Source organism: Lithobates pipiens, unplaced genomic scaffold, assembly GCF_037356315.1.
Source record: "Lithobates pipiens isolate NorthernLeopardFrog02 unplaced genomic scaffold, aLitPip1_a1.2 Scaffold_16, whole genome shotgun sequence".
Lineage (NCBI taxonomy): Eukaryota > Metazoa > Chordata > Amphibia > Anura > Ranidae > Lithobates > Lithobates pipiens.
This window is the reverse complement of record NW_027507748.1, coordinates 15,580,161-15,642,963: the sequence shown is the minus strand read 5'-3', so window position 1 is coordinate 15,642,963 and position 62,803 is coordinate 15,580,161. Positions and strand designations below refer to the sequence as shown.

The window sequence follows — 62,803 nt, the reverse complement described above, 5'->3', positions numbered from 1 at the left end:
TTTTTGGTAGGGTGGAGAATAGAAGCCCATTCATATTTGTCATTTACTTGTCATCTCTGGTTAAACGTGTCAACTGGACATTAGGAGGTGGAAAATACCTGTACTGGAGCACTGGATAGCGGTCAAAAACAAAAAAAAAATTCCAATCCTTCGCCACTCCACCCAAAACTAAAAACAAAAGATTTTAGCTTGCCATACAGGCTATCTAATGCCACGTACACATGAGCGAATTGTCCGGCTTACTTAGTCCGCCAAAACGCATTTCAGAGGACAATTCGATCGTGTGTGGGCTTCAGCTGATTTTTCCAGCGGGGTTTCAGTGGGTTTCAGTGGACAATACGTTCGTGAGTATGCTAGTCCGGCGGACTAAGAATGACGCATGCTCAGAAGCAAGTACGAAAAAGGAAGCTATTGGCTACTGGCTATTGAACTTCCTTTTTCTAGTCCCGTCGTACGTGCTGTACGTCATCGCACTAGCAAACGCCAGACTTTCTGTGTGTCCGTGTGTGGCCAAGTCCGTTCGGTAGAAAGTCCTCTGGACTATGTGCCGGATTGTTTGCAGGACTAAGTACGCCGGGAGTCCCTCCTTACATGCAGCCTGTGTTCCATCAAATGCAGCCTGTGTCACATCAAATGCGGCTTGTGTCCCAACAAATGCAGCCTGTGTCACATAAAATGCAGCCACTGTCCCATCAAATGCAGCCTCTGTCCCATCAAATGCAGCCTGTGTCCCATTAAATGCAGCCTGTATCACATCAAACCCCCCTCCCCCCTTCTCCGAGGGAGCACAGCGGTACTTACCTTGCTGTGTTGTCCTCTAATGCGGTGTCTCCTTCCACTGGCAGTGGCGATGGAGGAGTCCACTCCTCATACTTCCGGTTTTCTCTCTCTTGGGCACAATGGGAGAGAGAAAACAGAAAGTGACATCTAACTCAGATGTCAATCAAACTGCCCGGCCATAGTAATATTTACTACGAGCGCCAGGCAGAAGCTACTCGGCAATTCGGAAAGCACCGCAAGGCGGGACAAAAGCCCACAAATAAAGCGCCACCTCTGCAATCCCGTAATTGCCTAGATGTGTTGCTTCCCATAGTGCACTGCGTCTGGCATGCACTTAAGGACCTTTTTTTGTATCTATTTATTTTTTTAAAGGGCCAATTTAAAAAAATGTTTGGGACTGCCTGGTGTGGGGGGGGGGGGGGGTCTGCGCCTGTGTGCCCCCTATGAATGGGCCGCCACTGGTGGCTACAGGTACTTGTACTTGTTTATGCTGTTGTTGATGGTTTTGTCTTTGTACCCTATATTATGGAAGGAGTCTAGTATTCTGAGATGTTTGATTATAAACTCACAAACAAAGGAAGCAAACCCTGCAATAAAAAAACACTGCAAATTAAAGACTTGCAGACCAGCCACTGCCGATATACGGCGACAGGTCAGATCTATTGAGCGAATCGCAGCACCGGTACGGCACTTCCGGTAATGGATATAGCGGGCATGTGTGTGGTTGGCAGCCGAGATGTAGGTACGCTGGCCACCCACGATCGCTCCCCACAGAGAGGTAGAACGGGATCTGTCAATGTAAACAAACAGAACCCCATTCTGTCAGGGGAGTACAGTGTGATCGTCTGTTCCTAGGAATCAGGAACAGCTTCCAACGGAATGTGTCCGATCGGAGCGTTTTGTCGGATATTCCAACTGTGTGTGGTCTGCATCGGACTGTTTCCGTCGGAATATCCGTCGGACCAAATTTTCCAACTTGCTGGAAATATTTTCCAACAAAATGCTCCGATCATGTGTAGAGAATTCCGATCGGACAAAGTGCCACGCATGCTCAGATCAAATTCCTACATCAAAGCTATTGGCTACTAGCCTGAACATAGTCCCGTCATAACAAAATAACGTCATCACGTTCTGAACGATCGGATTTTCCGACAACTTCGTCCGACCGTGTGTATGCAACAGTTTTGGACAAAATCCGACGGATTTGGTTGTCGGAATCTCCGATCGTGTGTACAAGGGCTTAGAATGCAATTATCCACCTTGTGAAGCACACACCCCTCTGGGGTACAAACTCACCAGACGCTGCTAGAAATAGAGCCTTGTATCTGTGTACAAACACCGCTCTGTGCTGACACCCCACTTATCCAGAAGGTCCACTGGTAAAGGTACTCTGATTGTATCATAAAACACAAGGAAAGATGTACATAGTGTAATCCTGTTTATTATAATGCAACATACCCATACAGCAGAAACCCCCCTTAATCCTAGCTGCTTACATTTAAAATGCAATCAACAAGCATAACGAAATACAATAGAGGGCGCTATCACCATCTCCAGCCGTCCGCTGGAAGTGTGCTGTTCCTTGCAGACACTGTATTACACTTCCGGCTAGAAGGCAGAGCGCGGTGGAGCGCACAATGTCACTTCCGGTTTCCGTGCTGGTCAGGCCCTGACCGGTTTCGTCGTTCAACTTCAACAGAGGGCCAGTGACTGTGAATTATCTGAACTGTCCACATAGCCATCTGCTACATAAAGACTGTTGGCCGTGGTGTTTGCCATTGCCCTATGGTTTCATTACCATCAATTTTTTTCCTATTTTTATTTTTCGTTTTAGCGCTGTTTTAGTATTTATCTGATGCAAGGAAGACTTTAGCTCTGGTTATACTACTGTAATACTTTATTTATATTTGTTTAAACAGCTGCTTAGTCTTATTTTTTGTTTTGATTTCACCTCTATTTTTGGTAATTTTATATGTTTATTTATCTATAAATTTTTTTATTTATTTTTTGTTTTATATCTGAGACATTGACATATGATAACCCTTTCATGACTAAGCCTATTTTTGGAATTTGGTGTTTACGAGTTAAAATCCATATTTTTTTCTAGAAAATTACTTGGAACCCCCAAACATTATATATATATATATATATATATATATTTTAGCAGAGACTCTAGAGAATAAAACGGCGATTGTTGCAATATTTTATGTCACACGGTATTTGCGCAGTGGTGTTTTAAACGCAACTTTTTGGGAAAAGGGACACTTTCATGAATAAAAAAAAAAAAAAACAGTAAAATTAGCCCAATTTTTTTGCGTAATGTGAAAGATAATGTTACGTCGAGTAAATAGATACCAAACATGTCACGCTTTATAATCGCACGCACTTGTAGATTGACGACAAAGTACGGTACCTAAAAATCTCAATAGGCGACACCTTAAATTTTTTTTACGGTTACCAGGTTAGCGTTACAGGGGAGGTCTAGTGCTAGAATTATTGCTCTCGCTCTGACGATTGCGGCGATACGTCACATGTGTGATTTGAACACCGTTTACATACGCGGGCGCGACTTCCGTATGCGTTTTCTTTGCTTCGCGAGCTCGCGGGGACGGCGGGCGCTTTAAAAAAAATGTTTTATTTTTTTATTTATTTTATTTATTTTAAAATAACTCAATTGTTTTTAAAAAATTAAATAAAAATTGATCACTTTTATTGCTGTCACAAGGAATGTAAACATCCCTTGTGACAGTAATAGGTGGTGACAGGTCCTCTTTATGGAGGGATCGGGGGTCTAAAAGACCCCCCCACCCCTCCTTTACACTTCAATGTATTCAGATCGCCGAAAATGGCGATTCTGAATACCGGATATTTTTTTAAAACCGGCGCCATTGGCAGCCGAGTAAACGGGAAGTGACGTCATGACGTCGCTTCCGTGTTTACGATGAGGAGACTGGAACGAAGCCGATTACGGCTTTGTTCCAGTTCCTCCGCAGCAGCCGGAGGCATCGGACACGGAATCGGTGCTCCCGATCACCGGTAGCAGCGGCGAGAGGCGGCGGGAGGGGGGACGTCCCCTCCCGCTCCTCCGGCATAACAGCCGAGCGGCTTTTAGCCGCATCGGTTGTTATACCTGGATAGCCAATCGCCTGCTGAAAAGAACGGTACCGGGATGATGCCTGCAGGTGCGGGCATCATCCCGGTATAACCCCCGGAAGCCGAGTACGCATATCTGCGTACGCTCGGCGGGAAAGGGTTAATGAATAGTTCAACACATCTACCTGCTGCTGGCACTGTAGGATTGAGGTGGCGCTGAGTGGGTGACCCATAGGCCATCGTTATACCTCATTTATATATATATTTCTTTTCAAAATTGTTGCTTTTTTTGTTTATAGCGCAAAAAAATAAAAACCGCAGAGGTGATCAAATACCACCAAAAGAAATCTTCTAGTTCTTGGAGGGAATTTCAAAACTATCCAGAAAAGGAAAACTTTTGTGTTAAAGCGGGTTCCACCCTAAAGTGGAACCTCCGCTGATCGGATCCCTCCCCCCCTCCGGTGTCACAATTGGCACCTTTCAGGGGGGAGGGGGGTGGAGATACCTGTCAAAGACAGGTATTTACACCCACTTCCGGGCATAGACTCCCGTGGGAGTCTACGCCATTTCCTGTCCTGCCGCGCTGTCTGCTGGGACACACACAGGTCTCAGAGACAGCGTGGAGAATTCCTATTGCGCTGCGCAACTCGCGCATGCGCAGTAGGGAACCGAGAAGTGAAGCCGATTCGCTTCACTTCCTGATTCCCTCACCTAGAATGGTGGCGGCAGCAGCCAAGAGCCGAGCGATCGATCGGCCTCGGCTGCCGGCATCGCTGGAACCCGGGACAGGTGAGTGTCCATTTATTAAAAGTCAGCAGCTGCAGTATTTATAGCTGCTGGCTTTTAATATTTTTTTTTTTGGTGGAATCCCTCTTTAAGAATGATACTTCTACTTGACACAAAAAATAACGACTTAAATTTAGATATGGGCTTTTTCATCCATCATCCAACCGTTGTACGACCCCCCTCTATTACTGTCACCCAGGGGAGGACTGACAACTCATGGGGCCCCCGGGCAATAGGAGATCATGGGGCCCCTGGGCAATCAGAGATTATGGGGCCACACAGTATACACACACAGTATACAATCACATAGTATACACATACATGTACACACAGTATACACAGACATGTTTCTATTGGCTGAGAAAGTACTGGAGAGGTGGGGCAGCTATAATCTCCGAATTTTTAGACCAAAAGGATGTCGGTAAGGGACATTTCAGAGACAGATGTAAAAAAAACACAGATTTTTACATACTGTCCCTGGTTTTACTGAGGCTGGCAACCCTGATTGGGCCCCCTAGTGGCCCGGGGCCCTCGGGCAGTGCCCGAGTGGCCAAATGGTCAGTCTGTCCCTGCTGTCACCCCCCCCCCCTCGCCCCCAGTCTATATTATTATTATACAGGATTTATATAGCGCCAATAGTTTGCGCAGCGCTTTACAATATAGGGAGACAGTACACCAACAAGAGGGTTAGAGAAGCCCTACTCCTGCGAGTTTATAATCTAAGAATATAGCTCTCCCGCTGCCTTATCTCACTAACCATGCTAGTTATATTACCATTGCCCTATACGTGTGTGTGTGTGTGTGTGTGTGTGTGTGTGTGTGTGTGTGTGTGTGTGTGTGTGTGTGTGTGTGTGTGTGTGTGTGTGTGTGTGTGTGTGTGTGTGTGTGTGTGTGTGTGTGTGTGTGTGTGTGTGTGTGTGTGTGTGTGTGTGTGTGTGTTTGTTTTCCCTTTTTGTCCCTTTTCCCCAGATATTGTGTTTTTTTTAACATCCTGCTAAAACTTTTTGTGAATCAGTACTGCTGGGACCTTGATGAAGGGGACACACCCTGAAAGCTTGTCCTGAAAAACTGTATTTTTGTGCAAATAAAAAAAGTATGACGGACAGTACTCAATCGTCTGTCGCAAGTACACCAATGCGGCTACAACCACCTCAAGCAAATGGACCAAGGAATGTAAAAAAGAAAAATGAAATGGAAATGTAACTTACTATATACAATAATATACGACCACAATGAATAATCCAATAATACATGTAACAAACCAATGCTACAGTAAAGTCTACGGCAACATTGTAATTAAATTAGTAGCAAGTTCAGTTTTCCACATTCTTTATACTAGGAACAGGTCAGTCCACATTAAATGTCACACTGGAGACACCTAGTGGTGGGTGTGTAAAATTGCAAATAGGAATGACTCCTAACATTCTTAATAATAAACTGTACAGTACAGTCTGTTACCATGCTTTGTAGCTGGTAAAATGCACTGGTGAACAGGCCAATGTGTTTGAAGCACTTTGCAATAATGCATGGTGTATGCACTATGGGGTGCGCATTTCTAACAGCAACCAATTGAACGTATACGCTCACAAGTTCACAACAAACACATCGCCAGTACCGTCAGGGCACATGCAGTGGAAAACGCATGTTGCCTGGTGCAATTTCCTTACCAACAACGTGATTAGTGAAGACCACTCGCCTGCTCCCGTGGCCTCATTACATCGCTGGCCATACCAGTAAGGCACTGCTTCATCACTGCTTTCTCCCTGGTGAATGAGATTGTACAGCACTCTGGTTAACAAAATAGCAATGCTGTAGGAGCAGGCAAGTATTTCCTGTATACATGTTCCTGACTGTGTCACTATGGCACTGATTGTATCTCTGTAAACATGGTTCTCGTGGTCACTATGATAGTGATTGTGCCTTTGCAGACTTGTTTCTGGTCGTCACTATGATAGTGATTATGTCCCTGCAGACTTGGTTTTGGTGGTCACTATGATAGTGATTATGTCCCTGCAGACTTGGTTCTGGTGGTCACTATGATAGTGATTATGTCCCTGCAGACTTGGTTCTAGTGGTCACTATTGTAGTGATTATGTCTCTGCAGACTTGGTTCTAGTGGTCACTATGATAGTGATTATGTCCCTGCAGACTTGGTTCTGGTGGTCACTATGATAGTGATTATGTCCCTGCAGACTTGGTTCTAGTGGTCACTATTGTAGTGATTATGTCTCTGCAGACTTGGTTCTAGTGGTCACTATGATAGTGATTATGTCCCTGCAGACTTGGTTCTGGTGGTCACTATTATAGTGATTATGTCTCTGCAGACTTGGTTCTGGTGGTCACTATGATAGTGATTATGTCCCTGCAGACTTGGTTCTGGTGGTCACTATGATAGTGATTATGTCCCTGCAGACTTGGTTCTAGTGGTCACTATGATGGTGATTATGTCCCTGCAGACTTGGTTCTGATGGCCACTATTATAGTGATTATGTCCCTGCAGACTTGGTTCTGGTGGTCACTATTATAGTGATTATGTCCCTGCAGACTTGGTTCTAGTGGTCACTATTGTAGTGATTATGTCTCTGCAGACTTGGTTCTAATGGTCACTATGATAGTGACTATGTCCCTGCAGACTTGGTTCTGGTGGTCACTATGATAGTGATTATGTCCCCGCAGACTTGGTTGTGGTGGTCACTATCATAGTGATTATGTCCCTGCAGACTTGGTTGTGGTGGTCACTATCATAGTGATTATGTCCCTGCAGACTTGGTTGTGGTGGTCACTATTATAGTGATTATGTCTCTGCAGACTTGGTTCTAATGGTCACTATGATAGTGATTATGTCCCTGCAAACTTGGTTCTGGTGGTCACTATCATAGTGATTATGTCCCTGCAGACTTAGTTCTGGTGGTCATTATGATAGTGATTATGTCCCTGCAGACTTGGTTCTGGTGGTCACTATCATAGTGATTATGTCCCTGCAGACTTAGTTCTGGTGGTCATTATGATAGTGATTATGTCCCTGCAGACTTGGTTCCGGTGGTCACTATCATAGTGATTATGTCCCTGCAGACTTAGTTCTGGTGGTCATTATGATAGTGATTATGTCCCTGCAGACTTGGTTCTGGTGGTCACTATCATAGTGATTATGTCCCTGCAGACTTGGTTCTGGTGGTCACTATGATAGTGATTAGGTCCCTGCAGACTTGGTTCTGGTGGTCAGTACAGCACTGATTGTGCCTCTGCAGACACAATCTTTTGAAGAGGTAACCAGAAAGATAATATATATGCAATTTTTTTAACATCCCAGGCTTCCTTTACAAGTGAAGGGTTCCTTTATACGCTTAAGCTGGAAATGAGTCGGGCATGGGACCGAGAGTAGAGTGTCCACTTAAGCTATCTCCAATGCAATATTCCCAACGCGCACGTTCCTGCAAATATGGCTGTATTTTCAATTGGGTGCTGAAGCGACCATCGGCTGGAACCGTATACAGTCTTAGCCCTTGTACACACGGGTCGGACATTCCGACAAAAAAATCTGTTGGATTTTGTCCAACGGATTTTGTCGAAGACTAGTGTTGCATACACACGGTCGGACAAAGTTGTCGGAAAATCCGATCGTACTTAACGTGATGACATTATTTCGTTATGACGGGACAACGTTCAGGCTAGTAGCCAATAGCTTTGGTCTAGGAATTTGATCTGAGCATGCGTGGCACTTGGTCCGATCAGAATTCTCTACACATGATCGGACAAAGTCCGATCGGATCATGTTGTCGGAAAATTTTATAGCCCAGCTGATAAACTTGGTCCGTCGGATACTCCGATGGAAACAGTCCGATGGAGCCCACACACTGTCGGATTATCCGACAACACGGTCCTATCGGACATTGTCCATCGGAATGTCCGACCGTGTGTACAAGGGCTTAGAGAGAAAATGTTGCCAGCATACCAGGATCTCCAAAAATGTCACATGCCTGATGAAGGGGTCCTGCGTGGCTCCAAAACGTTGCCTTTTCTGTAACTATGTGATCATTGATTCAAGTTTTGGACCCATTTTTGGAGATCTTTGTGTGCTGGTGACATGTTTTCTCTAACACTTAAGCTTCCTGGCACGCAGGGCTTATCTGTGCTGACAAGAGCCTTTGATTGGGTGGCAAGGCTTCACACTTGAATTTCTTCTCCTCTAAAGTCGACAATCCCAGGATTACCAATACAGGCGTGAGTGACTGACTGACCACCAGGGCCCCAAAAGAAATGATACTATTCTAACTGTATACCAGAATATAGTGTTTTAATTTTTCAATTATTTAGTTATTTAGTTTAGGCTTTTCACTGGTTCACTTGCTAAACAAGATGGCTGCACACCAAAATCCCAGCAAACAGCATTACCAGTCCAGTCCAAAAGAGAGTATATATGTGATAAATCACAGCAGAAGCAGTGCCCCCTACTCGGGAGTGCAGAATCATGTATACATGCAGGGCTGCCATCAGGGGGGTACAACCCATACACTTGCAAGGGGCTTGAGCGTCTGGACGGGCCTGGCCAACTGGCATGGTCCAGGGATGTAAGAAGGCAGGGGCAGGTGCAGAGGAGCTCCGTGAATGCTTCTGTATGAGTGTGAGTCGGCAGCTGCGGCTCTGTGCCATTGATCGCACATTGGGCTCTTTGCTGCCACCTTTGGCCATTTCCTGCATGTGCACCTCTTGTGTGAGCTGCCTGTACTCAGAGAACTGTGTGCTGGACTGCAGCTCTTATCTGTGTCTCAGCCACAGGTGTAAACAAGAGCTGGGAATAGGAGAACCAAGGGCTGTTGTACAAGTGAGGGGGTGGCTGTGTGTGTGTGTGTGTCAGAGGCTGAGAGCGTACAGGTATGAGGGGGGCTGAGAGCGTACAGGTGTGGGGGGGGCTGAGAGCGTACAGGTGCGAGAGGGCTGAGAGAGTACAGGTTTGACGTGGGCTCAGAGCATACAGGTGTGAGGTGACTGAGAGAGTACAGGTGTGAGGTGACTGAGAGCGTACAGGTGTGAGGGGGGACTGAGAGCGTACAGGTGTGAGGTGACTGAGAGCGTACAGGTGTGAGGGGGGCTGAGAGCGTACAGGTGTGAGGGGACTGAGAGCATACAGGTGTGAGGGGGGCTGAGAGCGTACAGGTGTGAGGGGACTGAGAGCGTACAGGTGTGAGGGGACTGAGAGCGTACAGGTGTGAGGGGGCTCAGAGCGTACAGGTGTGAGGGGACTGAGAGCGTACAGGTGTGAAGGGGCTGAGAGCGTACAGGTGTGAGGGGGCTGAGAGCGTACAGGTGTGAGGGGGGCTGAGAGCGTACAGGTGTGAGGGGGGCTGAGAGCGTACAGGTGTGAGGGGACTGAGAGCGTACAGGTGTGAGGGGGGCTGAGAGCGTACAGGTGTGAGGGGGCTGAGAGAGTACAGGTGTGAGGGGGCTGAGAGCATACAGGTGTGAGGGGGGCTGAGAGCATACAGGTGTGAGGGGACTGAGAGCGTACAGGTGTGAAGGGGCTGAGAGCGTACAGGTGTGAGGGGGGCTGAGAGCATACAGGTGTGAGGGGACTGAGAGCGTACAGGTGTGAGGGGACTGAGAGCGTACAGGTGTGAGGGGACTGAGAGCATACAGGTGTGAGGGGGGCTGAGAGCATACAGGTGTGAGGGGACTGAGAGCGTACAGGTGTGAGGGGGGCTGAGAGCATACAGGTGTGAGGGGACTGAGAGCGTACAGGTGTGAGGGGACTGAGAGCGTACAGGTGTGAGGGGACTGAGAGCGTACAGGTGTGAAGGGGCTGAGAGCGTACAGGTGTGAGGGGGCTGAGAGCGTACAGGTGTGAGGGGGGCTGAGAGCGTACAGGTGTGAGGGGGGCTGAGAGCGTACAGGTGTGAGGGGACTGAGAGCGTACAGGTGTGAGGGGGGCTGAGAGCGTACAGGTGTGAGGGGGCTGAGAGAGTACAGGTGTGAGGGGGCTGAGAGCATACAGGTGTGAGGGGGCTGAGAGAGTACAGGTGTGAGGGGGCTGAGAGAGTACAGGTGTGAGGGGGCTGAGAGCATACAGGTGTGAGGGGGCTGAGAGAGTACAGGTGTGAGGGGACTGAGGTCGTACAGGTGTAAGGGGGTGAGAGCACACAGGTGTGAGGTGATTCAGAGCGTACAGGTGTGAGGGGGCTGAGAGCGTACAGGTGTGAGGGGGGCTGAGAGCATACAGGTGTGAGGTGGGCTGAGAGCGCACAGGTGTGAGGGGGGCTTAGAGCATACAGGTGTAAGGGGGTGAGAGCATACAGGTGTAAGGGGGTGAGAGCATACAGGTGTCAGGGGCTGAAAGCACACAGGTGTGAGGGGCTGAGAGCATACAGGTGTGAGGGGGCTAAGAGCATACAAGTGTGAGGAGGGGGCTGAAAGCGTACAGGTGTGAGGGGGGCTGAGAGCGTACAGGTGTGAAGGGGCTGAAAGCGTACAGGTGTGAGGGGGGCTGAGAGCGTACAGGTGTGAGGGGGGCTGAGAGCGTACAGGTGTGAGGTGGACTGAGAGCGTACAGGTGTGAGGTGGGCTGAGAGCGTACAGGTGTGAGGGGGCTGAGAGAGTACAGGTTTGACGTGGGCTGACAGCATATATGTGTGAGGTAACTAAGAGAGTACAGGTGTGATGTGGGCTTAGAGCATACAGGTGTGAGGTGGGCTGAGAGCATACAGGTGTGATGGGGGCTGAGAGAGTACAGGTGTGAAGTGACTGAGAGCGTACAGGTGTGAGGGGGCTGAGAGCGTACAGGTGTGAGGGGAGCTGAGAGCGTACAGGTGTGAGGGGGCTGAGAGAGTACAGGTGTGAGGGGGCTGAGAGCTTACAGGTGTGAGGTGGCTGAGAGCGTACAGGTGTGAGGGGGGCTAAGAGTGTACAGGTGTGAGGTGACTGAGAGCGTACAGGTGTGAGGGGGCTGAGAATGTACAGGTGTGAGGGGCTGAGAGAGTACAGCTGTGAGGGGACTGAGAGCTTACAGGTGTGAGGTGACTGAGAGTGTACAGGTGTGAGGGGGGCTAAGAGTGTACAGGTGTGAGGTGACTGAGAGCATACAGGTGTGAGGGGGCTGAGAATGTACAGGTGTGAGGGGCTGAGAGAGTACAGGTGTGAGGGGGGCTGAGAGCGTACAGGTGTGAGGGGGTGGGAGCGTACAGGTGTGAAGGGGCTGAGAGCGTACAAGTGTGAGGAGGGGGCTGAGAGCGTACAGGTGTGAGGGGGGCTGAGAGCATACAGGTGTAAGGGGGTGAGAGCATACAGGTGTGAGGGGCTGAGAGCACACAGGTGTGAGGTGACTGAGAGAGTACAGGTGTGAGGGGGGCTGAGAGCTTACAGGTGTGAGGGGGGCTGAGAGCATACAGGTGTGAGGTGGGCTGAGAGCGCACAGGTGTGAGGGGGCTTAGAGCATACAGGTGTAAGGGGGTGAGAGCATACAGGTGTGAGGGGCTGAGAGCGTACAGGTGTGAGGGGGCTGAGAGAGTACAGGTGTGAGGGGGCTGAGAGCTTACAGGTGTGAGGTGACTGAGAGCGTACAGGTGTGAGGGGGGCTAAGAGTGTACAGGTGTGAGGTGACTGAGAGCGTACAGGTGTGAGGGGGCTGAGAGCATACAGGTGTGAGGGGGCTGAGAGAGTACAGGTGTGAGGGGGCTGAGAGAGTACAGGTGTGAGGGGGCTGAGAGCGTACAGGTGTGAGGGGGGCTGAGAGCGTACAGGTGTGAGGGGGGCTGAGAGCGTACAGGTGTGAGGGGACTGAGAGCGTACAGGTGTGAGGGGGGCTGAGAGCGTACAGGTGTGAGGGGGCTGAGAGAGTACAGGTGTGAGGGGGCTGAGAGCATACAGGTGTGAGGGGGGCTGAGAGCATACAGGTGTGAGGGGACTGAGAGCGTACAGGTGTGAAGGGGCTGAGAGCGTACAGGTGTGAGGGGGGCTGAGAGCATACAGGTGTGAGGGGACTGAGAGCGTACAGGTGTGAGGGGACTGAGAGCGTACAGGTGTGAGGGGACTGAGAGCATACAGGTGTGAGGGGGGCTGAGAGCATACAGGTGTGAGGGGACTGAGAGCGTACAGGTGTGAGGGGGGCTGAGAGCATACAGGTGTGAGGGGACTGAGAGCGTACAGGTGTGAGGGGACTGAGAGCGTACAGGTGTGAGGGGACTGAGAGCGTACAGGTGTGAAGGGGCTGAGAGCGTACAGGTGTGAGGGGGCTGAGAGCGTACAGGTGTGAGGGGGGCTGAGAGCGTACAGGTGTGAGGGGGGCTGAGAGCGTACAGGTGTGAGGGGACTGAGAGCGTACAGGTGTGAGGGGGGCTGAGAGCGTACAGGTGTGAGGGGGCTGAGAGAGTACAGGTGTGAGGGGGCTGAGAGCATACAGGTGTGAGGGGGCTGAGAGAGTACAGGTGTGAGGGGGCTGAGAGAGTACAGGTGTGAGGGGGCTGAGAGCATACAGGTGTGAGGGGGCTGAGAGAGTACAGGTGTGAGGGGACTGAGGTCGTACAGGTGTAAGGGGGTGAGAGCACACAGGTGTGAGGTGATTCAGAGCGTACAGGTGTGAGGGGGCTGAGAGCGTACAGGTGTGAGGGGGGCTGAGAGCATACAGGTGTGAGGTGGGCTGAGAGCGCACAGGTGTGAGGGGGGCTTAGAGCATACAGGTGTAAGGGGGTGAGAGCATACAGGTGTAAGGGGGTGAGAGCATACAGGTGTCAGGGGCTGAAAGCACACAGGTGTGAGGGGCTGAGAGCATACAGGTGTGAGGGGGCTAAGAGCATACAAGTGTGAGGAGGGGGCTGAAAGCGTACAGGTGTGAGGGGGGCTGAGAGCGTACAGGTGTGAAGGGGCTGAAAGCGTACAGGTGTGAGGGGGGCTGAGAGCGTACAGGTGTGAGGGGGGCTGAGAGCGTACAGGTGTGAGGTGGACTGAGAGCGTACAGGTGTGAGGTGGGCTGAGAGCGTACAGGTGTGAGGGGGCTGAGAGAGTACAGGTTTGACGTGGGCTGACAGCATACATGTGTGAGGTAACTAAGAGAGTACAGGTGTGATGTGGGCTTAGAGCATACAGGTGTGAGGTGGGCTGAGAGCATACAGGTGTGATGGGGGCTGAGAGAGTACAGGTGTGAAGTGACTGAGAGCGTACAGGTGTGAGGGGGCTGAGAGCGTACAGGTGTGAGGGGAGCTGAGAGCGTACAGGTGTGAGGGGGCTGAGAGAGTACAGGTGTGAGGGGGCTGAGAGCTTACAGGTGTGAGGTGGCTGAGAGCGTACAGGTGTGAGGGGGGCTAAGAGTGTACAGGTGTGAGGTGACTGAGAGCGTACAGGTGTGAGGGGGCTGAGAATGTACAGGTGTGAGGGGCTGAGAGAGTACAGCTGTGAGGGGACTGAGAGCTTACAGGTGTGAGGTGACTGAGAGTGTACAGGTGTGAGGGGGGCTAAGAGTGTACAGGTGTGAGGTGACTGAGAGCATACAGGTGTGAGGGGGCTGAGAATGTACAGGTGTGAGGGGCTGAGAGAGTACAGGTGTGAGGGGGGCTGAGAGCGTACAGGTGTGAGGGGGTGGGAGCGTACAGGTGTGAAGGGGCTGAGAGCGTACAAGTGTGAGGAGGGGGCTGAGAGCGTACAGGTGTGAGGGGGGCTGAGAGCATACAGGTGTAAGGGGGTGAGAGCATACAGGTGTGAGGGGCTGAGAGCACACAGGTGTGAGGTGACTGAGAGAGTACAGGTGTGAGGGGGGCTGAGAGCTTACAGGTGTGAGGGGGGCTGAGAGCATACAGGTGTGAGGTGGGCTGAGAGCGCACAGGTGTGAGGGGGCTTAGAGCATACAGGTGTAAGGGGGTGAGAGCATACAGGTGTGAGGGGCTGAGAGCGTACAGGTGTGAGGGGGCTGAGAGAGTACAGGTGTGAGGGGGCTGAGAGCTTACAGGTGTGAGGTGACTGAGAGCGTACAGGTGTGAGGGGGGCTAAGAGTGTACAGGTGTGAGGTGACTGAGAGCGTACAGGTGTGAGGGGGCTGAGAATGTACAGGTGTGAGGGGGCTGAGAGTGTAAAGGTGTGAGGTGACTGAGAGCGTACAGGTGTGAGGGGGCTGAGAGCGTACAGGTGTGAGGGGGCTGAGAGCGTACAGGTGTGAGGGGGTGGGAGCATACAGGTGTGAGGGGGCCGAGAGCGTACAAGTGTGAGGAGGGGGCTGAGAGCGTACAGGTGTGAGGGGGGCTGAGAGCGTACAGGTGTGAGGTGACTGAGAGCGTACAGGTGTGAGGGGACTGAGAGCGTACAGGTGTGAGGGGACTGAGAGCATACAGGTGTGAGGGGGGCTGAGAGCATACAGGTGTGAGGGGACTGAGAGCGTACAGGTGTGAGGGGGGCTGAGAGCATACAGGTGTGAGGGGACTGAGAGCGTACAGGTGTGAGGGGACTGAGAGCGTACAGGTGTGAGGGGACTGAGAGCGTACAGGTGTGAAGGGGCTGAGAGCGTACAGGTGTGAGGGGGCTGAGAGCGTACAGGTGTGAGGGGGGCTGAGAGCGTACAGGTGTGAGGGGGGCTGAGAGCGTACAGGTGTGAGGGGACTGAGAGCGTACAGGTGTGAGGGGGGCTGAGAGCGTACAGGTGTGAGGGGGCTGAGAGAGTACAGGTGTGAGGGGGCTGAGAGCATACAGGTGTGAGGGGGCTGAGAGAGTACAGGTGTGAGGGGGCTGAGAGAGTACAGGTGTGAGGGGGCTGAGAGCATACAGGTGTGAGGGGGCTGAGAGAGTACAGGTGTGAGGGGACTGAGGTCGTACAGGTGTAAGGGGGTGAGAGCACACAGGTGTGAGGTGATTCAGAGCGTACAGGTGTGAGGGGGCTGAGAGCGTACAGGTGTGAGGGGGGCTGAGAGCATACAGGTGTGAGGTGGGCTGAGAGCGCACAGGTGTGAGGGGGGCTTAGAGCATACAGGTGTAAGGGGGTGAGAGCATACAGGTGTAAGGGGGTGAGAGCATACAGGTGTCAGGGGCTGAAAGCACACAGGTGTGAGGGGCTGAGAGCATACAGGTGTGAGGGGGCTAAGAGCATACAAGTGTGAGGAGGGGGCTGAAAGCGTACAGGTGTGAGGGGGGCTGAGAGCGTACAGGTGTGAAGGGGCTGAAAGCGTACAGGTGTGAGGGGGGCTGAGAGCGTACAGGTGTGAGGGGGGCTGAGAGCGTACAGGTGTGAGGTGGACTGAGAGCGTACAGGTGTGAGGTGGGCTGAGAGCGTACAGGTGTGAGGGGGCTGAGAGAGTACAGGTTTGACGTGGGCTGACAGCATACATGTGTGAGGTAACTAAGAGAGTACAGGTGTGATGTGGGCTTAGAGCATACAGGTGTGAGGTGGGCTGAGAGCATACAGGTGTGATGGGGGCTGAGAGAGTACAGGTGTGAAGTGACTGAGAGCGTACAGGTGTGAGTGGGCTGAGAGCGTACAGGTGTGAGGGGAGCTGAGAGCGTACAGGTGTGAGGGGGCTGAGAGAGTACAGGTGTGAGGGGGCTGAGAGCTTACAGGTGTGAGGTGGCTGAGAGCGTACAGGTGTGAGGGGGGCTAAGAGTGTACAGGTGTGAGGTGACTGAGAGCGTACAGGTGTGAGGGGGCTGAGAATGTACAGGTGTGAGGGGCTGAGAGAGTACAGCTGTGAGGGGACTGAGAGCTTACAGGTGTGAGGTGACTGAGAGTGTACAGGTGTGAGGGGGGCTAAGAGTGTACAGGTGTGAGGTGACTGAGAGCATACAGGTGTGAGGGGGCTGAGAATGTACAGGTGTGAGGGGCTGAGAGAGTACAGGTGTGAGGGGGGCTGAGAGCGTACAGGTGTGAGGGGGTGGGAGCGTACAGGTGTGAAGGGGCTGAGAGCGTACAAGTGTGAGGAGGGGGCTGAGAGCGTACAGGTGTGAGGGGGGCTGAGAGCATACAGGTGTAAGGGGGTGAGAGCATACAGGTGTGAGGGGCTGAGAGCACACAGGTGTGAGGTGACTGAGAGAGTACAGGTGTGAGGGGGGCTGAGAGCTTACAGGTGTGAGGGGGGCTGAGAGCATACAGGTGTGAGGTGGGCTGAGAGCGCACAGGTGTGAGGGGGCTTAGAGCATACAGGTGTAAGGGGGTGAGAGCATACAGGTGTGAGGGGCTGAGAGCGTACAGGTGTGAGGGGGCTGAGAGAGTACAGGTGTGAGGGGGCTGAGAGCTTACAGGTGTGAGGTGACTGAGAGCGTACAGGTGTGAGGGGGGCTAAGAGTGTACAGGTGTGAGGTGACTGAGAGCGTACAGGTGTGAGGGGGCTGAGAATGTACAGGTGTGAGGGGGCTGAGAGTGTAAAGGTGTGAGGTGACTGAGAGCGTACAGGTGTGAGGGGGCTGAGAGCGTACAGGTGTGAGGGGGCTGAGAGCGTACAGGTGTGAGGGGGTGGGAGCATACAGGTGTGAGGGGGCCGAGAGCGTACAAGTGTGAGGAGGGGGCTGAGAGCGTACAGGTGTGAGGGGGGCTGAGAGCGTACAGGTGTGAGGTGACTGAGAGCGTACAGGTGTGAGGGGGCTGAGAGCGTACAGGTGTGAGGGGGCTAAGAGAGTACAGGTGTGAGGGGGCTGAGAGTGTACAGGTGTGAGGGGGCTAAGAGAGTACAGGTGTGAGGGTGCTGAGTGCTTACAGGTGTGAGGTGACTGAGAGCGTACAAGTGTGAGGGGGGCTGAGAGTGTACAGGTGTGAGGTGACTGAGAGCGTACAGGTGTGAGGGGGCTGAGAGTGTACAGGTGTGAGGGGGCTGAGAGTGTACATGTCTGAGGGGGGCTGAGAGCGTACAGGTGGGAGGTGGGCTGAAAGTGTACAGGTGTACGGGGGCTGAGAGCGTACAGGTGTGAGGAAGGGGCTGAGAGCGTACAGGTGTGAGGTGACTGAGAGCGTACAGGTGTGAGGGGGCTGAGAGCGTACAGGTGTGAGGGGGCTGAGAGCGTACAGGTGTGAGGGGGTGGGAGCGTACAGGTGTGAGGGGGCTGAGAGCGTACAAGTGTGAGGAGGGGGCTGAGAGCGTACAGGTGTGAGGGGGACTGAGAGCGTACAGGTGTAAGGGGCTGAGAGCATACAGGTGTGAGGGGCTGAGAGCACACAGGTGTGAGGTGACTGAGAGAGTACAGGTGTGAGGGGGGCTGAGAGCGTACAGGTGTGAGGGGGCTGAGAGAGTACAGGTGTGAGGGGGCTGAGAGCATACAGGTGTGAGGGGGCTGAGAGAGTACAGGTGTGAGGGGGCTGAGAGAGTACAGGTGTGAGGGGGCTGAGAGCATACAGGTGTGAGGGGGCTGAGAGAGTACAGGTGTGAGGGGACTGAGGTCGTACAGGTGTAAGGGGGTGAGAGCACACAGGTGTGAGGTGATTCAGAGAGTACAGGTGTGAGGGGGCTGAGAGCGTACAGGTGTGAGGGGGGCTGAGAGCATACAGGTGTGAGGTGGGCTGAGAGCGCACAGGTGTGAGGGGGGCTTAGAGCATACAGGTGTAAGGGGGTGAGAGCATACAGGTGTAAGAGGGTGAGAGCATACAGGTGTCAGGGGCTGAAAGCACACAGGTGTGAGGGGCTGAGAGCATACAGGTGTGAGGGGGCTAAGAGCATACAAGTGTGAGGAGGGGGCTGAAAGCGTACAGGTGTGAGGGGGGCTGAGAGCGTACAGGTGTGAGGGGGGCTGAGAGCGTACAGGTGTGAGGTGGACTGAGAGCGTACAGGTGTGAGGTGGGCTGAGAGCGTACAGGTGTGAGGGGGCTGAGAGAGTACAGGTTTGACGTGGGCTGACAGCATACATGTGTGAGGTAACTGAGAGAGTACAGGTGTGATGTGGGCTTAGAGCATTCAGGTGTGAGGTGGGCTGAGAGCATACAGGTGTGAGGAGGGCTGAGAGCATACAGGTGTGAGGAGGGCTGAGAGAGTACAGGTGTGAAGTGACTGAGAGCGTACAGGTGTGAGGGGGCTGAGAGCGTACAGGTGTGAGGGGAGCTGAGAGCGTACAGGTGTGAGGGGGCTGAGAGAGTACAGGTGTGAGGGGGCTGAGAGAGTACAGGTGTGAGGGGGCTGAGAGCGTACAGGTGTGAGGGGGCTGAGAGCGTACAGGTGTGAGGGGGCTGAGAGCGTACAGGTGTGAGGGGGCTGAGAGCGTACAGGTGTGAGGGGCTGAGAGAGTACAGGTGTGAGGTGACTGAGAGAGTACAGGTGTGAGGTGACTGAGAGAGTACAGGTGTGAGGGGGCTGAGAGCGTACAGGTGTGAGGGGGGCTGAGAGCGTACAGGTGTGAGGGGGCTGAGAGCGTACAGGTGTGAGTTGACTGAGAGAGTACAGGTGTGAGGGGGCTGAGAGCGTACAGGTGTGAGGGGGCTGAGAGCGTACAGGTGTGAGGGGGCTGAGAGAGTACAGGTGTGAGGTGACTGAGAGAGTACAGGTGTGAGGTGACTGAGAGAGTACAGGTGTGAGGGGGCTGAGAGCGTACAGGTGTGAGGGGGGCTGAGAGCGTACAGGTGTGAGGGGGCTGAGAGCGTACAGGTGTGAGTTGACTGAGAGAGTACAGGTGTGAGGGGGCTCAGAGCGTACAGGTGTGAGGGGGCTGAGAGAGTACAGGTGTGAGGTGACTGAGAGAGTACAGGTGTGAGGTGACTGAGAGAGTACAGGTGTGAGGGGGCTGAGAGCGTACAGGTGTGAGGGGGGCTGAGAGCGTACAGGTGTGAGGGGGCTGAGAGCGTACAGGTGTGAGTTGACTGAGAGAGTACAGGTGTGAGGGGGCTGAGAGCGTACAGGTGTGAGGGGGCTGAGAGAGAACAGGTTTGACGTGGGCTGACATACAGGTGTGAGGTGACTGAGAAAGTACAGGTGTGAGGGGGGCTGAGAGAGTACAGGTGTGAGGGGGGCTGAGAGCGTACAGGTGTGAGGGGGGCTGAGAGCATACAGGTGTGAGGTGGGCTGAGAGCGCACAGGTGTGAGGGGGCTTAGAGCATACAGGCGTAAGGGGGTGAGAGCATACAGGTGTGAGGGGCTGAGAGCGTACAGGTGTGACTTGACTGAGAGAGTACAGGTGTGAGGGGGCTGAGAGCGTACAGGTGTGAGGGGGCTGAGAGCTTACAGGTGTGAGGTGACTGAGAGCGTACAGGTGTGAGGGGGGCTAAGAGTGTACAGGTGTGAGGTGACTGAGAGCGTACAGGTGTGAGGGGGCTGAGAGCGTACAGGTGTGAGGGGGCTGAGAGTGTAAAGGTGTGAGGGGGTGGGAGCATACAGGTGTGAGGGGGCTGAGAGCGTACAAGTGTGAGGAGGGGGCTGAGAGCGTACAGGTGTGAGGGGGGCTGAGAGCGTACAGGTGTGAGGTGACTGAGAGCGTACAGGTGTGAGGGGGCTGAGAGCATACAGGTGTGAGGGGGCTAAGAGAGTACAGGTGTGAAGGGGCTGAGAGTGTACAGGTGTGAGGGGGCTAAGAGAGTACAGGTGTGAGGGTGCTGAGAGCTTACAGGTGTGAGGTGACTGAGAGCGTACAAGTGTGAGGGGGGCTGAGAGTGTACAGGTGTGAGGTGACTGAGAGCGTACAGGTGTGAGGGGGCTGAGAGTGTACAGGTGTGAGGGGGCTGAGAGTGTACATGTCTGAGGGGGGCTGAGAGCGTACAGGTGGGAGGTGGGCTGAAAGTGTACAGGTGTACGGGGGCTGAGAGCGTACAGGTGTGAGGAAGGGGCTGAGAGCGTACAGGTGTGAGGTGACTGAGAGCGTACAGGTGTGAGGGGGCTGAGAGCGTACAGGTGTGAGGGGGCTGAGAGCGTACAGGTGTGAGGGGGTGGGAGCGTACAGGTGTGAGGGGGCTGAGAGCGTACAAGTGTGAGGAGGGGGCTGAGAGCGTACAGGTGTGAGGGGGACTGAGAGCGTACAGGTGTAAGGGGCTGAGAGCATACAGGTGTGAGGGGCTGAGAGCACACAGGTGTGAGGTGACTGAGAGAGTACAGGTGTGAGGGGGGCTGAGAGCGTACAGGTGTGAGGGGGCTGAGAGAGTACAGGTGTGAGGGGGCTGAGAGCATACAGGTGTGAGGGGGCTGAGAGAGTACAGGTGTGAGGGGGCTGAGAGAGTACAGGTGTGAGGGGGCTGAGAGCATACAGGTGTGAGGGGGCTGAGAGAGTACAGGTGTGAGGGGACTGAGGTCGTACAGGTGTAAGGGGGTGAGAGCACACAGGTGTGAGGTGATTCAGAGAGTACAGGTGTGAGGGGGCTGAGAGCGTACAGGTGTGAGGGGGGCTGAGAGCATACAGGTGTGAGGTGGGCTGAGAGCGCACAGGTGTGAGGGGGGCTTAGAGCATACAGGTGTAAGGGGGTGAGAGCATACAGGTGTAAGGGGGTGAGAGCATACAGGTGTCAGGGGCTGAAAGCACACAGGTGTGAGGGGCTGAGAGCATACAGGTGTGAGGGGGCTAAGAGCATACAAGTGTGAGGAGGGGGCTGAAAGCGTACAGGTGTGAGGGGGGCTGAGAGCGTACAGGTGTGAGGGGGGCTGAGAGCGTACAGGTGTGAGGTGGACTGAGAGCGTACAGGTGTGAGGTGGGCTGAGAGCGTACAGGTGTGAGGGGGCTGAGAGAGTACAGGTTTGACGTGGGCTGACAGCATACATGTGTGAGGTAACAGAGAGTACAGGTGTGATGTGGGCTTAGAGCATACAGGTGTGAGGTGGGCTGAGAGCATACAGGTGTGAGGAGGGCTGAGAGAGTACAGGTGTGAAGTGACTGAGAGCGTACAGGTGTGAGGGGGCTGAGAGCGTACAGGTGTGAGGGGAGCTGAGAGCGTACAGGTGTGAGGGGGCTGAGAGAGTACAGGTGTGAGGGGGCTGAGAGAGTACAGGTGTGAGGGGGCTGAGAGCGTACAGGTGTGAGGGGGGCTGAGAGCGTACAGGTGTGAGGGGGCTGAGAGCGTACAGGTGTGAGGGGGCTGAGAGCGTACAGGTGTGAGGGGCTGAGAGAGTACAGGTGTGAGGTGACTGAGAGAGTACAGGTGTGAGGTGACTGAGAGAGTACAGGTGTGAGGGGGCTGAGAGCGTACAGGTGTGAGGGGGGCTGAGAGCGTACAGGTGTGAGGGGGCTGAGAGCGTACAGGTGTGAGTTGACTGAGAGAGTACAGGTGTGAGGTGACTGAGAGAGTACAGGTGTGAGGGGGCTGAGAGAGTACAGGTGTGAGGTGACTGAGAGAGTACAGGTGTGAGGTGACTGAGAGAGTACAGGTGTGAGGTGACTGAGAGAGTACAGGTGTGAGGGGGCTGAGAGCGTACAGGTGTGAGGGGGGCTGAGAGCGTACAGGTGTGAGGGGGCTGAGAGCGTACAGGTGTGAGTTGACTGAGAGAGTACAGGTGTGAGGGGGCTGAGAGCGTACAGGTGTGAGGGGGCTGAGAGAGTACAGGTGTGAGGTGACTGAGAGAGTACAGGTGTGAGGTGACTGAGAGAGTACAGGTGTGAGGGGGCTGAGAGCGTACAGGTGTGAGGGGGGCTGAGAGCGTACAGTTGTGAGGGGGCTGAGAGCGTACAGGTGTGAGTTGACTGAGAGAGTACAGGTGTGAGGGGGCTGAGAGCGTACAGGTGTGAGGGGGCTGAGAGAGAACAGGTTTGACGTGGGCTGACATACAGGTGTGAGGTGACTGAGAGAGTACAGGTGTGAGGGGGGCTGAGAGAGTACAGGTGTGAGGGGGGCTGAGAGCGTACAGGTGTGAGGGGGGCTGAGAGCATACAGGTGTGAGGTGGGCTGAGAGCGCACAGGTGTGAGGGGGCTTAGAGCATACAGGCGTAAGGGGGTGAGAGCATACAGGTGTGAGGGGCTGAGAGCGTACAGGTGTGACTTGACTGAGAGAGTACAGGTGTGAGGGGGCTGAGAGCGTACAGGTGTGAGGGGGCTGAGAGCTTACAGGTGTGAGGTGACTGAGAGCGTACAGGTGTGAGGGGGGCTAAGAGTGTACAGGTGTGAGGTGACTGAGAGCGTACAGGTGTGAGGGGGCTGAGAGCGTACAGGTGTGAGGGGGCTGAGAGTGTAAAGGTGTGATGTGACTGAGAGCGTACAGGTGTGAGGGGGCTGAGAGCATACAGGTGTGAGGGCGCTGAGAGCGTACAGGTGTGAGGGGGTGGGAGCGTACAGGTGTGAGGGGGGCTGAGAGCGTACAAGTGTGAGGAGGGGGCTGAGAGCGTACAGGTGTGAGGGGGGCTGAGAGCGTACAGGTGTGAGGGGGCTGAGAGAGTACAGATTTGACGTGGCCTGACATACAGGTGTGAGGTGACTGAGAGAGTACAGGTGTGAGGTGGGCTGAGAGCGTACAGGTGTGAGGGGGGCTGAGAGCGTACAGGTGTGAGGGGGCTGAGAGCGTACAGGTGTGAGGTGACTGAGAGAGTACAGGTGTGAGGTGACTGAGAGAGTACAGGTGTGAGGTGACTGAGAGAGTACAGGTGTGAGGGGGGCTGAGAGAGTACAGGTGTGAGGAGGCTGAGAGCGTACAGGTGTGAGGGGGCTGAGAGCGTACAGGTGTGAGTTGACTGAGAGAGTACAGGTGTGAGGGGGCTGAGAGCGTACAGGTGTGAGGTGGGCTGAGAGCTTACAGGTGGGGCAGAATAAAAAGAATATCAGAATTACACCCCCCCTCCCCCCCCCGCTCCTATTAGGTTAGGGGGTATATTTTTCCATTATCTGTGCCCCTTTCTGATGATGATGTGCTGGTCGGAGCGGATGGACTATTTCTTCAGTTTCCGGCACATGCCCATTCAGCTCCGCTCACATCTTCTTCTGCCTTGGCTCAAATCCCGGCCAGCCGCCTGCCTGATTATCTCCTTGCCTTCCCCGGCAGAGTCATTTTCCTCCGGGCCCCACCCAGTAGTAGCCGGGGCCCGGAGAGTGAGACCTGAGAGGCTGTGAGGCCGGTGGCAGCGGCGGCGATGAACAGAGAGAGGCAGTTGAGCTCAGCTGATTTCCAGCAGCAGGAATAGAGGGGGAGGGGATCCAATCGGGGGGCTGCCAGTGCCTTCAAGGCTCCAACACAGGTGAGCTTTGGGGGTGTCTGTGAATAGACTACATTGCACTGTGCCCGTCTCTCTGGCATAATGGATGGTATCAGAACTCACAGGCAGCGGGGGGCACTTATTGGTCAGAAGTTCACAAAATCAGCACCCAGCAGCCATGGTATGTGACACACTGTGACAGAGCCAGCCGGAGCCGTGATAGAGCGCCCCTTGCCTGTGAGTTATCATAATGCTGACAGAGCCAGCCAGAGCCGCGATAGAGCTCCCCCTGCCTGTGAGTTATCATAATGCTGACAAAGCCAGCCAGAGCCATGATAGAGCGCCCCCTGCCTGTGAGTTATCATAATGCTGACAAAGCCAGCCAGAGCCATGATAGAGCGCCCCCTGCCTGTGAGTTATCATAATGCTGACAAAGCCAGCCAGAGCCATGATAGAGCGCCCCCTGCCTGTGAGTTATCATAATGCTGACAAAGCCAGCCAGAGCCATGATAGAGCGCCCCCTGCCTGTGAGTTATAATGTTGATGATCTTAACCAGTTGCCGATCCGCCTGGTAGCCGATTTACTGCTACAGGGTGGTCACGCTGCGCAGGATGACTTATATACGTGATCCTGCATTTCTGGGTATCAGAGCCAATCAGCAAGTCTGGGGGACTCCAATAGTGGTCTGCCTATGTAAACAAGGCAGTTCGCCATTCTGTCAGTATGGAAGACATTGATCCTGTGTTCCTGCAAAGCGGGTACAGGGATCCATGTCTTCCCTTAGTAAAATCACCTCCCCCACAGTGAGAAAACACTTGTTAGGCACACATTTAACCCATTGATTGCCCTAGATGTTATCCCCTTCCCAGCCAGTGTCATTAGTACAGTGACAGTACATATTTTTAGCACTGATCACTGTATCAGCGTCACTGGTTCCCACAAAGTGTCAAAAGTGTCACTAATGCTGCATACACACGAGCGGAACGTCCGACAGAAAAAGTCAGACGGAATCTTTTCATTGGATATTCCGATCGTGTGTGAGCCTCATCTGACTTTTTTTTCTGAAAATTCTGACGGACCTAGAAATAGAACATGTTCTAAATATTTCCGACGGAGCCATTTCCTATCGGGAAAACCGTTTGTCTGTATGCTGTTCAGACGGACCAAAAACGACGCATGCTCCGAAGCAAGTACGAGACGGCAGCTATTGCCTACTGGCTATTGAACTTCCTTTTTCTAGTCCTGTCGTACGTGTTGTACGTCACCGCGTTCTAGACGGTCGGACTTTGGTGCGATCGTGTGTAGGCAAGACAGTTTCAGCGGAACTCCTTCTGAGTTTATTCCGACGGGAAAAACCGGTCGTGTGTACGCAGGCATTAGTGTCCGATTTGTCCACCGCAATATCGCAGTCCCGCTATGAGTCGCTGATTGCTGCCATTACCAGTAAAAAAAAAAGTACGTCCCCGGATTTCATTTTAAAAATCTGGTCACCTTACCAGTTGGGCCTATTATCTCTGATTACAACTGTTCTGCTGCTGGCAAATTTTTCGCTGTTGTAGCCTCGGGATCTCCATTGTTGTGGGGTAAAACCCTAGCCTGTGCTCTTTGTCTTCTCATACATAGTACATGGGAAATTCCAGCCTTTTGCAATCCCTCTACAGCAGCGATGTGACTGCAAAGGGGAGAGAAAGTATCTCAATCAGATATCCTGCATTCACACACACTGACAAGGAACATGCTGACAGGAGGAGAGAGCAGAGAGATCACCTGGTTAATCTTTATCTGCTCCTGCACTGGTTATTGGGGGGGGGGGACCTACAACATATCTACAGTATCCTGTTTGGCTGTCAGTCCACCAGGCTGATTATATTTTTTGTCGAACTACAGGTACAGAAATGACATAACTTCCATATATGTAGTTCAGTGGTGTCTTTAGCTAATTTGCAGGTGAATTTTAACTGTCAAACAATCTGTTTCTTTAGCAGTCAGCGGAGGCTTCTATTTTTGTTTGTTTTATTTCTTATTACAGATATTTATGTGGTGTTGAAAATTTACACAACACTTTACATACACTATATTGCCTAAAGTATTGGGATGCATGCCATTATACGCACATGAACTTCCTGAGCGGACTGATGTGAATGTATATACTATATATGTAGTGTACGGCATCCCAGTCTTAGTCTGTAGGGTTCAATATTGAGTTGACCCTTTGCAGCCATACCAGCTTCAACTCATCTGGGAAGGCCGTCCACAAGGTTTAGGAGTGTATCTATGGGAATGTTTGACCATTCTTTCAGAAGCGCATTTGTGAGGTCAGGCACTGATGTTTGATGAGAAGGCCTGGCTCACAGTCTCCACTCTAATTCATCCCAAAGGTGTTCTATTGGGTTTAGGTCAGGACTCTGTGCAGGCCAGTCAATTTCCTCCATCTGGTCCAAATCATTTGGTGGAGGGGGGATTATAGTGTGGGGGGAGGGAGGATTATGCTGTGGGGTTGTTTTTCAGGGGTTGGGCTTGGCCCCTTAGTTCCAGTGAAGGGAACTCTTAAGGCGTCAGCATACCAAGACATTTTGGACAATTTCATGCTCCCAACTTTGTGGGAACAGTTTGGGGACGGCCCCTTCCTGTTTCAATGTGATTGTGCACAAAGCAAGGTCCATAATGACATGGATGAGCAAGTTTGGGGTGGAGGAATTTGACTGTCCTGCACAGAGTCCTGACCTCAACCCGATAGAACATGTTTGGGATGAATTAGAGCAGAGACTGTGAGCCAGGGCTTCTTATCCACATCAGTGCCTGACCTCACTGGGTTTCTGGAAGAATGGTCAAACATTCCCATAGACATTCCCATAGACAATCTCCCAAACCTTGTGAACAGCCTTCCCAGAAGAGTTGAAGCTCTTAGGCCGCGTACACACGAGAGGATTGTCCGTCCAACTAAGTCCGTCAAACAATCCGACAGACAGTCCGTCCTACTTTTGAATGAACGAACTTGACCACACACGATGAGCAGACAGTCCGCTGAAAGCTTGCGCGATGACGTGTACAGCACGTACGACGGGACTAGAAATACGACGTCCAATACACAGCAATGCAACCTTCGGCCGTGTAAATCCTTTCTGAGCATGCGCCAAACTTAGTCCGTCCAACTAGCCTACTCACGAGCGGACTGTCCGCTGAAACCAAAGTATGACGGACAATATTACGGAAATTCCGAAAGACTTAGTCCGCCAGACTGTCCGCTGAAAAAGTCCGCTGAAGCCCACACACGAGCGGACTGTCCGCTGAAACATGTTTCAGCGGACTAAGTTGGACGGACAATCCTCTCGTGTGTACGCGGCCTTATAGCTGCAAACAGTGGGCCAACTCTATAGTGAATCCTACAGACTAAGCCCTTGTACACACGATCGGAGATTCCGACGGAATGTGTCCGATTGGAGCGTTTTGTCGGATATTCCGACTGTGTGTGGTCTGCATCGGACTGTTTCCGTCGGAATATTCGTCGGACCAAATTTTTCAACTTGCTGGAAAAATTTTCTGACAAAATGCTCCAATCGGACATACTCCAATCATGTGTAGAGAATTCCGATCGGACAAAGTGCCACGCATGCTCAGATCAAATTCCTACATCAAAGCTATTGACTACTAGTCTGAACGTAGTCCCGTCGTAACGAAATAAGGTCATCACGTTCTGAACGATCGGATTTTCTGACAACTTCGTCCGACCGTGTGTATGCAACAGTTTCGGACAAAATCCATCGGACAAAATCTGACGGATTTGGTTGTCGGAATCTCCGATCGTGTGTACAAGGGCTAAGACTGGGATGTCATTAAAGTTCATGTGCGTGTAAAGGCAGGCGTCCCAATACTTTTGGTAATATAGCTATATAATTACATTGTTATCTTAAAGCGGAGTTCCACCCCCACATGAAAAAAATTTAAAGTCAGCAGCTACACATACTGTAGCTGCTGACTTTTAATAATAGGACACTTACCTGTCCTGGAATGCAATGATGTCAGCACCCCAGCAGATGTTTCCATTGGCTCTCGGGTGCCGCATACCAAAGACATTTTGGACAATTTCATGCTCCCAACTTGTAGGAACAGTCTGAGGACAGCCCCTTCCTGTTCCAACATGACTGCGCACCAGTGCACAAAGCAAGGTCCATATAGACATGAATGAGCAAGTTTGAAGTGGAGGAACTTGACTGGCCTGCACAGATTCCTGACCTCAATTCAATAGTACAACTTTGGGATGAATTAGAGCGGAGACTGCGAGCCAGGCCTTCTCGTCCAACATCAGTGCCTGACCTCCCAAATGCTCTTCTGGAAGAATGGTCAAACATCCTCATAGACACATCTCCTAAACCTTGTGGACGGCCTTCCCAGAAGAGTTGAAGGTGTTGTAGCTGCAAAGGGCGGAGCCAACTCAATATTTGAACCCTACGGACCAAGACTGGGATGCCGTACGCTATATATATATATATATATATATAGTATATACATTCACATCAGTCCGCTCAGGAAGTGTACAATCTACTGTCTCGATCTCACACACAAGGGACAATTTGGAAAGCAGCCAATTATGATTTCAGCAGAGCTCTGGGAGGAAATCCGCACACGCACGCATGTAAACGCCGTGCAGAAAGCGACCTGAACTCGGGACCCAGTGCTGCTTTTTTTTTTTTTTATTTGTTCCAAAGAAAATGCGGGCTGGCCTCTTCCCCCCCCCCTCACTGCTGGGCATATTGTTTGTGGTCTCTCTCCCGGAACGTGGCACCAAGCCTTCTTCTGTTGGAGGCACCAAGTCGCGTCGCTAGTGAGGCTCAGGAATCCTCTTCTTACACACCTCTACAGGTGACCAGGTACGGACTTCTACTTTCTAACCTTTCATCTACAGATCTTCTGAGTATAAATACTGAGCAATGCGTCAGTTTACATTGCTTTTTCCTGAAATGACACCAGTAAGGGATCTTTAGAATGGCCGGCACGCGCTGCTGCACCTCTGAAAAGTGATCTGCGGTGGATCGCCTTTGAGAAGCCGGTAGAGCTGAGGCTGCCAGCCATTCCGTCTCCAGAATGCATACTTTTTTTTTATTTCATATTTTTTTAGGACCGGCTTTTTTTCTGGCACTTTTTGTTAACAAGTTTAAATCGGTATTTTTTGCTGGAAAATTACTTATAACCCCCCAAACACATTTTTTTACATTTTTTTTTATCAGAGACCCTAGAGAATAAAATGGCGGTCGTTTACATTTTTTATGTCACGCAGTATTTACGCAGAGGTTGTTCAAACACAATCCTTTGGGAAAAAATACATTTCAATGAATCAACCACCTTCCATCCACGCTATAGCCGAAAGACAGCTGCAGGGCGCCTATGAGACTCAGCTGATCAGAGATCGGAGTAAGGGGTCCATCCTGACCCCTTACCATGTGATCAGATGTCAGCCAATGACAGCTGATCATCTGATGTAAACAGAACCGGTAATCGGCTATATTTCTCCTCACACTAGTAGCGTGAGGAGAAAAAAAAAAAAGTCAATCACCAGCGGCTGTGAGAGGGACATCAGTCTCGATCATGGAGAGGCTTCTGTGCCACCTACCAGTGCCCACCAGCACCACCTACCTGTGCCCACAGTACCACCCATCAGTGCCCACTGTGTCACCTATCAGTTCCCACAGTGTCACCTATAAAAGTCACCACCAAAGTGCCTCATCACCAGTGCTGCCTATCAATACCACCTACCAGTGCCCACAGTACCACCCATCAGTGCCCACAGTGTCACCTATCAGTGCCCACAGTATAACCTATAAAAGTCACTACCAAAGTGCCTCATCACCAGTGCTGCCTATCAATACCACCTACCAGTGCCCACCAGCACCACCTACTAGTGCCCACAGTACCACCCATCAGTGCCCACAGTGTCACCTATAAATGTCACCAAAGTGCCTCATCACCAGTGCTGCCTATCAATACCACCTACCAGTGCCCAGCCAATCACCAGCGGCTGTGAGAGGGACATCAGTCTCGATCATGGAGAGGCTTCTGTGTCACCTACCAGTGCCCACCAGCACCACCTACCTGTGCCCACAGTACCACCCATCAGTGCCCACAGTGTCACCTATCAGTGCCCACAGTGTCACCTATAAAAGTAACCACCAAAGTGCCTCATCACCAGTGCTGCCTATCAATACCACCTACCAGTGCCCACAGTACCACCCATCAGTGCCCACAGTTTCACCTATCAGTGCCCACAGTGTAACCTATAAAAGTCACTACCAAAGTGCCTCATCACCAGTGCTGCCTATCAATACCACCTACCAGTGCCCACCAGCACCACCTACTAGTGCCCACAGTACCACCCATCAGTGCCCACAGTGTCACCTATAAATGTCACCAAAGTGCCTCATCACCAGTGCTGCCTATCAATACCACCTACCAGTGCCCAGCCAATCACCAGCGGCTGTGAGAGGGACATCAGTCTCGATCATGGAGAGGCTTCTGTGTCACCTACCAGTGCCCACCAGCACCACCTACCTGTGCCCACAGTACCACCCATCAGTGCCCACAGTGTCACCTATCAGTGCCCACAGTGTCACCTATAAAAGTAACCACCAAAGTGCCTCATCACCAGTGCTGCCTATCAATACCGCCTACCAGTGCCCACAGTACCACCCATCAGTGCCCACAGTGTCACCTATAAAAGTCACTACCAAAGTGCTTCATCACCAGTGCTGCTTATCAATACCACCTACCAGTGCCCACCAGCACCATCTACTAGTGCCCACAGTACCACCCATCAGTGCCCACAGTGTCACCTATAAAAGTCACCAAAAAGTGCCTTATCACCAGGGCTGCCTATCAATACCACCTACCAGTGCCCACCAGCACCACCTACCTGTGCCCACAGTACCACCTATCAGTGCCCACAGTGTCACCTATCAGTGCCCACAGTGTAACCTATAAAAGTCACTACCAAAGTGCCTCATCACCAGTGCTGCCTATCAATACCACCTACCAGTGCCCATCAGGGCCACCTATGAGTGCCACCCATCAGTGCCACCCATCAGGGCCCATCAGTGCCATCTTATCAGTGCCTATCAGCGTGTGTCTCCTTATCTGTGCCCATCAGTGCAACCTCATCAGCGAATATCAATGAAGGAGAAAAATTACCCGTTTGAAAAATGTTATAACAAACTATGAAACCTGTTTTTTTTTTATTTTTTTATTTGTCTTTTTTTTTGTTTGTTTAGCAAAAAATAAAAACCCCAGTGGTGATTAAATGCCACCAAAAGAAAGCTCTATTTGTGTGAAAAAAATGATAAAAATTTAGTTTGGGTACAGTGTAGTATGACGGCGCAATTGTCATTCAGCGTCAGCGCTGAAAGCTGAAAATTGGTCTGGGCAGGAGGGGGGTTTAAGTGGCTGGTAAGCAAGAGGTTAAAAAAAAGCAAAACAAAATATATAGCACATTTATTTTTGTATAATGTAAAAGATGATGTTACGCCAGATAAATAGATATCTAACATGTCACTCGTGGAATGGCGACAAAATGGAATGGCAGCAATCTACAACGCGGTACTTAAAAATCTCCATAGGTGACGTTTTAAATGCCTTTACAGGTTTAGAGTTACAGAGGAGGTCTTGCACTAGAATTATTTCTCTCGGTCTCGGTAACTTCATGCATGGGGGCTAAACTTCCAGTGTGCACAGGGCTTTACATCTGTGTTACCATCACACACACATCTCCAATTCTCCATACATTTGGTCCTCATCACACCCCCGCTGCACATTTGTGTCCCCATCAGAGCCCCCCTGCATATATATGTCCCCATCACAGCCCCCCGCATATATATGTCCCTATCAGAGCCCCCCACATATATATGTCCCCATCACAGCTCCCCGCATATATATGTCCCCATCAGAGCCCCCCTTCATAAATATGTCCTCATCAGAGCCCCCACATATTTGTGTCCCCATCAGAGCCCCCCCCCACATATTTGTGTCCCCATCAGAGCCACCCCCATATATTTGTGTCCTCATCAGAGCCCCCCCCCCACATATTTGTGTCCCCATCAGAGCCCCCCCCCACATATTTGTGTCCCCATCAGAGCCCCCCCACATTTTTGTCCCCATCAGAGTCCCCCACATATTTCTATCCTCATCAGAGCACCCCACATATTTCTATCCTCATCAGAGCCCCCCACATATTTCTATCCTCATCAGAGCCCCCCACATTTTTGTCCCCATCAGAGCCCCCCACATATTTGTGTCCCCATCAGAGCCCCCCACATATTTCTATCCTCATCAGAGCCCTCCACATATTTGTATCCTCATCAGAGCCCCCCACATATTTGTATCCTCATCAGAGCCCTCCACATATTTGTATCCTCATCAGAGCCCCCCACATAATTGTGTCCCCATCAGAGCCCCCCTGATATATTTGTGTCCCCATCAGAGCCCCCCAACATATTTGTGTCCCCATCAGAGCCCCCCCACATTTTTGTCCCCATCAGAGTCCCCCACATATTTGTGTCCCCATCAGAGCCCCCCACATATTTCTATCCTCATCAGAGCACCCCACATATTTCTATCCTCATCAGAGCCCCCCACATATTTCTATCCTCATCAGAGCCCCCCACATTTTTGTCCCCATCAGAGCCCCCCACATATTTGTGTCCCCATCAGAGCCCCCCACATATTTCTATCCTCATCAGAGCCCCCCACATATTTGTATCCTCATCAGAGCCCCCCACATATTTGTATCCTCATCAGAGCCCTCCACATATTTGTATCCTCATCAGAGCCCCCCACATAATTGTGTCCCCATCAGAGCCCCCCTGATATATTTGTGTCCTCATCATGGCCCACCCCCACATATTTGTGTCCCCATCAGAGCCCCCCCACATATTTGTGTCCTCATCAGAGCCCCCCCACATATTTGTGTCCTCATCAGAGCCCCCACATATTTGTGTCCTCATTAGAGCCCATCCCCACATATTTGTGTCCTCATCAGAGCCCCCCACATATTTGTGTCCTCATCAGAGCCCACCCCACATATTTGTGTCCTCATCAGAGCCTTCCGCATATTTTTGTCCCCATCAGAGCCACCCCCACATATTTGTGCCCCCATCAGAGCCCCCCACATAATTGTGTCCCCATCAGAGCCCCCCTGATATATTTGTGTCCTCATCAGGGCCCACCCCCACATATTTGTGTCCCCATCAGAGCCCTCTCCCACATATTTGTGTCCTCATCAGAGCCCCCCCCCACATATTTGTGTCCTCATCAGAACTCCTAACATATTTGTGTCCTCATCAGAGCTCCCCCACATATTTGTGTCCTCATCAGAGCTCCCCCACATATTTGTGTCCTCATCAGAGCCCATCCCACATATTTGCGTCCCTATCAGAGCCCCTCCCCACATATTTGTGTCCTCATCAGAGCCTCCCACATATTTGTGTCCTCATCAGAGCCCACCCCACATATTTGTGTCCTCATCAGAGCCTTCCGCATATTTTTGTCCCCATCAGAGCCCCCCCACATATTTGTGTCCCCATCAGAGCCACTCCCACATATTTGTGTCCCCATCAGAGCCACCCCCATATATTTGTGTCCTCATCAGAGCATCCCCCACATATTTGTGTCCCCATCAGAGCCCCCCCACATATTTGTGTCCCCATCAGAGCCCCCACATATTTGTGTCCCCATCAGAGCCCCCCACATATTTGTGTCCTCATCAGAGCCCCCTATATTTCTATCCTCGTCAGAGCCCCCCCCCCACATATTTGTATCCTCATCAGAGCCCGCCACATATTTGTGTCCTCATCAGAGCCCTCCACATATTTGTATCCTCATCAGAGCCCCCCACATAATTGTGTCCCCATCAGAGCCCCCCTGATATATTTGTGTCCTCATCAGGGCCCATCCCCACATAATTGTGTCCCCATCAGAGCCCCCCCCACATATTTGTTTCCTCATCAGAGCCCCCCCCCACATATTTGTGTCCTCATCAGAGCTTCCCACATATTTGTGTCCTCATCAGAGCTCCCCCACATATTTGTGTCCTCATCAGAGCCCCCACATATTTGTGTCCTCATCAGAGCCCATCCCACATATTTGCGTCCCCATCAGAGCCCCTCCCTACATATTTGTGTCCTCATCAGAGCCCCCCACATATTTGTGTCCTCATCAGAGCCCACCCCACATATTTGTGTCCTCATCAGAGCCCCTCCCCCACATATTTGTGTCCCCATCAGAGCCCCCCACATATTTGTGTCCTCATCAGAGTCCCCCACATATTTGTAGGTGGTACTGGAGGGCACCTGAGGCTCTTCCTCTTCGGGACCGATGTCTCTGTAAACAGAAGCCAATGATCTTTTTTTTTTCTCCTCACGCTGTCAGCGTGAGAAGAAAAAAAATGATTACCGATCCTCTGTTTACATCATGTGATCAGCTGTCATTGGCTGACAGCTGATCACGTGGTAAGGGGCCAGGATCGATCCCTTACTCCGACCTATGATCACCCGAGTCTCGTTGACGCGGTTGATCATCACAGTGCGCGCCCTTCAGGGGGGCGTGGCGAGGCTGCAAAGGGGAGGACATCAATAGACGTACTCCCGGCAAAGCAGATCCGCACTGTAGCCGTCATTCGGATCTGAAGCAGTTAAATTGAGATGCCTTTCTGGTAGCGTGTGTGGGCAGGTAGCTCATTTGGAAAGTCCGGTGGACAGTCCGGTGGTTTGTCTGCCAGACGAAGTCCGCCGGATAGTCTGATACGTGTGTACGCTGCATTAGAAGCACGACTCCCACAGCCAGAGGCATGATGGGACTTGTAGTTTCGCAACAGCTGGAGGGCCACCAGTTTGAGACCCCTGATGTGCAGTGTAAAAAAAAATGATTACTTAGTTGCATGAATTTGCAACTTTTATATCAACATGAAGTTTAGCTACATCAATATATTTTTATTACAGAACAAATGTGCATCTTGTGGCTCCCCCTGCTGGTGGCGTTGGGTTTGATTCTTCTGTACAGGTGGTACAGGCAGAGCCAGATACTGGAGAATCTCACCGACAAATATGTCTTCATCACCGGATGCGATTCTGGATTTGGGAACTTGCTGGCTAAGCAGCTGGACAAACGTGGGATGAAGGTCCTGGCTGCTTGTCTGACGGAGACGGGCGCCGAAAATCTGAAGAAAGAGACCTCCAGCAGACTGAGGACAAGAATCCTGGATATCAGCGACAGCAAAAGTGTGAGCTCTGCTGCCGAATGGATATCAAGCATTGTTGGAAATGAAGGTAGTTTTTATTTCTCCCATATACTGTATATGCTTTACACATAAATTATACCTTTCCACTTTTTATATCATTGTAAGAGAATACAAGAAAAGAAAAAAATTCCTAAATGATCAATCTTATTTTTTATTTTTTTTTATATTATCCAAGCAAACAAAACTGACAATTGCGCGGTTGTGCAACGCTGTACCCAAACTTCCTTTTTTTTTTTCACACAAATAGAGCTTTCTTTTGGTGGTATTTGACCACCTCTGTGATTTTTATTTTTTTGCGCTATTAACCACTTAAGGACCGCCTCACGCTGATGTACGTCGGCAGAATGGCACGGCTGGGCAGAATCACGTACTGGTACGTTGCTTTTTAAGTTCCCAGCCGTGGGTCGGGATCGTGGCCGCCGGCGGCGCGATCCCAACCCGGTCCTGAGCTCCGTCACCGTGGGACCAGCGGACCCGATCACAGCTGGTGTCCCGCGATCAGGTCACAGAGCTGAAGAACGAGTTGAGGTCTGTGTAAACAAACCTCTCCCCGTGCTTCCTACTGTGGCTGTCACCGATCCTCTGTTCCCTGTTATAGGGAAAGACAATCTGTGACGTCACATGCCAGGCCACGCTCCCTACAATTAAAAAAAAAACACATAACGTCATACATAACACCTACACTGCCCCCTAGTGTTTAACTCCTTCACTGCCGGTGTCATTTACACAGGAATCAGTGAATTTAAATAGCACTGATTGCTGTATAAATGACAATGGTCCCAAAAATGTGTCAAAAATGTTCGATGTGTCCGCCATAATGTCGCAGTCACTATAAAAATCACTGATCGCTGCCATTACTAGTAAAAAAAAAATATATTAATAAAAATGCTATAAAACTATCCCCTATTTTGTAAACGCTATAACTTTTGCGCAAACTAATCAATAATAATATAATATAATAATAATAATCGCAAATTTTTTTTTTTTTTTACCAAAAATATGTAGAAGAATACGTATCAGCCTAAACTGAGGAAAAAAATGTTTTTTATATATTTTTTGGGGATATTTATTGTAGCAAAAAGTTAAAAATATTGAATTTTTTTCAAAATTGTCGCTCTATTTTTGTTTATAGCGCAAAAAATAAAAACCGCAGAGGTGATCAAATACCACCAAAAGAAATCTATTTGTGGGAAAAAAGGACATCAATTTTGTTTGGAAGCCACGTTGACGCAGCGACGAATCGCGAAAAGGGGCCTGGTCCTTTGGCTGCAAATTGGTCCGGGGCTTAAGTGGTTAACAAAGAGAGCGACAATTAACAAAAATATATATATTTTTCCTTTTTGCTATAATAAATACCCCCCAATTAAAAAAAAAATAAAAAATTCTTTAACAGTTTAGGCCGATATGTATTCTTCCAAATATTTTTGGTAAAAAAAAAATCGCAATAAACGTATATTGATTGGTTTGCGCAAAAGTTATAGCATCTACAAACCATGAGAAAGATTTATGGCATTTTTATTATTATTATTTATTTTTTACTAGTAATGGCGGTGATCTGCGATAGCAGTATTGCGACGGACAGATCGGACATTTTTGACACATTTTTGGGACCATTGACATTTATACAGTGATCGGTGCTATAAATATGCACTGATTACTGTGTAAATAATGTCACTGGCAGGGAAGGGGTTAACACTAAGGGGCAATCAAGGGGTTAAATGCGTGTTCCCTGGGTGTGTTCTAACTGTATGGGGATAGGAACTGTAGTAGGACTGTAGTAGGAACACACGATCTGTCTCCTCTCCCCTGATAGCACAAGAGCCCGTGCTGGCTCTTGTGCATACCCTGTTTCCCCCCAAAATAAGACCTAGCGTGATTGTCGGTGACGGCTGAAATATAAGCCCTACCCCCCAAATAAGCCCTACCCTGTTTCCCCCGAAAATAAGCCCTACCCTGAAAATAAGACCTACAAGGACTTTAACTATGGCTTATTTGGGGGGTAGGGCTTATATTGCCAACAATCACGCTAGGTCTTATTTTCAGGGAAACAGGGTAGCTCCCAACTGTCCCCGATTTTGAGGGACTGTCCCTGATTTGGAGCAATGTCCCTCTGTCCCTCATTCCTCCTCATTTGTCCCCCATTTCGGTCTGGTCTATATAGTTGTATATAAAATGCACTTTTTAATCTATCAAAATGTGTTTTCCAGCCCCTTTCTTCTGATTTCTAACTTGCTGCATTTGTAAATTCCAAAAGCCAATATAAAGGAATAGTAGTGGTAAAAAAAAAAAGCACTTGTGGGTTTAACCAATCTTCTTTTTTTATTTTGTACAATTCTCCTTTAAGGGGGCGTGGCAAGGGGTGTGTCCTATGCCTGCATACTTTTGCTGATAGGTGTCCCTAATTCCCATCTCAAAAAGTTGGGAATTATGCACGTGACTGGCGGCAATCGTGCCAGGTGGCCACATGCTGCAGGTCCTTTGCTGTGTGGCAGGCACCTCCGGCTCTGCTGGGCAAAGCCGCGCACGTACAGGATTTCGCCCAGGAGGGCCATTCTGCAGCAGTAAAAGTACGTGAGGTGGTCGGGAAACCGGTTAATATCAGATGTTTCTGGATGAATGAAACCTGACTACACCTGGCCTGGGATGCCAGCAGAGCAACTTTACCCAGCAGGGTGTTGATAACGAAGAGTCATAAATGGGAATTCATCTCCGACAGGATGTTCTTGCAGACCTCCTGATGTGAGGTGGGGGGGGGGGGGTAGAATAAGAGCTCCTGGAGGGGTGCAAATTCAAATGCCCTGAACATCAAAAGCCAGCTGTTACTGAAAACTGACCTGGGTCAGAATCAGTGATTGATGGACTCTTTGCTGCCCCTTGTGGGCACTACAGCATGCTCCATAGAGGATAGGCAGAAGAAGAATATATTAGGAAGACCTGCCTCTTATCCCTGATTAAACCCTGATAGGTTTACTTCCTCTTTGATTCCCTGCAAAGGTAAAACATAATGGGCTACTATGCATCGCATCGCATCGCATCACATAGTAGTCCATTAAGTGTCACTTACCTGACACAGGAGCCAGTGAAGTCACCGCTGTCCCCTGTAGTTCCGAGCGCCCATCGTCTCGCTGCTCTGGCGCTGTGATTCGCCGGAGCAGCAATGATGTCACTCCCGCGCATGCGCACGGGAGTCACCACTCGCCACCACCGTGATCTGCAGCCTGCCCAGTGCGCCTGCGCGCCGCTGTCTACGGCACATGCGTCCTAAGGAAGCCATTTCCACTCTCCTAAGTGCAAGGAGAAGAAGCACTAATAAAGTGTATGAACGGATCTGGGCCAAGTTCGTTTCTTATGTGTCCTCCAGAACCAGTTCCTATGTTTCACCCACAGTTCAAGACGTGTTGGGGTTCCTGCAATCAGGCTTGGACTTACCCTTATCAGTTAGCTCCCTTCGGGTTCAAGTTTCGGCTATTTCCGCTTTCACAGGGGTTCAGTGGGCCAAGCATGCCCTTATCCAGCAGTTCTTCAAGGGCGCAGTAAGATTGAGACCCCAGAGAAAACCCAGATTCCCTAAATGGGATCTGCCTCTAGTTCTGGACTTCTTTTCTCTGCTCAGTATGGATCTCTCCATCAGAGAACTCACCTTGAAAACCACGTTCCTGGTGGCGGTCACCTCAGCGAAACGAGTGTCAGAGATTCAAGCTCTAGGAGTCAAGGAGCCTTTTCTAACTTTTTTTCCGGACAGAGTGGTCCTAGTTCCAATGTTGGGGTCAAACCCTAAGGACACTTCGGTTTTTCATGAAAATCAGGAAATCTCTCTACCCTTATTCAGATCCTCGGATTCCTCGGAAATTCATCCTCTTGACGTTGTACGCTCATTAAAGCTCTACTTGGAAGCTACAGCTCCGTTCCGGCAGTCAGACTTCCTGTTCGTTCTGTTCTGTGGGAAGAACAAGGGCACTAGAGCATCAGTCAGGGCAATTGCAGCATGGATAGTTCAAGCAATCCAGTGGGCATACAGAGATAAGGGCTTGGCTCCTCCTCAGGCGGTGACGGCACATTCGACCAGAAGTCTTTCTACCTCATGGGCAGCTTCTCGCCATGTGGACCCTGACGTGATATGCAGGGCGGCCTCGTGGTCTTCAATACACACCTTTATGTCTCATTATTGTGCGGCTCTATCCTCAGTTTATTTTGGAGTTAAAGTTTTGTCAGTTGACGGTGTCAAATAAATATTTGTTAAACAGCATTTTTGCCCACCCGGGTGTGTCTTGGCGAGTTATTTCCCACACGTAGGCTGCCATGGAGTCTGTCAGGAAAACAGAAAATTTATGTCAAATACTTACCGTAATTTTCCTTTACTGATGGACTCCATGGCAGCAGGAGTTCCCTCCCAAATGGCTGGAGTAGGATAGTTACCGAACACGGCCTGTGGCAGGGAGCAAAGATTTATGGGAGTGTCGTCCTATAGGGTAATGGAGGCGGGACTAAACCCACACGTAGGCTGCCATGGAGTCCATCAGGAAAGGAAAATTACAGTAAGTATTTGACATAAATTTTCAGTTTTTCTAGTCCCGTTGTACATCATCGCATTCGAAACAGACGGACTTTGGTGTGATCGTGTGTGGGCAAGTCCGTTCGGTCGGAGCTCAGTTGGGAAGACCTTTTCTGATGTATAAAGCCTCATACACACGATCGGACCTTATACAAACTTTCCCCTGGACTTTTGTACAAAGGGCGTTGGCAATGAACTTGTATTGCATACACACGATCTGACTTTTTCAGCCAACTTTCGCCAAATCACGTGGTTTTTCTGCTCTTTACAGCCACCTTTGGTCAACTTCTGTATTGTTGTCTGATCTTTTGCATTGGTTCTGAGCACGCGTGTTTGTAATATCCGATGGCTTTCTGTATACGCGATCGGGCTTTGCTCCATCGGACTTTTGTTGCTGGAAAGTTTGTCCGTTCGCACAGCCAACAACAGTCAGATGAAAACCCAAAAAAGTTTGTTCGACGGAGCGTACACACGGTCGGATGTTGCCTTAAAACAGCTAATTTGCATGTTTGTTGTCAAAAAGTCCAATTGTGTGTATGGGCCTTAATACATATTTATAATAAATAGGAGGAATCTATAATTAGCTAGTCTAGCAAAGCTTTGATAATTTAACAAAGCAAAGGTCTCATTTATTTCCCAAGAAAATAGGAAAACACTAAAAAAAATATTACAGAGCATGTGAAACAAAAGAACGTCAATGATACTTTACGTAAGGTCGTCCTCTGTGTTCGGTAGCTTTCAGCTGGGCTCAATGGCAAGAGAAAGTAATTCCAGCCGGTCAGTACTTTGGAGGGCCGGTTCACACTGCTGCGTGGTGCAAAATCGTATGTGATTTGCATCGCACTGCAAATCCCATGCGATGTCTGTGCGATGCGATTTCAGCCATACAGATAGTATGGCTGAAATCGCATTGCATTTGGACTAAACTCGCACAGGACACCTTTTTTTTGGTCCGAAAAAGAATCGGATCGCATGGGTGTTCACACCTATGCGATCCGATTTCTGCTCCGAACTGATAGTTCGCAGTGCGATATGCATGCTGAAATGGGGGTGACATTAACAATGTATCGACACTCCTCAGCAGTTCGCATATGGGCGCGTAAACTGCCGCATGAGTCGGGAGCGAAGGGGGAAACCCGCAGTGGATTTTCAGGGTTCCCGCATCGCAGCACTGTGAACCGGGCCTAAGGCAAAAAAATATTTGATTTTCGGAGATCCGGATGCTTCCAAATTTCTGAATGGACATAGTAACAAATGGCAACAAATTTGAAAGAAAAGATATAATGAAACTAACAAATGCATTTGTTTCATGCATTACATTCGGATTCATTGTGAATAGCTGGTTGTTAAGGAGCAGGCAGCCGCCATGTCTATAACAACCATGGGTCATCTGCTGTCAGTGAACCGCTGACAGCAGACTGTAAACAAAAGAAGTGAAGCGTTACATTTTTTTTCTTAAAACAACGTGGGGGACCTCCAAAATCCAGACCAGGGGACCCGCACGCCAAAATTTTTCTAAAAAAAATTACCCTACGGGTCTGGTATGGGTTTCAAGGGGAACCCCACACCAACATTTTTCAAAAAAAATGTCCCTTTTGGTCTGGTATGGATTTAGAGGGGAACTCCAAGCCAACATGTTTTTTTTTTTTTTTAAATGGCCCTTCGTGTCTGGTATTGATGTAGCGGCCACAACCCTTGCAGGGCGGCATTGACTGAATGGGCTTACCAGTTACCTCCTCTTGGCCTGCTCTTCCACGTCTAGGGGTTCCCAGGGTTGATACCCAACGACTTGAACACTGACACGGATGAAGTCCTTTTTAAAAGGTTTTATTTTGCAGTAGTGACATCCAATAACACAGTCTCTCATGGGAACAGAGGGCACGGGTGAAGAACTCAGGCACCTTGAACTGCAGGTCTAGCAAAGTCTCTAATTCCACCCAGAGAGTAGCCACTCGCAGCTGAGTACTTCAAGGGTGAACAGATCTCCGGCCAGAGATCATGGCAGTCAGCATGTTGACTCAGAACTTGAAGCAATCCTATGAACGTATACAAGTTGTAACTAAGGGTGAGCAGGAACCCTTTTCCTCAGTACCTGGAACGTTCTCTGTCTCCTCAATGGTACTGGAAAAATGTGAATTCGTCAATGTCCTTCCCAACTCAGTAACCAGGCACTTCCCAGGATGCCACTTGCCGGCTCTCCTCCGAAGAGTCCTCCCCCGGTCACTTCCACGAGCTGCGGTGTCCCTCCAAGCCGAGAGCACACCCGGACACCTTGAATCCTCCCTCAGTTACTGCTCCTCAGACCAGCAAGTTCCAAGACTCGGGAACAGATGGATCCCTACCCCAGACCAGGTCTATCAGGGGCCTTCCACAGGAACATGTTGCTGGATGTCGAACACCCCGTGACCGGGACCCCTTACGGGGCTACCCCGCTCCTGGAACCAGAACAGACCACACGGGTCTCACAAACTCCTCTCCTCTAAACACGTGACCCACACATCTTAAGTACCCCTTCCCAGACTCCCCAGTGGGCCCCGGCACTCCCACTGATTGGTTCCGAGAGGGTTGAGACTCAAAACATCCAACCAGGCCTGGTTCTGGCCTGTCATGTGCACCTCACCGCTCACATAACCAGGCAGATCTTCCAACACAGCCCAGCCAGACTGATGTCAAGGCCAACCTACGTAATTAACCCTCAGATCCCCTACTTGTTCTGAGGCAAAAACTAAATTTACATGCGTATGACATTTTGTCCAAAATGTCATCCACTACATTGATTTTGAGGGAAACCCCAGGCCAACATTTTTCTAAAACATCCATACCAGACCCTTATCTCAGAATGCAGCCCAGGAAAGGTGGGGTGGGTGAGTTAGCCAACCCCCCTTCCAAACCATACCAGGCCACATTCCCTGAACATGAGGGGGTGTCCCCGAACTGATGAGGACAAGGACCTCTTCCACACAACCCTTGTCCGGTGGTTGTGGGAATGTGGACGGGTGAACTATCGGAATCTGGAAGACCCCTTTAACAAAGGGTCCCCAGATCCTGGCCGCCCACCAGTGAATAAGTAGGGGTACATAGTACCCCTACTCATTCACCCCCAAAAAAGTCAAAAGTGAATAAAAACCCAGAGACAGTTTTGGAGAAGTCCTTTATTAAAACCTCCCCCCCCAAAAAAAATGTCCCCAGAAGTAGATCCAAGGTCAATCATGAAGAACGCCGACCCATGTGAAAAAAAAACTAAAAAAGCCTGCCCAGCACGACTTGTACTATTGAGAGACACTTGATGAATGACAGGTAAATATGGGGGCATGGTCACACAGTAATGTCACCAAATGACAGGTAAATATGGGGGTGTGGTCACCAAGTTATGTCAGGAGGTGACCCCACCCCCATGTTTATCTGTCATTTGGCAAATATAGAATCGAGATAGAGAGACAATTAAGATGTATTGTACACAGTATATAGGAATATCATATACATTATAGAATAGATATAATAAGATAAATATGATGTGTTGTATATGGGAATATGATGTATATAGAATTGAATAGGAGAAATAGGATGTATTGTATACAGTATACAGGAATAGGACATTGAATAAGACATAGGATATACAGTATATAGGAATATCATATACATTATAGAATAGATAGAATAAGATAGAGGATGTATTGTATATGGGAATAGGAGGGATATCGAATTGAATAGAATAAATGGGATGTATTGTATACAGTATATAGGAATGAGATATAGGATTTAGAAAAGAATAAGATAAATAGGATGTATTGTATATAGGAATATGAATGATATAGGATATAGAATGGAATAGCAGAAATAGGATGGATTGTATACAGTTTATAGGAATATCACTATGACATAAGATATAGAATAGAATAGGATAAATAGAATGTATTGTATACAGTATATAGGAATATGACATAATGTGTGGAATAGGATAAATAGAATATATTGTATATAGGAACATGGTATTGGATATAGAATAGGATAAATAGGATGTACTGTATACAATTTTTAGGAATAGGATACAGAATAGAAAATGATAAAAAGGATGTTTAAAAAAAAAAAAAACAAGGCTTTGCCAAATGTAGCCTTATTTAGAGGCTGACTTTCAAAACTGCTGTTTAGTACATAATCACCCGCATTTCTTTCTTTAATCCAAAAGTCTAGACCAGTGATGGGGAACCCTGGCACCCCAGATGTTTTGGAACTACATGCACGCTGCGGTGTAGTTGAGCATCATGGGAAATGTAGTTCCAAGACATCTGGGGTTCCAAAGTTCTCCATCACTGGTCTAGACTAAGACCTGATCACGTTTATTGGTGGCCACCTCTTCTCTGTGTTTCCAAGTAAACATTTCCATCCCCAATTTTTAGACAACAGGGTTCATTGAATATTATTACAAAATTTTGGGAAGGTTGACAAATGGGTAATTGGTGCAGGATGTATATTCTACTTATTATAATTTATTGCTACAGTACATGCTTATATATAAATTGTGATTTATAGAATTAGCGAAAATGCATGCAGACTTTTCCTTTGTTCTTGTGGTAGGTTTGGCTGCTCCTTGTCTGTATGGAGTCATACTCCCAATTCCTTCTAAAAATCAGGTTATGTCCAAAGGTTGTCTGGTTTCTTCCCTTGTTATCCTGGCCAGAATGACCGCCGTAGGCACATTGAATGCATTAGATTGTAAGAAGAACAGAGTAAGTAGCCTGAATATTTATGGCAGCCCAGCCAATCTCTGGGGAGGTGTGCTCAGTCAGTAGGTGGTTGGAGAGCCCATAAATCAGGGGTCTCAAACTGGGCGGCCCTCCAGCTGTTGCAAAACTACAAGTCCCGTCATGTCTCTGCCTGTGGGAGCCATGCTTGTAACTGTCAGCCTTGCAATGCATCATGGGACTTGTAGTTTAGCAACAGCTGAAGGGCCGCCAGTTTGAGACCCCTGCCATAAATAGCTTGAGACCTGAGGTGGGGGCGCAGGGTTACCAACTGTCAGTAAATTTACAAACAGTGTGGAAAAATCCATAATTTTTGCATCTGTCCGTAAATGTCCATTACGGACTTGCAGGCTGAAAAAATGATGCACTTTTACAAACTGTTGGTAAATTTACTGACAGTTGTCAACCTAGGTGGGGGGGTGAGGGGGGCAGAGTTCCTGGGTGCATTCCTGCTGGAGGAGAGGGCTGAGTAGGGGCTCTGCCTCTGGGGCAGGGTTATTGGAGGTGCCATCTTGAAGACATCAAGGTCCCATCTAGAACCTTAGATGTGGTGTCTATTTGCAAAGCCTCATCCTGGAGATGGTTTGGGTCTGGAGAAGCTCACTGGAGAGATCCAAGCGGAAGTTCGGGGGGGGAGGAATTGTCCAGCTGTCCTATGTTGGTGTGAGTCTGTATCTCCCTCACTGAAGAGTGCCCTGGTGGATATTGGAATGAGGGCAACCGATGATTCTGTGGCCGTGTGAGTATATGACCCCAATGCTGGAAGTCAGTGACTGTGTGTAGCTCTTGGTTCTTTGGGAAAAGTCCTAGTCACCGGTCAGTATTAGCCCTTGTACACACGGTCGGACATTCTGACAACCAAATCCGGCGGATTTTGTCCGAAACTGTTGCATACACACGGTCGGACAAAGTTGTCGGAAAATTCGATCGTTCAGAACGTCGTGAAGTTATTTTGTTACGATGGGACTACGTTCAGGCTAGTAGCCAATAGCTTTGGTCTAGGAATTTGATCTGAGCATGCGTGTCCGATCGGAATTCTCTACAAACGATCAGACAAAGTCAGATCGGACCATGTTGTCTGGAAAATTTTATAGCCCAGCTCTAAAACTTTGTTTGTCGGATATTCCGACGGAAACAGTCCGATGGCGCCCACACGCGGTCGGACTATCCGACAACACGGTGCGATCGAACATTTTCCTTCGGAATGTCCGACTGTGTGTACAAGGGCTTAGAGATTCTTTGAAACATTCTGTGCTGCACAGCAAGATAGAAAAGATGTCCACAGAGTATTCAGTTCACCAGTTTTTTGGGTATCCCAAGCTCCCTTCACCCCATCTAAGTTCAACGTTACAATAAAACCCTAAAAAGACACCCCTAGACTGTTCTATTTAAGCCAGTGGAAGAGTGAGGAAAATGCTATGCTCCTGGCTGTATGCTCTAACTGGGAAAAGAGTTCACATGCCGCCCCTCAGCCCTTGTACACATGGTCAGAAATTCCAATGGAAAATTTCCGATCGGACCGCGTTGTCGGATAATCCGACCGTGTGTGGGCTCCATCGGACCTTTTCCATCGCAATGTCCGACCAACAAAGTTTGAGAGCTGGATATAAAAATTTTCGACAACATGATCCGATCGGACAAAGTCCGATCGCTTGTAGAGAATTCCGATCGGACAAAGTGCCACGCATGCTCAGATCAAATTACGAGACCAAAGCTATTGGCTACTAGCCTGAACGTAGTCCCGTCGCAACGAACAAACGTTATAACGTTCCGAACGATCGGATTTTCCAACAACTTTGTCCGACCGTGTGTATGCAACACCAGTTTCGGACAAAATCCGTCTGAAAAAAATCAGACAGATTTTGTGGTCGCAATTTCCGACCGTGTGTACAAGGGCTTAGGGCCTGCACTGCGTGTCTTTGTAGCCTTGATAAGCGGGGGTATTCCATGGTCCCAAAATGTATTGGCTTTGTGTTTATAGGTTTTTTTTCTTACCTTGGAATAAGTGTATATCTGGATGGTCAGATTTTGGCGTGGCACTTCAATCTCAGATTTTCTCAGCCGCAAAATAGGGAGACAGTTGAGGTTCTTCACAATTGAGAAGCTGCAGGCCCCTGACTTTTCTGAATGAATAAAAAAAAAAAACAGTGTACTGATCACGGACTCTGTCCATTCATAACTGAAACATAGTAAACTGTGTTTACTATGCTTCCGTTTGTGAATGAACGGGAAGCTCTGTACAGAGCTCTTCCCGTCCATTCATTCAGTGCAGCTGAGACTGCAGAGAAGGAGATTGAGGGCTGTGACCTCAGTCTGCTTTCTCTGTCTCAAAAGGTGGAACATCAGAGGTTTGGTTAGACCCCTGATAGCCCACCAAAGCCCCCCAACAGGGCGCCTAAAATAATTGTAAAAAATTATTTAAAAAATATTGAAAGAAAATTATTCAATGTAATGAAAAAATGAAAAAAACTACTGAACTACCAAGGTCACAAAGGTTGCACTCACGACTGGGCCCGTTCTGCCACTGGGCTCAGAGGGGAATGGCCCTGGTTGGGGATCACGGGGACCCTTTATAGATTCTTGCACTGGGGCCCTGAAGGCTCTAGTTACAGTGCCTTGAAAAAGTATTCATACCCCTTCAAATTTTCCACATTGTGTCATGCTACAACCAAAAACGTAAATTTATTTTATTGGGATTTTATGTGATAGGCCAACACAAAGTGACACATAATTGCAGAGTGGAAAGAAAACGATAAATGGTTTTCAAAATTTCTTACAAATAAATATGCAAAATGTAAATTTTACTTAGGGGTATCAGAGTAAAGGGAATACAAATGCGCACCACACTTTTTAGATATTTATTTGTAAAAAAAAAAAATTGAAAACAATTTATCATTTTCCTTCCACTTCACAATTATGCGCTACTTTGTGTTGGTCTATCACATAAAATCCCAATAAAAGACATTTACGTTTTTTGGTTGTAACATGACAAAATGCGGAAAATTTCGACGGGTATGAATACTTTTTTTCAAGGCATTGTACACCACTGAATAAATGTATATCTGGATTCTGGATGATCAGATATTGGTGTGGCACGTCAAGCTCAGATTTTCTCAGCCACAATATAGTGGCATTGAGAAGCTGCCGGCCCCGAAAAAAGCCAAAATCCAGATATGTAATTTGACAACATCTATACCCATTACAACTTATCTTGAGTGAAGTAGTTCTTTTTTTCGGGGGAAAGGTCCTGAAACTCAAGGAATGATTACCGTATTTGCCGGCGTATAAGACGACCTTTTACACCCGAATTCCGCCGCCAAAAACCGGGGGTCGTCTTATACGCCGGGTGAAGAGGAAGAGTACCTGGTAAAGCCCTCAGTAAGCTGGATAACAGGCCGCCGGACGATCGTGATTGTACGGTGCTCCGTACTGGGTGGAGAGGCCGCCGGTGTTCTGCCATATAGTGTCCGGCCATCATATAGTGTCCGCCCCGTACTGCGCATGCGCAGTACGGAGCAGACGAAGCTTCGGAAAATCTCCGAAGCTGAACGGTGCCTGCGCCGTGAGTGAAGGTGGTAGCCCCACCATCCAAGCGGACATAGGGTTGTAAATATTAGTGGGCCCCCCGCGGGCGAGCTTCGCTCGGCCTCGCTGCGCTCGGCTCTTTTATATTCCTACTCTATGTCCACTTGGATGGTGGGGATAGAACCTGGACTCACGGCGCAGGTGCCGTTCATCCTCTGCAATTTTCGGAATCTGTGTTGCTGTGTACTGCGCATGCGCAGTACGCAGAGGACACTTTTGGATGGAGGACCTTTTATGATAGGACACCGAGTGATCCTGTGTGCATACAGTGTGCGCCTCAGCCAATCTTGGCGGGCGATGCACTGTTGATGAATGCAGAGCCTGTTAAGCCCGCTCGGATTGGACTAACAGCCTCTGCCAATCCGAGCAGGATACACGAGTCAGAGCGGCGCGGGCTAATGATGTCACAGCTTCTGCCAATCCGAGCTGGATACACGAGTCAGAGCGGCGCGGGCTAATGATGTCACAGCCTCTGCCAATCCAAGCAGGCTTTGCATCCATCAACAGAGTAGTAAAATGCATTGCCTGCCGTGATTGGCTCAGTGGTGCACACTGTATGCACACTGTATTCTGTAACCGGACGAAATATACAAACAAAATACCGGTATACTGTACAGTAATTTGTTAACCAGTGAGGAAGTGACAACAAGTTTGCAGTAACAAACCATCATACTGTACCTACCATACTAACAAAGCATACTGTACCATCATATACGGTATACTGTACCCACTAACAAAGCATCATATACTGTATACTGTACCTGTTTCTGATGGTTCATTAAAATTACTGTGTTTAAATCAAATCTGATGTTTTTTTTTTTTTGGTGTTGCCTCAGAAGGGGTAGTCTTATACGGCGAGTATAGCCCAAAACCTACGTTTTCACTGGAAAAATAGGGGGTCGTCTTATACGCCCAGCCATCTTATACGCCGGTGTTCTGCCATATAGTGTCCGGCCATGGAATAGTGTCCTCCCTGTAATGCGCATGCGCAGTACGGGGCAGACGAAGCTTCGGAAAATTTCCGAAGCTGAGCGGCGCCTGCGCCGTGAGTGGAGGTGGTAGCTCCACCATCCAAGCGGACATAGGGTTCTGAGTATTAAAGGGCCCCTCGTGGGCGAGCTTTGCTGGCCTCGCTGCGCTCGGCTCTTTTTTTATTCTAACTCTATGTCCACTTGGATAGTGGGGATAGAACCTGGACTCACGGCGCAGGCGCCGTTCATCCTCTGCAATTTTCGGAATCTGTGTTGCTGTGTACTGCGCATGCGCAGTACACAGCGGACACTATCCGATGGAGGACGTTATTAGACAAGACACCGGCAAATACAGTATTAGAAACCTTTTCATTATAGGTTAGGAAATTTAAAAAAAAGAAAACGGAAGATGCCTTTTTTTTATAAGCATCCTTGTTTGACGCTCAAAGGAAGTAATTTCTTTAGGAACATTCTTATCGCTAAAGATTTACAAAGTGTTTTGATAGTTTGCAGATTTCAGTACTGACATTACGTTGTTTCTTGTCTCGCAGGGCTTTGGGGATTGGTGAACAATGCTGGTTTTGGCCTTACTATTGCTCCCAATGAGTGGCAAACAAAAGAAGACTTCTCCAAGGTCCTGAATGTGAACCTTCTTGGGACCATCGATGTCACAGTGCACTTGCTGCATCTTGTCAGAAAAGCCCGGGGACGCATTGTCGTTGTATCCAGTGCCGCTGGGAGATTGGCTTCTATAGGTGGGGGATATTGTCCTTCAAAGTTTGGCCTTGAGGCTTTCACGGACAGTCTAAGGTGAGTTGCCATGATGACCGGTGGTAAAAGAATGGTAGCTTAAAATAACCATTGCTATCCCCCTTGTTCTTCTCATCCAACAATACTTGTGAGTCTTTTTAAAGTTCTTTCTCCCACCGTCTCTCCTGTCATCTATATAGCACTCCACAGGTAGCAGCTGTGAAACTGCGATTTTTACCTTTAGAAGTCAGATTTGGAGAGCTAAAGAGTGTCCAGATACAATTACTTCACACCTTCATGCCTGATTGGCTGGAAATATTTTTTTTCTATTGGCTGACAGCCCGCTGTCATTGGATAGCACAATGAACTGTCAATAAATAGAAAAAGTAATAATAATTTGATCTAGAAGAGAGGATTTCAGTGCATCTGGGCCAACTTGCAAGTTTATATCAGAGATTAACCTCTTGTCTATCAAGGTGCATTGATAAACATCCTGGTAATCAAGGGGTTAAAGCAAGCTCACGTTTTACTCATAAAAATGCACCGCCACAGCACCCCGGCTGAGAAAGCCTGCTTTAGCTGGCTGAAATGTGGATATTTAGATGAAGATCTATTCAAAACCTTCCGGTCATGTCCCAAAATTTTTATGATTTTGGACTACAGAAGAGTTGAAGCTCTTATAGTTGCAAAAGGTTGGGCAAACTCAATATTGAACCCTACAGACTAAGACGGCATTAAAGTTCATATGCATGTAAAGGCAGGTGTCCCAATATCTTTGGTTAATATAGATATATAATATAATGACATTGTTATCTTAAAGCAGAGTTCCACCCCCGCACAAAAAAATTTAAAGTCAGCAGCTACACATAATGTAGCTGCTGACTTTTAATAATAGGACACTTACCTGTCCTGGAATCCAATGATGTCTGCACCCCAGCAGATGATTCCATTGGCTCTTGGGTGCTGCTGCCACCATGGTCTCTAAGGGAAACCGACAGTGAAGCCTGTGCTCTCTAACTGGCCCGGTGCTGGGGAAGGAGGACTGAGGAGGAGGGGGGCGAACTTCTGGCGGACCTCTCTGCGGCATGGTCCGACGGAGGTAGGGAGGAGTGCCTGTTAAAAACAGATAAGCAGAGCTTCCACTTTTGGGTGGAACACCGCTTTAAGAAATGACAAGATATTGCCGAATCACTAGGCCCATAGAGCAGGGATATGCAAATAACGGACCTCCAGCTGTAGCAAAACTACAAGTCTCATCATGCCTCTGCCTCTGGGTGTCATGCTTGTGGCTGTCAGAGTCTTGCTATACCTCATGGGACTTGTAGTTCTGCAACAGCTTGGAGGTCCGCTAATTGCATATCCCTGCCATAGAGGATATGTAAAAAATTGTTCCGGTTCATAGACGACGTACAGCTGCTGACTTTTAATAATAGGACACTTAGCTGTCCTGGAATCCAATGATGTCTGCACCCCAGCAGATGATTCCATTGGCTCTCGGGTGCTGCTGCCGCCATGGTCTCTAAGGGAAACTGACAGTGTGTCATGAACCAGATGTGACCAGAACTGTGTGACTGCGACAAAGTGAACCAGACACAAATAAGTGAAGGTAAATTTATTAAGAAAACGCATATAAATGTGAACACACCACCAATACGAACCAAGTGAACAAACCAAACAACCAAACAGTAAATAAACCAGTATATGTAACAAAAGGGAGTACCGGAATCGTAGTCAAGCCAGGCCGGGGTCATAAATAGGAGGTCAGCAGATGGGGGGAAAAGGAGAAGGGAACAGGTACAGGAGGCAGGATGCAGGGATCAGGGATCAGGGATCAAACAGGCTGCAGGTCAGGGCTCAAGGACAATACCAAGGCGAAGTGTATATAAACTTGCCGGGTATTTATAATGGCTGCTGTCAGTCATGTGACGCCTGACTGCAGAGGGCAATACCTGCTCCATACTGCCAGGATCCCTCCGCTGGTGGACACCAGTACTGCGGACCAAAGATGACATAATTCCAGCAGGAGACACCTGCTGGTGGATCGCAGTACTGCATGCCAAATGATTGATATTACCAGCGGAGGGAACCTTTCCTGACAGTACCCCCCCTCAAAGGAGCGACCTCCGGATGCTCCAACTAGCAGTTGCTGGGGAAAGTCCACTGCGTCAAGCTGGGCTATGGGCAAAGTCACATTAGGTTGGGTAATGGACACTTCAAGCAGGGCAGCAGACAGAACCACATCGGACCGGGAAGCTGGCACGTCAGGCTGGAAGGCGGGCAGCGGCACGTCAGGCTGGAAGGCGGGCACATCAGGCTGGACAGCAGGCACATCAGACTGGAAGGCGTCGGACCGCGAGGCCGGGACATCAGACTGGAAGGAATCGGACCGCGAGGCCGGAACATCAGACTGGAAGGAATCGGACCGCGAGGCCGGGACATCAGACTGGAAGGAATCGGACCGCGAGGCCGGGACATCAGACTGGAAGGAATCGGACCGCGAGGCCGGGACATCAGACTGGAAGGAATCGGACCGCGAGGCCGGGACATCAGACTGGAAGGAATCGGACCGCGAGGCCGGGACATCAGACTGGAAGGAATCGGACCGCGAGGCCGGGACATCAGACTGGAAGGAATCGGACCGCGAGGCCGGGACATCAGACTGGAAGGAATCGGACCGCGAGGCCGGGACATCAGACTGGAAGGAATCGGACCGCGAGGCCGGAACATCAGACTGGAAGGAATCGGACCGCGAGGCCGGAACATCAGACTGGAAGGAATCGGACCGCGAGGCCGGGACATCAGACTGGAAGGAATCGGACCGCGAGGCCGGGACATCAGACTGGAAGGAATCGGACCGCGAGGCCGGGACATCAGACTGGAAGGAATCGGACCGCGAGGCCGGGACATCAGACTGGAAGGAATCGGACCGCGAGGCCGGGACATCAGACTGGAAGGAATCGGACCGCGAGGCCGGGACATCAGACTGGAAGGAATCGGACCGCGAGGCCGGGACATCAGACTGGAAGGAATCGGACCGCGAGGCCGGGACATCAGACTGGAAGGAATCGGACCGCGAGGCCGGAACATCAGACTGGAAGGAATCGGACCGCGAGGCCGGGACATCAGACTGGAAGGCGTCGGACCGCGAGGCCGGGACATCAGACTGGAAGGAATCGGACCGCGAGGCCGGGACATCAGACTGGAAGGAATCGGACCGCGAGGCCGGAACATCAGACTGGAAGGAATCGGACCGCGAGGCCGGAACATCAGACTGGAAGGAATCGGACCGCGAGGCCGGAACATCAGACTGGAAGGAATCGGACCGCGAGGCCGGGACATCAGACTGGAAGGAATCGGACCGCGAGGCCGGGACATCAGACTGGAAGGAATCGGACCGCGAGGCCGGGACATCAGACTGGAAGGAATCGGACCGCGAGGCCGGGACATCAGACTGGAAGGAATCGGACCGCGAGGCCGGGACATCAGACTGGAAGGAATCGGACCGCGAGGCCGGGACATCAGACTGGAAGGAATCGGACCGCGAGGCCGGGACATCAGACTGGAAGGAATCGGACCGCGAGGCCGGGACATCAGACTGGAAGGAATCGGACCGCGAGGCCGGGACATCAGACTGGAAGGAATCGGACCGCGAGGCCGGGACATCAGACTGGAAGGAATCGGACCGCGAGGCCGGAACATCAGACTGGAAGGAATCGGACCGCGAGGCCGGAACATCAGACTGGAAGGAATCGGACCGCGAGGCCGGGACATCAGACCGCGAGGCCGGGACATCAGACCGCGAGGCCGGAACATCAGACTGGAAGGAATCGGACCGCGAGGCCGGAACATCAGACTGGAAGGAATCGGACCGCGAGGCCGGAACATCAGACTGGAAGGAATCGGACCGCGAGGCCGGGACATCAGACCGCGAGGCCGGGACATCAGACCGCGAGGCCGGGACATCAGACTGCGAGGCCGGGACATCAGACTGCGAGGCCGGGACATCAGGCTGGAAGGCGTCTGGCTGGAAGGCCGGGACATCAGGCTGGAAGGTGTCTGGCTGGAAGGCCGGGACATCAGGCTGGAAGGCGTCTGGCTGGAAGGCCGGGACATCAGGCTGGAAGGCGTCTGGCTGGAAGGCCGGGACATCAGGCTGGAAGGCGTCTGGCTGGAAGGCCGGGACATCAGGCTGGAAGGCGTCTGGCTGGAAGGCCGGGACATCAGGCTGGAAGGCGTCTGGCTGGAAGGCCGGGACATCAGGCTGGAAGGCGTCTGGCTGGAAGGCCGGGACATCAGGCTGGAAGGCGTCTGGCTGGAAGGCCGGGACATCAGGCTGGAAGGCGTCTGGCTGGAAGGCTGGGACATCAGGCTGGAAGGCATCTGGCTGGAAGGCCGGGACATCAGGCTGGAACTCCGGCTCTGGCACTCCGGGCTGGGACAGATTGGTAGGTGTGGAGGCAGGTTGGGTTAATGGTAAGATCATTTTGGTTGGGAAAAACTTTCGCTCTTTCTTTGGCTTAGCTACTGAAGCTCTGTAGGTGACTGCAGGACTGTAAATAAGGGGTGCAGCAGACTGGAAAGGAGGATTGTGATATGGCAGAGAAGAGGTACCAGTAGCTGGGGAAAGAACTTGTGGGTTAGTAGACAGCGGAGAGGAGGTAGGTGGGTTGAATGCAGGATAAGTACAGGGAGCAGAGACTGGATAGGAGTATTTGGTTGGGAGCAGCGTGTACTGGGCTGCAACTGAGGTTGACATGGCTGATGGGGAAACATACTTTTGGGTAGGCTCATATCTGATGGCAGAGGTGGATTGTTTGGCTGGGGCTGATTGCACCATGTCAGACCATGCTGAAAGTATGGGTTGTACAAACTGAAGTTTTAAGCCTCCCTGTCTAACCAAAGACTGAGCAGATACAATGCACTCAGCAATCACCTGTGGGGAACAGGCTGAGTAGTGTTCACAAAAATCAGAAGGATCATCTTCAAAAAGCCATACTAAAGATACAACCTGATTCATATCAAAAGGAGGAGTGAAATCATCACGGCCATCTGGGATACAGGGCAGGGCTAGCTCAGTACAGATCTTTATCAAAGGCTGCACCTCCTCAAACAATATATAACCCTGATCGACCAGGGAGTGAGCCAAACGCATAGCTGCAAACAACTGGTCACTAGACCATCCTTTCAAAGCCTGGCGGCAATAATCACCACTCTCAGATGCCAGCAGAGAAAGATAAATGATCTCATCAGCATTCATGTTTGCAACCAAACTGAAGCAAATGGTTCCCCTGTGCAGCCACTTCTGGTCAGGAATGGCCTTGGTATTCTGTCATGAACCAGATGTGACCAGAACTGTGTGACTGCGACAAAGTGAACCAGACACAAATAAGTGAAGGTAAATTTATTAAGCAAACGCATATAAATGTGAACACACCACCAATACGAACCAAGTGAACAAACCAAACAACCAAACAGTAAATAAACCAGTATATGTAACAAAAGGGAGTACCGGAATCGTAGTCAAGCCAGGCCGGGGTCATAAATAGGAGGTCAGCAGATGGGGGGACAAGGAGAAGGGAACAGGTACAGGAGGCAGGATGCAGGGATCAGGGATGCAGGGATCACGTAACAGGGATCACGTAACAGGGATCACGTAACAGGGATCACGTAACAGGGATCACGTAACAGGGATCACGTAACAGGGATCACGTATCAAACAGGCTGCAGGTCAGGGCTCAAGGACAATACCAAGGCGAAGTGTATATGAACTTGCCGGGTATTTATAATGGCTGCTGTCAGTCATGTGACGCCTGACTGCAGAGGGCAATACCTGCTCCATACTGCCAGGATCCCTCCGCTGGTGGACACCAGTACTGCGGACCAAAGATGACAATTCCAGCAGGAGACACCTGCTGGTGGATCGCAGTACTGCATGCCAAATGATTGATATTACCAGCGGAGGGAACCTTTCCTGACACAGTGAAGCCTGAGCTCTCTAACTGGCCCAGTGCTGGGGGAAGGAGGACGGAGGAGGGGAGCAAACTTCTGATGGACCTCTCTGCGGCATGGTCCGACGGAAGTAGGGAGGGATGCCTGTCAAAAACAGATAAGCAGAGCTTCCACTTTTGGGTGGAATACCGCTTTAAGAAATGACAAGATATTGCCGAATCACTAGGCCCATAGAACAGAGATATGCAATTAGCGGACCTCTAGCTGTTGCAAAACTACAAGTCCCATCATGCCTCTGCCTCTGGGTGTCATGCTTGTGGCTGTCAGAGTCTTGCTATACCCCATGGGACTTGTAGTTCTGCAACAGCTAGAGGTCCACTAATTGCATATCCCTGCCATAGAAGATATGTAAAAAATTGTTCCGGTTCGTAGACGACGTACAGGTGTAAGAATTGGTGAACTGGTCAATAAAGTCCAAAATGATTTTGTGGTCTGTGTTAAAACATTTATAGAAAACTTTTTACTAAATTTGTACTGTTTCTGTTCTCCAGGAGGGAGATGCGCGATTTTGGTGTAAAGGTTTCTATCATTGAGCCGGGCGCTTTCAAAACCCCTGCGTGCATGGTTGTGGATATTTACAGAAATAACCTGAGCCGAATGTGGGAACGACTTCCAGCGCATGTTAAGGACAGCTATGGAGAGGACTACTTCAAGCAATGTAAGCTATAACATATTTCATCTTTTTGTTACTGCAGAGAGCACACCACACCTGAGTGTTCATAGCCCTTGGTGTACATTTCTCCAACAGGCATTTTTATGTATCAGGTGTCTGTCTGAGCCTCATAAAATAGAACAAAAGATTACAGTGCACACGTACAAAAATGTAATTTAAAACCCTACAGGGCTTTTTAAATTACCTGAAAATAATAAGCAAATCAGCAAATATGGGGATTTGGTCACACCATATGGCCATACAGTGCTTAAGCCCACTACTGTGTCAAAGTACCCCATTATCAGTGGGTCCTACACTAACCATAGAATGAAAGATCCCACTTCTCAACCATGGGAGAAACACACTCATCTTTATGGGAAAACTAAAAGGACTCCTATAACTCAGGTGGACACTAATTAGAAGTACTGGTGAGGGATGATGGGGTGCTCCATCCCAAGGGGTCTGGTCAGGACCCATATAACAAAGACTTGGGGGGCACACCCTAACTATGCATCACATTGAAGATGGTGCTGCTATAAGACCATACAAACAGAACAAAAGATTACAGAGCGCACATACAAAAATGTCATTTAAAAAGACCCACTGATAATGGGGTACTTTGACGCAGTAGTTGGCTTAAGCACTGTATGGCCATATGGTGCGACCAAATCCCCATATTTGCTGATTTGCTTACTATGTTCAGGTGCTTTAAAGAGCCTTGTAGGATTTTAAGTGACATTTTTGTATGTGTGCGCTGTAATCTTTTGTTCTGTTTGTATGGTCTTATAGCAGCACCATCTTCAATGTGATACATAGTTAGGGTGTGCCCCCCCCCCCCCCAAGGCTTTGTTTGTCTGAGCCTCATGACTCTTTCCTTAGGCTTAGTGTGCACGGGATGTTTTATAACCTCTCCTGAATGACTTAACTTGGCAGATAGTAACCAACATTTAAAAACGTAATTTTGCACTTCAAAGCGTTTTTTTTTTTTCAAATTGTCAAAAATTTAAAACGTCTGTAATCGTAAACGCGCATTTACAAGCTGTTACAGGTGTTTGGCGTTGTATATATATATATATGATATATATATATAACCAGTACTGTTGCCCTGATCAGTGTACTGTGTAACTTTTGATATACCCAACAGACATCAAGATTCTGGAATCATTACCAGTAGTATCCAGTCCAAAGACGTACAAAGTCCCAGAGTGTATGGAGCACGCCCTGACTGCTGTCCACCCCTGGACCCGGTACTCACCCGGCTGGGACTCCAAGCTGCACTCCCTCCCTCTATCCTACCTCCCTACTGCCATCTCGGACTATTGGCTGGGTCAGTTTACTCCCAAACCTGCTTCTAGGACATCAGCTGATGAAAAAAATAAAGGTCACTGATTTGTGGCATAAAGACATGATCAATCTTGATGGGAAGTGGGTCACTAAAACCAAATGTTCACTGTGTTATCCAATCCAAAATGCTTTTATTTCCTGTTTAATTCTCGATTGTTATATTTACACTTATAGAATGAATTCACTACTAGAGGGACGGTTGGGGTGTCCCTGTCATTTGTCCCTGTCAATTGTTCAATAAAGCTTTGTTTATAAAATACTCAGTTGCAAGTGGTGTCTGGTCTTTTGTACGTCTGTAGTAAGGGGTAGGTGGTGAGTTGGGACGAGGTTCGGGCTAATCTTGCATTTGCAGCAGATCTTGCCTGTTCATGATCCACCAGGCCCACTGCTGACCTTTGAACCTAGGTCAATTGCCTTGGAAGGGACAATAATGGGGGCCTAGTTAAGTGCTGTCCCCCTTTGTGTACTTGAAGCTGCTGTAGGGAAAGGATAAGGGAAAGTTAACAAATGGCATATGGAAAGATTAGGGTTACTTAGGAAATGGTACTTCAAATTTGATTGCCATCTCTTTGGGCGATCAATTCCTTTTTTTTTGCCTTATTTGTCTTTTTATTTTGTGGCTGATTTAAGGTCAGGGGTCTCTTTTAGCTGTTGTCCTTCAACGTTTTTGTTTAATCCTTTTAATTCTTGTGCCCTGGCATTTAGACCCAGTTAACGGGCTGCCAGGAGGGGACAAGAATTAAAAGGATTAAAGAAAAACTTTGAAGGACAACAGCTAAAAGAGACCCCTGACCTTAAATCAGCCACAAAATAAAAAGACAAATAAGGAAAAAAAAAAAAAAGGAATTGATCGCCCAAAGAGATAGCAATCAAATTTGAAGTACCATTTCCTAAGTAACCTTAATCTTTCCATATGCCATTGGTTAACTTTCCCTTATCCTTTCCCTACAGCAGCTTCAAGTACACAAAGGGGGACAGACATCCTCATCATATGACCATTGTAACTGGCAATCACAGTGGTGATATGACCTGGAGCCCATCCTGCTGACTCCCGATCTTTAACAGGGATTGAGAGTATATTTTGACAGCTTGGTCACTGTGCTTGGAGCACGTAGTCTGCGCGCTCTCGGCATATAACCCCTGAGGACACATAGGTGTGGTTGGTCCCTGCTGCCTACCTGGTTGGCAAGAAGTTAATGGCTTCGAGACTGGAGCAAATTGTTTGCACAGCTGTTAAAAAAAAATCAGAATTTTTGCCTAGAAAATTGTTTAAAACCCCTAATCAATTATACAGTTATACAGAAGCCCTGTAGAATAATTAAAAGGGTAGTTGCAAATTTTTTTTTTACGTTGACAATATTTGTCCAGATGTTTATCAAATCAATATTATCAACACAAACACAACACAATACCCAATTTTTTGGTACAATATAAAAGATGAGATTTCATTGAGTAAATAGATACCCAACATGTCAAGCCTTAAAATTGTTTGTGCCCTTGATGAAAAATAACAGAATACAAAATTGTCTAGAGGGGGCACCTTCTGAGGCTCGTAGAAGTAATCACATGGCTAGACAGCCACCCAAGTCCTTTCTGCATGGATGCCCATTGCCGGCTATAAAAATTGATACCAAAATCATGGCTGCTGTAATCTTGTTCTAACCACTTCCTTCCTGATGTATTGCAATAGTATGGCTGGGCGGGTGCTTTTCAGTTCCAGGAGGGTATACAGGGACAGCCTCCCCTGAGGCACACAGCGGTGCAATCCTGTGACCGCTGTGTCCTGTGGACTGCTCAATACCCGGCCGCTGTAAGCAGCCCAGGCATCATGTGATTGCTGTGACGCATCACAGTGATCACATGCCAACATGTAAACTTAACTGTCATGAATGGTTTTCATTACATGACAGCTTACTTACTTTTGTGATATCTGTGATTGATCACAGTTATCACATGGAACAGGGCTGCTGTGAATGGCCCCTATGCTATGTGATAGCTGTAGCCAATCAAATGAGTAAGAAAGCGGTCATGAATGAAAGCCATTCATGACAGTTAAAACAATTGCTGTTACAGTGATCACTGTAACAAGCAATCACAGTGTAAAAAAATAAAAAATAAAAATCCAGATCACCTTCCCTGAGTAGTGTCCCTAATCACTACCACCCACTCAAAGTGTCCCTGATCACCGCCTCACCAGTTACAGTGTCCATGATCACTGCCTGTTAAAATATTGTTATTATGGTATTAATATTGAATATATTCAATACTTCATATTGATGAGAAAAGTTCCAAGAAAGTCCATTCAGTTTTTGTATAAAAACTAAAACTTATTATAGGCTTTCCTGTAGGTAAAAGTTAAAAAAAATAGTATACAACCACTTTAATAAAAAAAAATAGCAAAATATTACAAGAACAATATCAAAACGTAGAATGTAAAAATAACAATGATGAATTATATTCTTAAGATGAAGACTAAATCAGATGTGTGCATGTATGAGATGCTGTCCCAGCTTTCTTTTACCTCGTGGTGTGTGCCTGCCTGCCAGCAAAACTCTCTGTTCAACTCCTTTTACTCCTAAATTCAGCCCCCACCCTCTTGTCACGTACCTGGTTGGAGAGCCCAAGCGTGCAGGGAGCGGCGCCTCGTAAGCCTCCGGCTCGAGAGCCCCTGGAGATGGGAACAGGGATTCAGGAGTCCGGAGGACACAAGTGCCAGGCTGGATAGCTGGTAGTGGGTAGCCGGAACAGGTGGTAGACTGGAACGGCAGATAAGGTAGTAGACACAACCGGAACAGGTGGAAGACTGGAACGGCAGGTGCAACCAGCGCTGGATGCTGGACAGGAACTGCTGGACAGCTGGCACAGGTGGACAGGCAGGAACTGCAGAAGTAGTCGGTGCTGGACTTTAGGCAGACTGGCAGGCGTGGTCAGGGACGAGCTGGGTCGGCAACAATCGGGCAGCGGAGGTACAAAGCAGAAGGCAGAAGCGTGGTCAATCAGGCAAAGGGTCGGAGGCAGGCGGCTAACAGGCAAGGTCCAGGAACAGGCCGGGTACAGAATCAGGAACACACACACAGGAACGGATAGCAGGAGTCTCGGGAACGCTGTAGACAGGACAGCACAGAGGAGCAGGAGCAGGTCCCTTAAGTAGGCAACTGGGCGCCAAGAACGGTCGCACGGTACGTTTGCGTACCCCCCGCGGGTAACCGTGCTCCCGTTCGTGACCCCGCGTACCCGCGTACGCCCGTTCGGCTCGTCGCGCACCCGCGTGCGCCCGCTCTTGTCAACGCGCACCCGCGTGCGCCTGTTGGGGACTACGTGCACTCGCGTGCGTTCGTTAGCGCCAACCCGCGTCCGAAGGCACCGACGATCCCCTCGTACAGGGAACCTGCGGGTAAGTCTTCCTTGAGCGACCGGGATAGTGGAACGACCGTGACACCTCTCCCAAAAAGGCTGGTTTCACAAACTCTTCTAATGAGACATAGCTTCCCTCCCACCTCTCACACAAGGATGGGGGTTGTTCAGTCTCTGGGCATAGACATTCCTGAGGAGTAGGCAAGAACAATGTTTTAAACCATTTAACCTTTACAATCTAAGTTTCCTTTAACATAAGATGAAATACTATATGTACAGTACACACACATACATACATATATATATATATATATAATATTCATTGAAAACCTAATGTTCTTATTAATATCCTAATCAAGAGTAGTATAAAAACTTATAATCTTAACTAAAACATGAACTTTTACATATTAAGAAATGTGAAACCTTTCTTCTCATGTGATGGGGGAAGATGAGAACCCAGCTCAAGATTCCTAAATTACCAATTAAAACACATGTTTGGTTCTCCATAGGAATGTTTATAATAATATGTATACTTTTACAAGTATAAGAATCTATATAATCTCACTTTTTCCTTAACTAAAAAGATATAAATATATATATATTCAAATCAATTATTCTGTAAAGTTCTAATCCATTCAATAATTTCTTCATTGATGAATATTAGATTCTAACAACGCCACACCAGTTACAGTATCCCTGATCACCGCCACACCAGTTACAGCGTCCCTGATCACTGCCATGTCAGTTACAGTATTCCTGATCACCGCCACACCAGTTACAGCGTCCCTGATCATCGCCTCACCAGTTACAGTATCCCTGATCACCGCCACACCAGTTACAGTGTCCCTGATCACTGCCATGTCAGTTACAGTATCCCTGATCACTGCCACACCAGTCATATTGTCCCTGATAACTGCCATGCCATTTAGTGTCCCTAATAACTGCCATGTCAGTTTCAGTATCCCTAAACACTGCCATGCCAGTGACAGTATCCTTGATAACCACACCAGTTACCGTGTCCTTAAACACTGCCATGCCAGCTACAGTGTCCCTGATCATCGCCACAGCAGTCATTTTGTTACCACAAGGACTTGTTCACATGTGTGATGCTCACTGAAGAGTTATCCATGTTCGGATCAGCCGGCAGTCACGGGGGGGTATATGGACCTTCTAATCTCCCCCCTTATCTCACTGTGTCTACGCCTCAGGTTTGGAGCGCAATACACATTATATAAACTCCAAAAAGTGGGCACAGCTGTGGCAGGGGGTATAACTCCCTGCGTATAACCAGTGTTCCTGATTTACCTGTTTATTGACTACGTTTCTGCCTGTTGCCTGGACCGATCCTTTGCCATATGCTGCCCATGTCTCTGCCTACTCCTGAACTGACCCATCTTCACGTCCTAATATGTTCCTGTGAGACTCCAGTCCCAACCATCCCCTGTGGACAACTGCAATCAACTGGAACGGCAGGGACTCTTTTCTTACTACTTTCTGAAGCCTCCTTTATTTCCTGGCCAGTGAACATGGCATTCCTGGGGGCAGACATGTACCAGTAGGCTAGACTTGCATGCTTATAGGTCAGTGATGACGAACCTTGGCACCCCAGATGTTTTGGAACTACATTTCCCATGGTGCTCATGTACTCTGCAGTGTAGATGAGCATCATGGGAAATGTAGTTTCAAAACATCTGGGGTGCCAAGGTTCACCATCGCGGTTATAAGTACTAGGACAGCTGTAGGCGATGATAAACTAAGCTATATTCCAATAGCACTCGTTTAGAGGCCTCAATTACAGTACATTGGTTTTGATACAATTGGTTGATTTGTGTGATACACAAGATACAAGATATAATCGGTCCAAAAAGTGAAGAACTCTCACACATGTGGTATCGCCAGACTCAGAAGGAGTAGCAGAATGTGTTTTGGGT

At 49.4% G+C, this 62,803-nt stretch overlaps 1 protein-coding gene across 1 annotated transcript; it reads left to right on the top strand.

Moving 5' to 3' along the window:
* Positions 1–28,359: 28,359 nt before the first annotated feature.
* LOC143981623 (retinol dehydrogenase 7-like) lies at positions 28,360–57,777 on the top strand. Its single transcript, XM_077479616.1, has 5 exons — positions 28,360–28,503; positions 34,615–34,941; positions 49,315–49,573; positions 56,014–56,180; positions 57,319–57,777. The coding sequence occupies exons 2-5, from the start codon at positions 34,620–34,622 to the stop codon at positions 57,561–57,563; spliced, it is 993 nt and encodes a 330-aa protein (XP_077335742.1). The 5' UTR covers positions 28,360–28,503; positions 34,615–34,619; the 3' UTR covers positions 57,564–57,777.
* Positions 57,778–62,803: the final 5,026 nt, after the last annotated feature.

Bases quoted from the DNA above. Each gene is read 5' to 3' on its own strand.
- LOC143981623 (XM_077479616.1), top strand. From the start codon at position 34,620: ATGTGCATCTTGTGGCTCCCCCTGCTGGTGGCGTTGGGTTTGATTCTT. The intron at 34,942-49,314 runs GTAGTTTTTATT...CTTGTCTCGCAG, and splicing joins AAGCATTGTTGGAAATGAAG to GGCTTTGGGGATTGGTGAAC. The intron at 49,574-56,013 runs GTGAGTTGCCAT...TCTGTTCTCCAG, and splicing joins GCTTTCACGGACAGTCTAAG to GAGGGAGATGCGCGATTTTG.